The sequence below is a fragment of the Nycticebus coucang genome, chromosome X (assembly GCF_027406575.1).
Source record: "Nycticebus coucang isolate mNycCou1 chromosome X, mNycCou1.pri, whole genome shotgun sequence".
Classification (NCBI taxonomy): Eukaryota; Metazoa; Chordata; class Mammalia; order Primates; family Lorisidae; genus Nycticebus; species Nycticebus coucang.
This window is the reverse complement of record NC_069804.1, coordinates 127,326,898-127,398,986: the sequence shown is the minus strand read 5'-3', so window position 1 is coordinate 127,398,986 and position 72,089 is coordinate 127,326,898.

Sequence of the window (72,089 nt, the reverse complement as noted above, 5' to 3'; positions counted from 1 at the left end):
CCTAGCAATAATGAGAGCACTCCTCAGGTATTGACAGATACTGAGTGGGGAATATGGATTCCTACCTCAACCTGGCAGTAACAAAGCAAGGCTAGGAGTTTGAGACCATCCTCACATTCTCTGCCAGAGCAATGTCAAGGAAAACCAGCTAAAGTAGAAAATGTAAATAATATTCAGTTTCCTAACAGAAAAATTTCTGTGTTTCAACAGAAAATTACACATCATACCAAAAACCAGTGGAATAAAACAATTGATATAACACTCAAGATGAAAGACATGTTAGAATTATTTCACAAAAAATTTTTAAAAGCCACAATATATATGCTTCAATGAGTAAATACAAACATGCTTGAAATAGATGAAATTATAGAATGCCTCAGAAAAGAAAGAGAAAGCATTGACAAAAAAAAAAAAAAAAATCCCAAAGATATATAGAGGAAACAAGTGGACATTTTAGAATTGAAATTTATAATAATTTAACTTGAAAAGTCAGTGCATGGGCTTAACAGTAGAATAGAGAGAGGGGGCAGAAGTTAGAATCAGCAAACGGGGCTGGACATGTGGCTCACACCTATAATCCTAGCATTTTGAAGGCTGTGGTGGGAGGATTGTTTGAAGCCATCAGTTTGAGACCAGCATAAGCAAGAGCAAAACCTCATCTCTATGAAAAACAGAAAATTTAGCTGGGCATGGTGGCATACTCTTATAGTCCCAGCTACTTGGGAGCTAAGGCAGGAGGATCACTTGAGCCCAGGAATTGGAGATTGTATGAGCTGCAATGATGCCCTTGTACTGTACTGTACAGGTCTAGAAGGAAAGGAGTAAATGGGTGAAGAAGAAAAAGTATTTAAATAAATAATGGTTGAAAACACCTCAAATTAGGAAAGATGTATGAACCTATAGATTCAAGAAGCTAAGCAAACCCCAAGCAGTATAAAGCCACAGAAATTAACAAGTTAATACCAAGGCTCGTCACAATTAAATTCTGAAAACTAAAGAATAAAAGCCTAAAGCAAACATCTTTTATAAAATAGAGAAAACAATAATTGTGAGTTTAATATTCCACTTTTTATAGTACACAGAACTAGAAAGATCAGAAAAAAAATAGAGAACTTCGACAACACTCTAAACCAACTAGATCTACCAAAAATCCACATAAAACTCCACCAATAACAGCAGAATATACATTTTTCTTAAGTGCACTTGGAACACTTTCCAGAGTAGACTATGCACAAGGCCATAAAACAAGCCTCAATACATTAAAAAAAAAAAAAATGGCATTATACCAAATGTGTTCTTCGACCACAATGGAATAAAATTATAAATTAATAACAAAAGAAAATTTAGGAAATGCATGGATATGTGTAATTAAACAACATAGTCCTAAATTTTCAATGGGTCAAAGAAGAAATATAGAAAATTAAAAAAATACTTATAAATAAATTAAAAAGGCAACCCAACAAGCTAAAACCTATGGGAGGCAAATAAAGAAGTACAGTAATAGAAATATATAGCTATATATGCCTTGATTTTAAAAAAAGACCAAAAAAAAAATAAACCTAAGCACCCATCTTAATAAACTAGAAAAAGGAGAGAAAACTAAAATAAAGCTAAAGCAATAAAAAATGTGTATAATAAAGTTTGGAGCACACATAGAGGCCACAAAAATAGAAGAAATCAGCATAATCAAAAGTTGGTTCTTTTAAACAATCAACAAAATTAACAAACTTTTAGCCAGATTATTTTTTTAAAAATGAGAAAATACTGAAGTTACTAAAATTGAAATGAAAGAGAACTTTATCATAAGGACATTTGCACTAACAACCTAATTACCCACCAACCCAGGAATGGATTAACAAGCTGTGGTATATGTATACCACGGAATACTATTCAGCCATTAAAAAAGATGGAGACTTTACATGTTTTGTATTAACCTAGATGGAGGTGGAACACATTCGTCTTAGTAAAGCATCACAAGAATGGAGAAGCAAGAATCTAATGTACTCTATTCTAATATGAAGGCAGTAGATGAGCTAATACAAGGAGGGGAGGTAGAGGAATGAACAAGTGGAGAGAGGGGAGGAGGGAGAGGCATGGGGGTCCTGATGCATGGCACACCTCTTGGGGGTGGGACACAATTACAAGAGGGACTTTACCTGATAACCAAAATCAGTATAACCTGATTCTTTGTACCCTCAATGAATCCCAAACAATAACAAAATTTACAAAAAAATGAAATGAAAGAAAACTATGGACATTGCAGAAAAAAATATTGTAAGGAAATACTATGAATAACCAAATGCCAATAAATCAAATAAAGGATGAAATTGATCGATTCCTAAAAAGACGTAAACTACTGAAACAGACTCAGGAAGAGATAGAAAATCTGGATAGACATAAAACAGGCAAATAAATTAAACTAGCAATTTAAAATCTTCTCACAAAGAGAAGCCCCGGTTCAGATAGCTTTGCTGGTGTATTTTGCTAAACATTTAAAGAATTAACATCAATCTTGTGTGGTGCCTGTGGCTCACCCTCATAAAACCAGGGTGGCAGGTTTGAACCCAGCCCCAGCCAAACTGCAACAAAAAATAGCTAGACGTTGTGGCGGGTGCCTGTATTCCCAGCTACTTGGGAGGCTGAGGCAAGAGAATCACCTAACCCCAGGAGTTAGAGGTTGCTGTGAGCTGTGATTTTACAGCACTCTACTGAGGGCGACAAAGTGAAACTGTCTCAAAAAAAAAAAAAAGAATTAATACCAATCTTTTACAAAACAATAGAAAATACAGAATAGTATAGAACACTTCCTGACTCATTCTGAGGCCAGTATTAAAACACAGACCAAACACAGCATAACTATGTCCAGACAAACTAAATCCTCGGGTTCAGAGCTCCATCTTTTGAGCTTATGGTTCAGTTCTGAGTCACTGTTTTTTTCTTTTTTGTTTGTTTGTTTTGTATTGCTTTTTGTTTTCCATAAAAAGTAGCATGTATTTGCAGCTCAGTAGTTTTATTAGCCTGTTTTTTGCTGGTAGAATTTTTGGTTCTAACAGTTTTCTTTCATCCTTTTCAGTCTAAGCAGGCAGTCTTTTTGGTGGTATAAAATTTTCCAGAACTTTGAAATGTTCCTGTGTATTTCATAGGATTTACTTCATCCAGCAAACAGTTTGTCTAAGGATCTTTTCTAGATAACTCGTTCTCTACCTTTGGATTTTTTTGAGAAGGCTGAGGAAACATGATCTTAAGTTTTTGTAATGCTCTCTCATATGATTGACAGGATCTGAGAGTCAAAGCATTATTCTCTTCAAAGAGCTTTTTGTATAAGTGAATATTCTGGCCTTTTGGTTGTTCGGAGATATTTGCAAAAGTTTGTCTAGCTACAGCCTCAGTATTTTGTTTCTTGGAGCATGCTTCTCTGGCAGTGATTCTCTTGATTTAAGCTTTTTTCCCCCTTCTTTTAACAATCTGGAGCTACTAAGAATTTCCAAATCATCAAGCCCTGATTCCTCTTCATTTAATAGTTTTCCCTCACTTCATCTATTTCATGTTGCATTTTTACATTAAGTAACAAGAGGAAACCAAGATTTACCTTTAACGATTTACTCAGAAATGTTCTCCACTAAATATTCAATTTCTTTGTTTAAAAGTTGTTTTCCATATAGCTGCAGGATGCAATTCTATTCAACTTTTTGGCACTATAAAACAAGACTCCTCTTCCCCCCAGTTCCTAGTAACACATTTCTTTTGACCCATCAGCAACAGAGCCTTAAATATTAATATTTTTACCGATGGTCTGTGTTTTCATGTGTTTCCTATGGCAATTTAGGTTTTCTCCTTCTTGTTCTGTATTTCCTTTTGAATCTTCATTAGCAAAGTCATTAACATCTATAGTAGTACTACTAACAGTCTGGTTAAAGCAATCTGGGCTTTTTCTGCTATGCACTTCAAAATATTTCTAGCCTCTGTCCACTGTAAAATTCCAAGGCAACTTTTGTATATTTAGGTATTCATTACTGAAACAGTGCTCTTTTGGTAACATAATTTGTAGTACTTTTCTTTCACTGACATAGCAAATTACCACAAATTTAGCAGCATAAAACAGAACAAATTTATTACCTTACAGTTCCCTACATTAGAAGTCTGACAGAGGTCTCACCAGGCTGAAATCAAATGCTAGCAAGGATGCTTTCCTTTTTAGAGACTATAAAGGAGAATTTTTTCCTTGCTTTTTTAGCTTATAGAGGCCTTCAGCACTCCTGACTTGTGGCTGCTTCCTTCAACTATAAAGCTAGCAACACTGTATCTCTCTAACATTCTTTCATTGTTACATGTCCACGTGACTGCAGACAGGAAAGCTTGTCTGGTATTGAAAAGCCATGCAATTAGATTCAGCTCACCCAGATAATCCAGGATAATCTCTCTATAGCGAGATTAATTTAACAACATGTGCAAATTCCCTTTTGTCATGAATGAAAAGAGGATCACAAACTCTTGGGATTACAACATTGAGATTTTTGTGTGTGATGTGAGGAAGTTTTTTTTTTTTTTTTTTTTGAGACAGAGTCTCAAGCTGTCACCCTGGGTAGAGTACCGTGGCGTCACAGTTCACAGCAACCTCAAACTCTTGGGCGTAAGTAATTTTCTTGCCTCAGCCTCCCAAGTAGCTGGGACTACAGGTGCCTGCCACAATGCCGGGCTATTTTTTTGTTGTTGCAGTTGTTTTAACTGGCCAGGGCTGGATTCGAACCTGGTAGCCTTGGGTATGTGGCCGGTGCCCTATCCTCTGAGCTACGGGAGCTGCCCGAGGAGGAAATTATCTCTCTATGCATTATGCATACCACAAACATTACAAACATTAAAATGTCTTGATATAAATGTAACAATAGAAGTGTGACTTTTACACCGAAACTATAAAATATTACTGAAGAAAATAAAGAATATCTAAATAAGTGGAATAATATCTCATGTCTATGGATGACAAGAATTAACATTGTTAAAATGGCAATACTCTTCAATTGATCTATATATTATAAGGAATCTCTATCCCAATCTCAAATTTGTTTTTGCAGAATGCGACAAGCTGATCCTGAAATTCATATAAAACTTCAGAGGAACTCAAATAACCAAAATATTATTGAAAAATAAAAGAGTTGCAGGACTCTCGCTTTCCAATTTCAAACTCATTACAAAGCCACATTAATCAAAATACCGTAGTACTAGTATAAGGATAAACAAGCAGATAAATGGAATAGAATCGAAAGTTCAGTAATAAGCATATAAATTTATGGTCAATTGATTTCCAACAAGGGTGCCAAAGCAATTCACCAGGAAAAGAAGAGTCAAATACTAAGGGAACAACTGTATTTCCAGCTGCAAAAGAATAAAATTAAACTCACTCCTCAAACTATACACAAAAATTAACTAAAGTGAATTTCAGACATAAATGTAAGACCAAAATCTATAAAATTCCTTTTTTATAGTTTAGATTAATATGACTACTAATAATATAAACTACTAAGTTAAATAGTTTACACATGTAAGGTTAAAGTTCAAGTTATATCTATGTCCTTCACTCAAGGAGTGTGGCATATATCTGTGCATTGTACCTGTTGGGTGGGAACCTACCTAACCACTGGCAACATTAATAAATTTAATTTAGTTTTTCTTTCATGTGGGTCTGTAGGATAATATTTGGAAATAAACATATCCTACATCAAGCACACAAAGTGAACTCAGTGTGAGTTTAAAACGACTTACTATTCTTCCAGAGGCTTAAGGGACCTGGGCCCCCCTGGGACACAAGCAGAGTTAGCTTGCCTGGAGTTAAAATTCCACAAGCCAATTCTCTGAAGTTGTGTGCCCTGTGAAGCCCAAGATCAAAGAGCATGCCGCCCTTCCTCAGAGATATGGGCCAGAGGGTTGACGTATGTTAAAAACATATTGTCAGAGGTCTATAGGTGCTCTGCCCTGAGGAAAAGACTCTTCCATTAACTCTGTTGCCCTGTGGCTACTTTCTTCTTTGTGATCTTTAGATACCTGCCCAGAGATTAGTCAGTGTCTAGAAGAAGATATTTACTGCAGAAGTGATTGTGTTGATGTGGTAACAGGCTATTTCCTTACAAGTTAATTTCAGATAGGTAAAATGAGGTAATGGTGAAACTAACAGATGATAGATTAAGTGTGTACGTGACTAGAAAGGTATAAAATCAAAACCTTGAATAAAGAACTTTGCTACAGGCCATCCCATACTATGTAGTCTGTTTCTTGACTTAATAATTGCGGGAGTGAGTTTATACCTACGGCAAAGCTGCTGTTCTTTTGCGTCTTCGGTTACGCAACATGGGTCTATGATTGTTATCCTAGTTTCAAAATGGGATATTTCCCTACTTTTCTTAGGAGAATATTCTCCAAATCGATCCATGTTGCTACAAAGGATACAAAATTTTTATCATTTTTAGGGCTGAGAAGTATTCTATGGTATACAGATACCATAGTTTATTAATCCATTCATGTGTTGATGGGTGCTTGGGTTGTTTCCACATCTTTGTGATTGTGAACTGAGCTGCTATGAACATTTAAATACAGATGTCTGTTTTTTTTTGTTTTGTCATTTGGGTAAATGCCTAGTAGTGGGATTGCAGGCTCATAATAGTAGGTCTACTTTTAGTAGGCTTTATTCATTCCTTTACTTCTCCGTTCTTTCTCTCTGATTTGTTTAATTCAAAGGTGTTATTTTCTGGCTCTGAGGTTCTTTTATTCTGTGTGATCTAGCCTGTTCTTAAAGTTTTCCATTCTGTTCTGTATTTCTTTAAATGAATTTTTCATTTCCTGCTTTATTATTATTAATTCAATTTCTAAATTTTTCATTTATTTCCTGAATATTTTTGTGGTTTCCTTATGTTGAGTTTCTATTTTATCTTGTGTTTCATTGAGCTTCCTTATAATCCATATTTGAAATTCTCCATCAGCCATTTCAATATTCACATTTTGGTTGGTTTCCATTGTTATGGAGTTATTGTTTTCTTTTGGCAGTGTCCTTTTACTCTGAGTTTTCATTTCTGACGTTGTTTTTTTCATTCCTTCTCATCTGGAGAAGCTGTTCATTGTTATTTTTTTATTTTTTTTTATTTAGATAATGGCACACCCTGTTTAATCTCTGAAATAGTAGGTGGTGCTTGTTGGTGAGACTCAACTACACCTTGTGTGATTATGTCATTAAATGCTGTAAAGAGTGCTCAAATTAACATCTCTGTCAGTAGGTGGTGCTTTCTGGAAGGAATAAGCTAACTATGTTGTTTGGGGGGTCCTGTGATTGGTTCTGGTCCCTTAGGAGAAGCACAAGGTTGCTCCAGGTGGTGAGTGGGGGCTGGAGCTTCAGGTGAGTCCTTACTCTCTGTTATAGCAAGTGTGGCTGGTGGGGCTGGACTGGATGAGCTTGGGTCAAGTTCTCCCATGACTCTGATGTGGACTGGGAGGCTTCCCACCTAAGATCCCAGCCTGAACTGGTTGTGTGGCTGTTCTGCAGGTGAGAGGTGCCCTGCAAGCAAACTAGGATTCATAGTGCACTATCCCCTGAGATCCACCCATGCTAGCTCCCTCACCTCCCAAGACTAATTGAAAAATCTTCCCTCTGTGCCCCCAAGCAATGCAGTCAAGACATGAGGGTACAGAATCTGGTCTACAAGTCTGTCCCTGAGTCCCTAAAGATTAATCCATGACCATGGCAGGAAGAAGTGCACTGGTCCTGAGTTAAACATGGGGTTCCCAAGCAGGATCAATGTCATTCCACTTCAGGGCATGGAGTTGCTGGGTAAGCAACACCCGGGAGGTCCAGTAGGCAGGTACTTGACTGTCCAAGCACCCCTCAGTATGCTACAGAACCCCTAGAGGAAAGGACTGAGTCTCATTCTCTATGAAAGCCTCCATGTGGTGGTTCAATTACCTCTGTCAGCAACCACGGGTATGGGAGGGGAAGGGGAAAAAAAGAGTCTGGATGGAGGAATACTAGCACTCTAGTTATGACCATCCCTATGTCTTGGAGTCTGCCCACCTCGAATGCCCAGGGACTGGAGTCATAGGGATTACCTGGGACCCACGGGACATCTATGGCTCCTGTTGTTTGGGCTGGAGTTGGGAAATGCCTGTATGTGAATGGGCAAGATGAAATCCAAGAGACTGAAGCCCTCTGGTGGGGAAAAAGGTGCACAGTAGGTAGTGAAGCAATATGGCTCCTGTCATCCTGACTTGGGTCTGTGGAGATGGGTGGCAACACAGTGGGTCTCAGGGCCAGTGCTCCATGTACAAAGTTCTTAACTCAGTGGCAACAGCAGCCTCTGGGCTCATATGAGCAGAAAGTCTCCTCAGCAGCTTGGGAACCTACTGACTGTCAGAGATCGGAGGGAGGGAGAAAGAAACTGCTCCACCTACCCATTTCGCTGGGCTCCATATTTCTTGGGGATTGATTTCTGCCAACAGTTTTCTCCTTCGTGTTCTAATCCACAACTTCTTTCCATGGAGTTTCCTGAAGGTTGTGGCACCCTTACTCATACCTATACCCGATCTATTTTTGTCTACTTTTTTCTCTTTCATCTAAAACTTCTCCTTTTTACTGAGATGCTCTGGCAATCAGTATCTCTGGTCAACCATCTTGGCTCTTCTCCATATGATTTTTTATTTTTATTTTATTATTTTTGAGACAGAACCTCAAGCTGTTGCCCTGGGTAGAGTGCTGTGGCATCACAGCTCACAGCAATCTCCAATTCCTGGGCTTAAGCGATTCTCCTTCCTCTGCCTCCCAAGTAGCTGGGACCATAGGCACCTGCCACAATGCTTGGCTATTTTTTTGTTGCAGCCATCATTGTTGTTTGGTGGACCTGGGCTGGATTTGAACCCACCAGCTCAGGTGTATGTGGCTGGCACCTTAGCCACTTGAGCCACAGGCACTGAGCCTCTTCTCCATATTATTATTTTAACTGATGCTGAAAAAACATTCATTAAAATTCAATATGCTTTAATGATAAAAATCCTCAAAAAACTGGATATAGAAGAAACTTAACCTCAACATGGTAAATGCCATATAATACAGACCAATGGTTATTATCATACTGAATGGGGACAACTGAAAGTCTAATATCTGGAACAAGACAAGAATACCATGCCCATCACTGTCATTCAACGTAGTGCTAGACATTCTAGCTAGACCAATTAGACAAGAGAAAGAAATAAAGGCATCCGCATTGGAAAAGAAGAAGTCAAATTATCCTTATATGCAAATATTACAATCTTATATCTGGAAAAACCTAAAGACTCCACCACCAAACTATTAAAACTAATAAACAAGCAGTGCCTGTGGCTCAAAGGAGTAGGGTGTTGTCCCCATAAGCCGGAGGTGGCAGTTTCAAACCCATCCCTGGCCAGAAACTACAAAACAAACAAACAAAAACTGATAAACAAATTTAGCAAAGCTGCAATATAAAAAATTAACATACAAAAATAAGTAGTATTTCTATATATCAGTAGGGAACAATCCAAACGTGAAACCAAGTCCATTTACAATAGCTACCAAAAAAAAATAGACTCAAGGAAAGAAATGAAAAATCTATATAATGAAAGCTATAAAACATTGATGAACAAATTTAAAGAGGACACAAACAATGGAAAGGTGATCAATGATTATGGATTGGAAGAATCAATATCGCTAGAATGTCCATAATACACAAAGCAACCTACAGATTCAATGCAATCCCCATCAAAATACCAATGAAATTCTTTACAGAAGTAGAAAAAATAATCCTAAAATTTATATGGAATCACAAAAGATCCAGAATAGCCAAAGCCATGATGAGTAAAAAGAACAAAACTGAGGAATCAAATTACTTTACTTCAAATTATACTAAAGAGCTGTAATAAACAAAACAACATGGTACTGGCATAAAAAAGACACACAGACCAATGGGACAGAATAGAGAATCCATAAATAAATCCACACATCTATAAGGAATTTATTTTCAACATAGGTTCCAAGAACATACAGTGGAAAAAAGACAGTCTTTTCAATAAATTGTGCTAGGAAAACTGAATACTCAAATGCAGAAGAATGAAACTAGACTCTTATCTCTTGCCATATTCTAAAAATTAAGTTAAAATGGATTGAAGATGTAACACTAAACCCTGGATCTGGATCGACTGAAGAAAATGTTGGGTAAGTGATTCAGGACATTAGTCTGAGCAAGGACGTCTTGAGTAATACTTGTAAAGTACAGGCAACCAAAGCAAAATTGGCAAATGGGGTCACATCAAGCTAAAAAGCTTCTGGAAAATAGAGGAAACCATCAAAAAACACAGAATGGGAGTTGCATTTGCAACTATTTGCAAACTACCCATCTAAAAAGGAATTAATAACTAGACTATATGAAGAAGTACAATTCAATAGGAAAAAAAATCAAATAATCCAATTTAAATAGGAGAAAGGATTTGTATAAATATTTCTCAAAAGAAGACACAAACAGTTAACAGGTATATGAAAAAAATGCTTAACATCATTAGTCATCAGAGACGTATTATCTCAGCCTATTTAAAATGACTTTTATCAGAAAGGCAATAATAAATGCTGGTGAAGATATGGAAAAAGGGGAACTTGTACACTGTTGGTGGGAATGTCAATTAGTGCAACCACTATAGTGAACAGTATAGAGGTTCCTCAAAAATCTACAAATAGAACTACTATACAATACCTAAATAAATAAAATAAAAATAATTAATAGCAATTTTGCAATATATACAGACATGCGTCTTTTTATATTTTCAATGATTAGAAGTTTTCCATGTAGAAATACTATATATTTCCGAAGAATTATTTATATGTAGTTCATATTTTGTGTTGTCATGTTAACTTTAATTCTGTAATTGTTAATGGTATATAATGGATATTTGTATATTGAACTTTAATTCAAAAAAATTATAATCCTGACACTTAAAAAAAAAAAAAAGAACTACAATATGACCCAGAAATCCCGCTGCTAGGTGTATATCAAAACAAAGGGAATTCAGTATATTGAAAAGATATATTCCCTCTCCTGTTTATTGCAGCATTATTTGAAATAGCCAAGATTTGGAATCCACCCAAGTGTCCATCAATAAATGAATGAATAAATGAATAATTTCTGATACATTTACACAATGGAATATTATGTAACCATTTAGAGGAATGAAATCTGGCCATTTGCAACAACATGGATGGAACTGGAGAACATTGTGTTTATTGATATAAGCCAAGTGCAGAAAGATAAGTCTCATGTTTTCACTCATATATGGGAATTAAATATTAAAAACAATTGATCTCATTTAGACAGATGATGGTTTCCAGAGGCTGGAAAGTGTAGTGTGGAGGGGCATAGAAAGTGGAGAAGGTTAATGGGTAAAAAAATACAGTTAGATAGAATTAATAATACTTGATAGCAGAACAAAATGTTTATAAACAACAATAAGTTAGAGTACACTTTAAAATAACTAAAAGGGGAGAATTGAAATGTTTCTAACACTAAAAGATAAATGTCCATGGTGATAGATACCCTAATGACAGCTATTTTGTACCCAAAATGATTAAAAAATAAAAAAGTACATCACTACCATCTGTCCTAGAACCTTTCTATTTCTCAACTGAAAATCTATACTCAGTAAATATTACCTCTCCATTCTCTCCCCCACTGGTATCTGGGAATAACCATTCTGCTTTCTGTTTCTATGAATATGACTATACTAAGTATCGCATATAAGTTGGATCATCCAGTATTTGTCCTTTTGTGACAAATAAGATCTTTCCTTTCTTACTGTTATCTTTTGTGTTACTTGATATTTTTAGTGACACATTTTGATTCCGTTCTCATTTACTTTTGTATATATTCTATAGATATTATCTTTTCTGTTAGTATGGCAGTAAATATAACTTCCTAAAGTTATAATAATTTACAGGGTGTCCTAAAAGTTGCCCATAAATTTGACATGCATAAGGAAAATGTGAAATTGTAGATAAATGTACCTTTAACTACAGAATGTTCATTACAAAATTTATGAAAAGGTGGACAATAGGTAGAGAATATTTTGTAAATAGTTTTTAAAATTTTGTGATTATAAGAATACTGGTTTTTATAGTTGGCCATATACTTATCTTTACCAGAGAACTATATAATTTTCATATAACTTCTAAGTACTATCTAGTGTTCTTTCATTTCAACTTGAAGGACTTTTTTTTTTTTTTAAACATTTCTTATAGGGCAGGTCTAGTGGCAAATAAACTCTGTTTTATTTACGTGAGATTGTCTTAATTTCTCCTTTAATTTGAAGGACAGTTTTGCTGGATATAAAATTCTATGCTGATAGATTTTTTTCCCCCCAGAACTTTATTTATATAGTCCTACTGCCTTCTGACCTCCAAGGTTTCTGCTGGGAAACCTCCTGGTAATTTTATTGAGAAGCCCTTGAACACAATGGGTCACTTTCCCTTTCTACTTTTAATATTGCCTTTGACTTTTAAGATTTGGATTACAATGTGTCTTGGTGTTAGTATCTTTGGGTTTATCCTACTTGGAATTTGTTGTACTTCTTTTATTTTTATGTTCACGTCTTTGTTCAAATTTGAGAATATCGGCCCATTGTTTTTCAAAATAAGTTCTCTGCTCTCATAAGGAATATATTGGTCTGCTTGATAGTGTTCCATTAAGTATGTTAGTGTCTATTCGTTGTTCTTGATTCCTTTTTCTTTTGCTCCTCATACTTGATAATTTCAATTGACCCATCTTCAAGTTCTTTGAATCTTTTGCCTGTTTGAGTCTGCTATTGAACTCACCTAGTAAATTTTTAAATTTAATTATTATATTTTTTAGTTACAGAATTTCTATTTCTCTTTTATAATTTTTATGTCTTGGTGTATATTCTCATTTTCTTCATATATAATTTTTATGGTTTCCTTTATTCCTTCATGTATGTTTTCCTTTAGATATTTTTTCTTTTTAATTTGAGATTAATATAAGAGTATAAATGATTAGGTTACAGTGTTTGTGTTTGTTAGGTAAAGTCCAAGTTGTGTTGAGGCTTCCCATAAAAGCATAAACTGCCCAGACAAATAATTTAACTGTTAGTTTGAAAGCAAGCTAGTTAAACTTCTTTTATTCTACTTTGCTCATCTTATTTCTCTCATTTTCCCCCTTTCTGGGGGTGTTTTCCCTTGCCAAAAATGGGGTCTTCATTCCCCATTCTCCCTGCAGTTTTTTAGTCCATATGTTGTTTATTTGATATTTCTATGAGATGAAGATCTTCAACTTCCTAGTCTGCCATACTGTTTACCTAAAATGGCAAGTTTTATGTTATATAACTTTTACCAGACTTTGAAAATGTTAATAATGTAATATGCCAAAAACCATAAAATTGTGCACTTTTAATGGGTAAATATTATGGTATGTGAATTATATTGCAATAAAGCTCTTAGAAAGAACTACAAGGAAATAATAATAACCATATAGTGAAAAAAAGCAGATCATTTGCCTCTAGCCAGAGGTATGGATATGTTTTGACTTAAAAGAGGCACAAAGGAATATTTTGGGGTGATTGACATATTCTAAATTTTGATGGCTGTGGTAGTTACATGAGTGTACACAGTTGTTAAAATTCATTAAATCATACACTTAGATTTATGTTCCTTTTATTGCATGTAAACTATACCTTAGTGCAATTAATTTAAGAATACTTTTGCTTATGTCATTCCTGTGCTCAGAGTAATCTAGTGGCTTTCAATTCTCCTGAGCATAAAACCCAAGAAGTTATCCTGGTCTACGTGTGCCTGTTGTTCACCTCACTTCATCCAAATGAACCTCCTTGTTGTTTTTGAAATTGACCATGTGTGCTCTTGTTTTACAGACTTTGTGCTTGCTATTCCCCTCACATAAACATGGCTTACTTTTGTTATTTTGTCTAGTCTCTGCTCCAGTGTCATCTTCCCATGCATGTCTTGGACCAGCTTCTTTATAACAAATGGCACCTCACTAACTCCTCCTCCTCATTCTTTACCTTAAAGTAATTTTCTTCTTATCATTTATTATCACTTGTCATATTATATATTTATGTCTCTCCTCACTAAAATGTAACAGTTATTAAACAAGGAGTCTGTTTTACCTACTGCCACATTCAGAGTTACTAAAACATTGCCTAGAACACAATAGGTACTTATTACCTACTTGTTAAATAAATGAATGGATGAATGAATGAAATAAAGAATACACTAAATGCTTTTAGGCATAAAATGATTTATTTGAAATCAGAGCTTTTGGCAGCTTGGCAAATGAGAAGGCTAGGGAACAACTGAAAATGAGACAGAGATGGGCTTCCCCCTTAAATCATGTTGTTTTAAAGAAGACAGATGTGTCAATTAGCAATCTAGAAAATATTTTTAAAACAACAAAAAAGGAAAAAAATTTATACCTGCAAAATGAATTTGGCTTTCTCCTCAATGAATAATCATCAAGGATCTACTGTGTATAAAGCACTGAACTGGGCACTGTAGGATAAAACATGAGTAATATGTCTTATTAATAAAAAATGTTTAAAATCTAATAGGAAGACTAAAACATCTCTTCAAACTGTTAAAGTACTTCAAATAGAAACTGTAAGTGCCAAAAGAGGCATAGAATTACATATATGGAACTACAGAGGGAATGGATTGCAGACCCATTGGTCAAGGGGAATCTTGAAATGATTGCATTGATCTTAGAACTTGAAGAATAAATAGGGTAAATTCTGAAAAGCAAGAGGGAAATTCCATGGAATTGACATGCCATGTACATTCCAAATTGTATATAAAATCAGCACATTGTCCCCCATAAATGCATTAATGTACACAGTTATGATTTAATAAAAAATTATGAGGAAAAAAGTTGAGAAACGTTTTTAAATTTTTTTTGAACAGTCTATGTAATGGTATGTGGTCTAGTAATTAGAAGACAAATACTTGGTGTGATTATGTCCCACAGCCTAAAAATATGAAATGAGACTATTATTTTCTTTCATTAAAAAGGTCCAGTAAATTCTTCTTATGAGTTACTTATACTTATTTCAGTCTACTTGTAGTTACAGTAATGATGCATAATAGTGAAGCTTTCAGTTACAAATGAAGGCCATGAATTGAGAAAAATGAAATGACTCATTTCAAGTGGTTTCTGATGGTCTATATGATGACAAGTAATTGGCTTGACAGAAGTTTTACTTGTCAGTTGATGGTTTGTCATTGTGTTGGTAGATGGGTGAAAAGAGCAAATGGATGTTTGGAATGCATCTTTTAGGCTTTTATACTAATTCCACAATCTCGTCATCATAACTACCTGTCTTAGACATAAAATGGAGCAGATGTTCCTTTATGTGAGTACCTACATCAACTCTTCACACATATGATACACTATTTATTAAATTAAGGGCAGTAGCAGGAATAACTGAATTTGTATCACTAAGAACTATCTTCTACCTTGATCCATTCTTGCCATTTAAAAAGCTATTATTACTCCAACAGATAAAGACCAACTTTATTACTTAATGCAACATGTTATTTTCAAGTGCCTAGACACTGGATCTGTAATGAATATATGTGTGTCCAGCTAAACAGTCAAATTCAAAATGATTTTAGTTGTCAGCCCATATTAATAGAGTTGCAATATGGTAAGGTTTACATGTATGAATAAAGCAATTTGAGGAAGGAGTGAAAAGGATTTATGCTTAGTTCAAAGGAACAAATAAAATTTATCACTTAGTTATGTCTTCTTTCTCTCATTCAATAATTTCTCATATTTGATTCAACATAACAGCTTTAAAATTACAGCTATATTAAAATAGTACTAATTTGTTGTAGTAAATAGTTGATGCTAAAGGTGTTTTATAGTTTGGGACTAAATGAGACAATTTAAAAAGTTTTATATATGACTCACTCAACACTTCACTCAGTCTTATAGCTCACCATCTCTACTCTACTTCAGCAATTTGATTGAAAGGTCACACCCAAGAATTTGCTTTTTTCTAATAATATTTATAACAATTTAAAAATTATAATAATTTAGAGAGGAGGAGCAAGATGGCGGCCGAGTAACAGCTTCCTTGCATCTGGGCACCGTGAGTCTGGGGAGATAGGACTCCAGGCATCTCTGACTGGTGGGATCTGCCTATCATCACCCCTGTGAGGATACAGGGAGTCAGCAAGAGACTTCTGGACCCCAAGAGGAGGACTAAAACAGTGGAAAACCGGCAAGTGGTTGTGTGTGTTCAATCCGTCTAAACCTGCCCACAACTGTAAGTTCAGTAGCAGCGAGACTGCAAACCAGAAAGACCTTACCTGTGAACTGTTTTGGTGTCTTTGGACTTGGCACTCAGTTGAACTGCCTTGGGGAGAGCCTGAGCAGGAGTGCGGAGAACTTTGGCCTTTGTCTAGGGCCCCAGTGTGAGCCGCTGAGCCAGATGGAGCTAATAGTGTTTGGCTGTGGCTCACAGGGAGCCATTGTGAGTGATCTGCCCCGGCAAGCTCCGCCCTCAGGGTTGCAGAGCTAGAATTGGGTGGGAGCTGGTAACCCAGCGACCAAGTAGCCTAAGGGCGGGGTCTGAGCCGCCTTGCAGCCCTAACCCTCAGGGGCAGAGTGAGAACAGTTTTGGCACACTGGGTAAGTGGATAGCCACTTCAGCAGTGATTGCAGAGACAAGCAATTTCCTGGGAAAGCTTCTGCTCAGCAAGTGAACAAGTTCAAAGTGCCTTTTAAGTGGGCTGAAGAGAGATTTAGGGTGTCTACCTGCTGGGGTTTGAGAAATCAGCAGCCTCCAGTCATATCAGAACTGTGATTAACATCTCATACCCCAGAAGACCACGTGTTGCCCAGACAATATTCAATAACATACACATACTGCCTTGTTTTTGGTTGTGTGTTTTTTTCTTTTTGGTTTGGTTGTTTTTTATTGTTTATTTTGATGTTGTTGATGTTGTTTTGTTTTTTAAGTTCAACCTTTTCCATACAGATCCTTTCTCTTTCTCAATTTTTCTAGTTTAATTATAATTTCCCATTGCTGCCTTTTTCAATAATTAGAACTTCATTTTTGCTAGTGTTTCTACCACTATTATTTTGTTTTCCACCCAATTTTATCCTGTAAAGTTTTCTGTTTGCTTGTTTTGGTTTGATTTATAGCATTTTTGTCTTTCCTCTCTACTTGGTGGAGGTGGGGTACTGTGTCTGATCAGGTTAGCAAAGAGCTGCTGACCTCAAGGGAACCACCCAAGTGGGCACCCCGAGAAGGTGGGTTTTTTTTAAGGTTGTGTCAAAGTACCCTACTGTACACCTATATTGCTCTGTCTCCCTCTTTCTGTGCCTCTCTTCTTTTTGTCAATATTCCTTTTACCCACCCCCTCGCCTTTCTCTATTTTTCTTTGTTTTTCTTATCACTCGGTCCTCCTTTCTTTCATCCCTTTTTTGCTCTTCAACCTTCTCACCCTTCTGGTCCTGTAACCCTTAGTCCACAGGCACAAGAACTTAAAGAGCAAGAGGAAGTGAAAGGAAAATTAGGGCAAGGAAACAGATAAAAGAAATCACTCATGAGGAAGAATCACCAGAAAACTCCAGGCAACATGAAGAACCAGTCCAGAAAAACCCTACCAAGGGACCATGAGGTAGCTACTGCAGAGGATTCCACCTATAAAGCAATGTTAGCAATGACAGAAAGGGAATTTACAATATACATGTTCAAAACAATGAAAGAAATGATGGAAACAATGAAGGAAACTGCTAATAAAGTGGAAAATAACCAAAAGGAAAATCAGAAAAAGAATCAAATAAGAGATGAATGATATGAGGAATATAAAAAGGATATAGCAGAGCTGAAGCAACTGAAACAGTCAATTAGGGAACATAAAGATGCAATGGAAAGTATCAGCAACAGGTTAGACCATGCAGAAGAAAGAATTTCAGAGGTAGAAGACAAAGTTCTTGAGATAACTCAGATAGTAAAAGAGGCAGAAAAGAAGAGAGAGAAAGCAGAACGTTCACTGTCAGAATTATGGGACTTTATGAAGCGTTCCAACATACGAGTTATAGGAATTCCAGAAGGGGAAGAAGAATGTCCCAGAGGAATGGAAGCCATACTAGAGAATATTGTAAAAGAAAATTTTCCAAATATCACCAAAGATTCTGACACACTGCTTTCGGAGGGATATCGGACCCCAGGTCACCTCAACTCTAACGGAGCTTCTCCAAGACACATTGTGATGAACCTGTCCAAGGTCAAGACAAAAGAGAAGATTCTGCAAGCTGCCAGGAGTAAGCACCAGTTGACCTACAGGGGCAAATCTCTCAGAGCGACTGCAGACTTCTCCAATGAAACTTTCCAAGCAAGAAGACAATGGTCATCTACCCTTAATCTATTTAAACAGAATAATTTCCAGCCCAGAATTCTGTACCCTGCTAAGCTAAGCTTTAAAATTGATGGAGAAATCAAATCATTTACGGATATACAAACATTGAGGAAATTCGCCACAACAAGACCAGCTCTACAGGAAATACTTCAACCTGTTCTGCACACTGACCACCACAATGGATCAGCAGCAAAGTAAGAACTCAGAAATTAAAGGACAGGACCTAACCTCCACACTGATGCAAAAGATAAAACTAAGCAATGGACTCTCACCAAATAAGACAAATAGAATACTACCACACTTATCAATTATCTCCATAAATGTTAATGGCTTGAATTCCCCACTGAAGAGACATAGATTGGTTGACTGGATTAAAAAACACAAACCATCCATTTGCTGTCTGCAAGAAACACACCTGGCTTCAAAAGACAAATTAAAGCTCCGAGTCAAGGGTTGGAAGACAATTTTTCAGGCAAATGGCATTCAGAAGAAAAGAGGAGTTGCAATCTTATTTTCAGATACATGTGGATTTAAAGCAACTAAAGTCAAAAAAGGCAAAGATGGTCACTTTATATTGGTCAAGGGAAAAATACAACAAGAAGACATTTCAATTCTAAATATTTATGCACCCAATTTAAATGCTCCCAGATTCTTGAAACAGACCTTACTCAGTCTGAGCAATATGATATCTGATAATACCATAATAACAGGGGACTTTAACACTCCTCTTACAGAGCTGGACAGATCCTGTAAACAGAAATTAAACAAAGATATAGGAGATTTAAATGAGACCCTAGAACAACTGTGCTTGATAGACGCATATAGAACACTCCATCCCAAAGATAAGGAATATACATTCTTCTCATCACCCCATGGAACATTCTCCAAAATTGATCATATCCTGGGACACAAAACAAATATCAACAGAATCAAAAGAATTGAAATTTTACCTTGTATCTTCTCAGACCATAAGGCACTAAAGGTGGAACTCAACTCTAACAAAAATGCTCGACCCACCCAAAGGCATGGAAATTAAACAATCTTCTGTTGAACAACAGATGGGTGCAGGAAGAAATAAAACAGGAAATCATTAACTTCCTTGACCATAACAACAATGAAGACACAAACTACCAAAACCTGTGAAATACTGCAAAAGCAGTTTTGAGAGGAAAATTCATCACTTTAGATGCCTACATTCGAAAAACAGAAAGAGAGCACATCAACAATCTCACAAGAGATCTTATGGAATTGGAAAGAGAAGAACATCTAAGCCTAAACTCAGTAGAAGAAAAGAAATATCCACAATCAAATCAGAGATCAATGAAATTGAAAACAAAAGAATCATTCAGAAAATTAATGAAACAAGGAGTTGGTTTTTGAAAAAATAAATAAAATAGATGAACCATTGGCCAGACTAATGAGGAATAGAAAAGTAAAATCTCTAGTAACCTCAATCAGAAATGATGAAGGGGAAATAACAACTGATCCCACAGAGATACAAGAGATCATCTATGAATACTACCAGAAACTCTACGCCCAGAAATTTGACAATGTGAAGGAAATGGATAAATATTTGGAATCACACCCTCTTCCTAGACTCAGCCAGGAAGAAATAGAGCTCCTGAACAGACCAATTTCAAGCACTGAGATCAAAGTAACAATAAAAAAATCTTCCAACCAAAAAATGCCCTGATCCAGATGGCTTCACTCCAGAATTCTATCAAACCTTCAAGGAAGAGCTTATTCCTGTACTGCAGAAATTATTCCAAAAAATTGAGGAAGAAGGAATCTTCCCCAACACATTCTATGAAGCAAACATCACCTTGATACCAAAACCAGGAAAAGACCCAAACAAAAAGGAGAATTTCAGACCAATCTCACTCATGAATATAGATGCAAAAATTCTCAACAAAATCCTAGCCAATAGATTACAGCTTATCATCAAAAAAGTCATTCATCATGATCAAGTAGGCTTCATCCCAGGGATGCAATGCTGGTTTAACATATGCAAGTCCATAAATGTTATCCACCATATTAACAGAGGCAAAGATAAAGATCATATGATCCTCTCAATAGATGCAGAAAAAGCATTTTATAAAATCCAGCATCCTTTTCTAATTAGAACACTGAAGAGTATAGGCATAGGTGGCACATTTCTAAAACTGATTGAAGCTATCTATGACAAATGCACAGCCAATATTTTACTGAATTGGGTAAAACTGAAAGCTTTTCCTCTTAGAACTGGAACCAGACAAGGCTGTCCTCTGTCACCTTTACTATTCAACTTAGTGCTGGAAGTTCTAGCCAATGCAATTAGTCAAGACAAGGAAATAAAGGGAATCCAAATGGGAGCAGAGGAGGTCAAACTCTCCCTCTTTCCTGACGACATGATCTTATACTTAGAGAACCCCAAAGACTCAACCACAAGACTCCTAGAAGTCATCAAAAAGTACAGTAATGTTTCAGGATATAAAATCAGTGTCCACAAGTCAGTAGCCTTTGTTTACACTAATGACAGTCAAGGTGAGAAGCTAATTAAGGACACAACTCCCTTCACCATAGTTTCAAAGAAAATGAAATACCTAGGAATATACCTAATGAAGGAGGTGAAGGACATCTATAAAGAAAATTATGAAATCCTCAGAAAGGAAATAGCAGAGGATATTAACAAATGGAAGAACATACCATGCTCATGGACGGGAAGAATCAACATTGTTAAAATGTCTATACTTCCCAAAGCAATCTACCTATTCAATGCCATTCCTATCAAAATACCAACATCGTACTTTCAAGATTTGGAAAAAATGATTCTGCGTTTTGTATGGAACCAGAAAAAACCCCGTATAGCTAAGGCAGTTCTTAGTAACAAAAGTAAAGCTGGGGGCATCAGCATACCAGATTTTAGTCTGTACTACAAAGCCATAGTGCTCAAGACAGCATGGTACTGGCACAAAAACAGAGACATAGACACTTGGAATCGAATTGAAAACCAAGAAATAAAACTCACATCTTACAACCACCTAATCTTTGATAAACCAAACAAGAACACACCTTGGGGGAAAGACTCCCTATTCAATAAATGGTGTTGGGAGAACTGAATGTCTACATGTAAAAGACTGAAACTGGATCCACACCTTTCCCCACTCACAAAAATTGATTCAAGATGGATAAAGGACTTAAATTTAAGGCATGAAACAATAAAAATCCTCCAAGAAAGCATAGGAAAAACACTGGAAATTATTGGCCTCGGGGAAAGACTTCATGACGAAGACTGCCATGGCAATTGCAACAACAACAAAAATAAACAAATGGGACTTCATTAAACTTAAAAGCTTCTGTATAGCTAAGGAGACAATAACCAAAGCAAGGAGACAACCTACACAATGGGAAAGGATATTTGCATATTTTGAATCAGACAAAAGCTTGATAACTAGGATCTATAGAGAACTCAAATTAATCCACATGAAAAAAGCCAACAATCCCATATATCAATGGGCAAGAGACATGAATAGAACTTTCTCTAAAGATGACAGACGAATGGCCAACAAACACATGAAAAAATGTTCATCATTTCTATATATTAGAGAAATGCAAATGAAAACAACTCTGAGATATCATCTAACCCCAGTGAGGATGGCCCACGTCACAAAATCTCCAAACCGCAGATGCTGGCGTGGATGTGGAGAGAAGGGAACACTTTTACACTGCTGGTGGGACTGCAAACTACTACAACCTTTCTGGAAGGAAGTATGGAGAAACCTCAAAGCACTCAAGCTAGACCTCCCATTTGATCCTGCAATCCCATTACTGGGCATCTACCCAGAAGGAAAAAATCCTTTTATCATAAGGACACTTGTACTAGATTGTTTATTGCAGCTCAATTTACAATCGCCAAAATGTGGAGACAGCCTAAATGCCCACCAACCCAGGAATGGATTAACAAGCTGTGGTATATGTATACCATGGAATTCTATTCAGCCATTAAAAAAAATGGAGACTTTACATCCTTCGTATTATCCTGGATGGAAGTGGAAGACATTATTCTTAGTAAAGCATCACAAGAATGGAGAAGCATGAATCCTATGTACTCAATTTTGATATGAGGACAATTAATGACAGTTAAGGTTATGGGGGGGAAGCAGAAAGAGGGAAGGACGGAGGTGGGTGGGGCCTTGGTGTGTGTCACACTTTATGGGGGCAAGACATGATTGCAAGAGGGACTTTACCTAACAATTGCAATCAGTGTAACCTGGCTTATTGTACCCTCAATGAATCCCCAACAATAAAAAAAAAATAATAACAGTGGAAAGAAAAAAAAAGAATAGGCATTTAATAAGTGATATAAAAATTGAAAAAAATTATAATAATTTAAAAATAATATTATGTATAAGACACTGTGTTAAGCACTTTACATAGCTCATATGCTATTTCCAACAACTGTTGGAGTAAATACCATTGTTATAATTTTACATATGGGTAAACTGAAGCTGCAGAGCTCAAAGTAGTTTTCCCAAAAGTAACTCAGATGTGCAGATAAGAAACTAAAGATCCAAGTCAAGTTACAAACAGCTATACACGAACAAATTGCCTAATCTGGAAGAAATGGGTCTATTCCTAGACACATACAATGTACTAAGATTGAACTATGAAGAAATAAAAAACCTGTACAGGCCAAAAGCACATAACAAGATTGTATCAGTAATAAAAAGTCTTCCATCAAAGAAAACTCCATGGCTAATGGCTTTACTGCTGAATTCTATCAAACATTTAAAGAACTAATAACATATTCTTTTCAAACTAATCCAAAAAATTGAAGAGGAAGAAATTCTTCCAAAGGTCAGCAATACCAAAATCAGACAAAAACACATCAAAAGAAGAAAACTGCAGGTCAATATCCTTGAGGAACACAGATGCAAAAATCCTCAACAAAATATTAGCAAACCAAATCCAACAGCACATTAAAAAGACCATTCACAATGATTAAGTGGGTTTCATCCCAGGGCCGAAAGTATGGTTTAACACAAATAAATCAATAAACATGATCCATCACATGAACAGAATCAAAGAGAAAAACCATATAATTATTTCAATAGACCTATAAAAAATATATTGGAAAATTCTACATTCTCTAAATTAAGTCAGTCTCAGCAAATTAGGTCTAGAAAGAGTGTACCTCAAAACAACAAAGGCTATACACGACAAAACCACACCCAATATAATACTAAATAAAGAAATGTTGAAGAGATTTCCTCTAAGATCTGTAACAAGGCAAAAATGTCCACTTACACCAATTTTATTCATCATGGTGCTAGAGGTCCCAGTTATAAAATAAAGCATTAAAAAAAGATGTAAACCAAGGTTTGACTAGTTGAAAATCTATACACTTTTACTAACTCTAAAATTTTAAATACGACCTCTTTTGTTAAGTTTTCTACCTGTTCCTCTAAATAATTCTTAGCCTCACTGAGAATGTCAAACCTTGCCTCTCCCTATTCCACCAAACTAGCTAATTTCTTTATTCTGCAGAATTGTATTACTTTTTTCAAAATAATAGTAATAGTCCTTATTAATTTTATTACTTTATTATTATTTTAATTGACACATAATAATAATAAGTAATAGTACTTATTAATCTTATTACTTTATTGTTATTTTAACTGACACATAATCACTTATATTTATGGGGTATAGTGTGATATATTAGTACACATATTCATGTATAATGCTCAAATCACAGTTATTAGCAGTATAACTATAAATAGTAATGCTGCCAGTCTCCTTCAGACAAAAAACTATAGAAAGTGGTTTAATGTGGGGGAAATACTGGGAAGATGGCCAACCGGCAGCAACCCTCAGCAGAGGCTCCTGACCAGAGGGAGAAAAACTGGATGGAATTGGACTCTATGAAGCAAAGGTGGGGAGCTGAGCCAAGAAAGAAGTTCGGCAAGCTGTAACTCCAAGGAAGAACATTCAAGAAAATTGCAGGTATAAAGCCTATCGACTAGAGGATGGGAGACCCCTCCCCTAAGCATGGAAGAACATTCAAGAAAATTACAGGTATAAAGCCTATCAACTAGAGGATGGGAGACCCCTTCCCTAAGCATGAGGCTATCTGCGAGTGAGCAGGGAACAAAAGTCTTTTCATTTTACCTCACTGAAGAGAGCCGCTAAGCACCAGGTCTCTTTCTCCAGGGAGGTCCCACTTATGAACCTAGACACCATCCTACCAGGCACAAAATTGAACAGTTATTTCCCCCCACAAATCCAAACTCCCATTCCACCCTTCCCCCTCACATGGCAGTCTAAAGTTCTGCCCCCTGAAGAGCTCAGTGTTTGTTTTTTTCCTGAGAGATCTGGGCATAGTGTGGACCACCAAACATTAGGACGGAATCTGTGACTAACAGGAGAGAAAGAGGGTGCAAGAAGAAATGGACTCTTGGTGTGGGCAGGAGCAGTCCCCTGGTTATGACTATGACTGGCCAGTGGTGTTGACCCTCAGTTTAGGCTGTGTCTGGTGGGCCAGGGTTCAGAATCCTTGGCTCTGAAGGCACACAGAGTGGGAGAGCGGTTGCCCTGTGTGGACTGAGTTCGGCAGGAAGGGCTGGTCCCCAGCCCCCACTGGGCCTGTGAGCAGAGGCATGCACTGAGACCTGAAGGCAAGGGCGTGGTCCCCTGACTCCAACAAAACCCTTGAGCAGAGGCTTCTTGGGTGTGAACCAAGACCTGAGGGCAAGGATGTGGTACCCTGTTTCCAGCAGGCTGGTGAGCAGAGGTTTACCTGGTGAGGACTGAGACCTGTGGACAGGGTGTGCTGCCTTGACTCCAACAGAGCCTGTGAAAAGAGGCTTGCCAGGCAGTGGACTGAGACTGGCAGGCAGGGATGTGGTCCCATGACTCCAACTGGTCTGGCCAGCAGAGGCTATCTGGGTATGGACTGAAACTGATGGGTGGGGGCATGGCCCCTGGCTCCAACTGGGCCTGTCAACAGAGAAGCGGACAACAGTGTGGACTAAGTCTGGCAGGTGGGGGTATGGATCCCTAGCTCCAATTGTGCTGTTGGAGACCCTTGAAACCCTCTCTGTTGAGCAGGGTTTGCACTGCCTGAGATAATTTAATTGGAACTTGTGTTTGGGGTTGTCCTCTTGGGGACATTCTGAGGTTGACCTTGGAAGTTCTGTAGGGGAAAAAAATCTGAAGAGTGGGGGCTGGGCACCGCAGCTATTCGTATTTCTTCACAGCCAATATTTAAACCTGATACCGTGTTTTTTTAGGATATGGTAGAGATTGGCTGATATCAGAACAGAGCTAGCTTGTGCTATATCACCAAGTAGGTCTCAGAGTCTCTGGCCAAAACTCTGAAAGGGGCCTTTGTAAGGTTGTAGGAGATAAGCCACAATTTCAAAGCCTAGAGGTTTGGTAAGGGGCTACCTCTACTACCTGGGAACCTCAATTCAATCTCACCCTACCAGTTCTAATAACCAAACAGTGGAAAATAAACATGGTGCAGACCCAAAAGAAGAACTCTGGCAACAAGAATAACCAGAGTGGATCACCCCCTCCCAAATGACAAGGGAGATACAACTGAAGATGCCATACATAGAAAATGATAGCAATGTCAGAAATTGAATTCAGAATATGGATTGCGAATAAGATAATAGAATGGAAGAAACGTTAGAAATTGAATGCCAAAGAGTAGTTCTAAAGTTGTCTCAAGAAATTAATGAATTCAAAGCCCGAGTCACCAAAGATATGGACATAATGAGAAAAGAGATGGCAGAGCTCAAAGAAATGAAAAAGTTAGTTGAGGAGCTCCAAAATACAGTAGAATCCCTCAGTAATAGAGTTAACCAGGCAGAAGAAAGGATCTCTGAAACCGAAGACAAAGCTTTTGGATGTTCCCAAACACTCAAAGAGGCAGACAAATGGAGAGCAAAAACTGATCATTCCCTAGAGACTTGTGGGATCACTCCAAAAGATCAAAACATTCATCTTATAGGAATTCAAGGGAGAAGAGAATGGTCCCAAAGGTATAGATTTTCTACTCCAAGAGATTTTAGAGGAGAATTTCCCAAGCATTTCAAGAGATACAGAACTTCAGATAGTAGACAGTTTCAGAACCCCAGCAAGGCTCAATCCAAATAAAGCATCTCCTAGACACATTGTGATTAACTTTGCCAAAGTTAAGACGAAGAAGAAAATTCTACAAGCAGCCAGATGTAGTAAAAGCATCATCTACAAGGGGAGAAGTATCAGAATGATGGAACATCTCTCGGCCAAAACATTTTAAGCCAGTAGAAGATGGTCATCGACCTTCAATCTCCTAAAACAAAACAACTTCTAGCTCAGGATCCCATACCCAGCTAAACTGAATTTCATTTGTGATGGAGAAATCAAGTACTTTAATGACATACACATGTTGAAGAAATTTGCCATCACTAAACCAGCTCCGCAGGACATTCTCAGACCCATCCTCCACAATAACCAGTGCAATGCTCTACCTCCAAAGTAAACATACCCAGAACTTTTTGAACAAAACCCAAATTCCACAGTGGTGAAAGGATTGAAAATATCCACTAGACATCCGAGAATCATGACACAACAAATAGAAACAGGCTTATCAAGTCTCTCAATTAATGTGAATGGTTTAATTTGTCCTCTAAATAGACACAGGCTAGCTGAGTGGATACATAAACTCAGACTGGATATTTGCTGTATACAAGAATCTCATCTTACCTTAAAGGATAAAATAAACTTAAGTTCAAGTTATGGACTTGTATAATACAGGCAAATGGAAACCAGAAAAATGCAGGGGTTGCAATTTAAGTAGTACTTAATTAAGTACAATTAGCTTTAAACCAACAAAGATAAAGAAAGATAATGAAGGTCAGTACGTATTTGTCAAGGGAAACACCCAACATGAAGAGATTTTGATAATTAACATTTATGCACCCTACCAGAATGCTCCTCAATTCATAAAGCAGACCCTAATGGATGTGAACAACTTCATATCTTCCTGTACTATAATAGTTGGAGATTTTAGCACCCCTATGACAGTTTTAGATAGATCTTCCAAGAAGAAACTTAACAAAGAAATATTAGACTTAAACCTGACCCTAGAACAAATGGACTTTACAGACCTCAACAGAACATTTCACCCTAATAAAACTAAATATACATTCTTCTCATCAGCTCACAGGTCATCCTCCAAAATAGATCATATCCTAGGACACAAGTCTAACCTCAGAACATTGAAAAGTAGAGAAGTTATTCCTTGTATCTTCTTGGACCACCATGGAATAAAAGTTGAACTCAACATCAACAGGAATCTTCCTACTCAAAACAAAGTCATGGAAACTAAATAATCTAAGGCTGAATGATAGCTGGATCAAAGACGAGATTAAGAAGGAAATCACCAAATTTTTGGAACAAAATGATAATAAAGACACAAATTATCAAAACCTGTGGGATAGTGCAAAGGCAGTCTTTAGAGGGAAATTTATAGCATTGGAGGCCTTCATGGAGAAAACAGAAAGAAAGGAAGCCAACAACTTAATGGATTATCTCAAGCAACTGGAAAAGGAAGAACATTCCAACCCCAAACCCAGCAGAAGAAAAGAAATAACCAAAATTAGGGCATAATTAAATGAAATTGAAAACAAAAGAATCATTCAGAATATCAATGAAACAAAAAGTTGGTTTTGAAAAGATTAACAAAATTGATAAACCTTTGGCCAGCCTAACCAGAAAGAGAAAAGTAAAATCTCTAACTTCGTCTATCTGAAACAATAAAAGAGAACTAACAATAGACACTTCAGAAATTCAAAAAATCCCCAATGATTACTACAAAAATCTATTTTCTCAGAAATGTGAAAATCTAAAGGAAATGGACCAATACCTGGAAGCATGCCACCTTCCTAGACTCAATCAGAAAGAATTAGAAATCTTGAATAGACCTGTACCATCACTGAAATAGCATCAACAATATGAAATCTCCCAAAAAAGAAAAGTCTGGGACCAGATGGCTTCACATACAAATTCTATCAAACCTTTCAAGATGAACTAGTACCTATATTATACAATGTTTTCCAAAGCATAGAAAAAGAAGGAATACTTCCCAACACATTGTATGATGCAAATATCACCCTGATCCCCAAACCCGGAAAGGATCCAACAATGAAAGAAAATTATAGACCAATATTATTAATGAATATCGATGCAAAAACATTCAGTAAGATCCTAGCAAACAGAATTCAAGAACACATCAAACAAATTATACACCATTATCAAGTTTGTTTTATTCCAGGGTTATAGGGTTGGTTCAACATATGCAAATCTATAATTATAAGACACCACATCAATAAAATAAAAAGCAAAGACCATATGATTCTCTCAATTGATGCAGAAAAAGTTTTTGATAATATCCAACATCCTTTCATGATCAGAACACTTAAGAAAATAGTCATAGATAGGACATTTCTTAAACTGATAGAGGCCAACCCACAGCAAACCCACAGCCAATATCATATTGAATGGTGTAAAGTTGAAAACATTTCCACTCAGATTAAGAATGAGGCAAGGATGCCCACTGTCTCCACTGCTATTCAACATAGTAATTGAAGTCTTAGCCATTGAAATCAGGTAAGAGAAGGCAATTGAGTTTATCCGAATAGGGTCAGTGGAGATCAAACTCTCACTCTTCGCTGATATGAGCCTATACCTGGAAAATCCCAGGGACTCAACTTCAAAATTCTTGGAAGTGATCAAGGAATACAGCAGTGTCTCAGGATGCAAAATCAATATCTACAAATCAGTAGTTTTTATATATGCCAACAATAGTCAAGCTGAAAATATAGGACTCTATTCCTTTTACAGTAGTGCCAAAGAAGATGAAATATCTGGGAACTTACCTAACAAAAGATGCGAACGATCTCTATAAACAGAACTATGAAACTCTGGGAAAAGAAATAGCTGAAGATGTTAACAAATGGAAAAACACACCATGCTCGTGGGAGAAGAATCAACATTGCTAAAATGTCCATACTACCCAAAGCAATCTATAGATTCAATGCAATCCCTATTAAAGCACATTGTAATACTTTAAAGAACTTGAAAAAATAGTATTTCATTTTTATATGGAATCAGAAGAAACCTTGAATAGCAAATATGTTACTCAGAAATAAGAGCAAATCAGAAGGTAACACGTTACCAGACTTTAGGTTATACTACAAATCTATAGTGAGCGAAACAGCATGGTGCTGGCACAAAAACAGGGAGGTATATTTATGGAACAGAATAGAGAACCAAGAAATGAACCCAGCTACTTATCATCATTTGATCTTCGACAAGCCTATCAAAAACATTCAGTTGGGGAAAGACTCCCTATTTAACAAATGGTCTTGGGTGAACTGGCTGGTGACCTGTAGAAGACAAACTGGACCCCCAACTTTCACCATTAACAAAAATTGATTCTCACTAGATAAAACATTTACACTTAAGACATAAAGCTATAAAAATACTAGAAGAGAGCGCAGGGAAAACACTTGAAGAAATTGGCCTGAGGGAATATTTCATGAAGAGGACCCCCCCGGGCAATTGCAGAAACACCAAAAACACATTACTGGTATTTGATCAAACTAAAAATCTTTTGCACAACCAAGGGAACAGTAAGTAAAGCAAACAGACAACCTTCAGAATGGGAGAAGATTTTTTGCAGGTTTTGCTTCTGACAAAGTTCTGATAACTAGAATCTACAGAGAACTCAAACTAATCAATAAGAAAAGAACAAATAACCCCATTTCTATGGGGGGGTGGCAAGAGACTTGAACAGAACCTTCTCTGATGAAGACAGGTGCATGGCCTACAAACACATGAAAAAGTGCTCATCATCCTTAATCATCAGAGAAATGCAAATCAAAACCACTTTAAGATATTATCTAACTCCAGTAAGATTAGCCCACATCACAAATTCCCCAAACTACAGATGTTGGTGTGTATGCAGAGAGAAGGGAACGCTTCTACACTGCTGGTGGGAATGCAAGCTAATATGACCCTTTTTGAAAGAAGTTTGGAGAACACTCAAGCAACTAAAAGTAGACTTATCATTTGATCTTGCAATTCTTCTACTAGGTATGTACCCAGATGTTCAAAAATTATTTTACAACCAAGACATTTGCACCAATTTTTTCTCATTCCTGCCACCTCAATATATACAAATTATTTTAACTCCTGCACCATAGAAAACAAATAAAAAAAGTCAATGACTTTTCCTCTCCTCTCTACAAATATATAACAGAATCTCCATAGTTGACTGTCTCCTTACATTGACCATCTCCTTAGATTGACTTAATTTTTATAAACCAGATAGGCACCACATGTACTCAATGGAGGACTGACCTCTGTATATTGACCACGTCTGTAAGTTGTATCTTGACCACTTGGAATGACACACAATATTTATTTTCTCTCTATAACTTGACCAGTTGAGTGCATTCTACATCAAGGGTAGAAGGTGTGGGCTTTGGCCCTCATTTGTGTTATTTTTTATTTAGTGTAAGTTCTTTTTTGATGTTTTATATTACCCCATGTGGATTAGGCCCATGTTGGATAAAGTCCTATTTTTTAATCATGTGGTGCGAAAGGCTTTTTCATAGATTCTTTTTTTTTTTTTTTGGCCGGGGCTGGGTTTGAACCCACCACCTCCGGCATATGGGACCGGCGCCCTACCCGTTGAGCCACAGGCGCCGCCCCGAAAGGCTTTTTCAATGTGAAGAAATGGTCTGAATAGTAAGTACACCCTACAATTACTGAAAAAAATTACAGCTAATCAAGACATGATAGCCCAAGGGGAAGAACTCAAAGAGCTGACATTGAAGGAAAAGATTGACCTTCTACATTTTCTGGAAAGCAGCAGCCAGAGAAAGACAGTGGAACATTTTGGTGTTAGCAAGACCACAATTAGCAGCATCCAAAAATGTAAACATGAAGGGAACACTTTTACACTGCTGGTGGAACTGAAAACTAATACAACCCTTTTGGAAGGAAGTATGGAGAACCCTCAAAGAACTCAAGGTCTCTCCTGTGACCCAATCACCCTATCTCTTCTTCAGGATCTTGATCCATCAATTTTCAAATCTCTGTGCTGTACTTCCACCAATCCATCTCTACCGGCAGCTTCCATTCAGCCAGAAATGAAGTTCAAGTTGACTCACCCTCCAGGACCCAGTGAATAAAGTAAACAGAGTAGTAAACCTTGGCTTGACCTAGCTTCTCCCTTAGGCAGGCTTTGCTTCCCTAATACACTTTTTGAGAGAGGATTCTAAAATCACTTCCTCTATTTTATTACCTTTCACTCATCCCCTAATTTACTGAAATGTGTTTGCTTTGTCATAATCTAAATCATAACAGTACAAGATTTATCTGAATGGGCAAGCGCAAATATTTTCTGAGAGGCTAGGGAAAGAGAATGAGTATCAGATTATTAATATTTCCACCTTTTTGTGACTAGTTTCAATTGGATCAATCTACTTATAATACAGAGCAGCTGCTTTGAGAGCATGACATTCTTTGATTAGAGGGCAGCAGTAATTTTAGGTAGCTGGAGTATTTAAGAGAGGGAGAAAATTTAAGTGAAATTCTGCACTTTGTGGTAATGAGGTGATTATTAGAATAGTCAGGGAATCTCTGTGTTATCAATAGGGTTATCAAGAAACAGAAATGAGAGAGAGGCAAAGGAAAGTAGATGAGAAAGTTTTAAAGAAAAGTTGTTCCTATATAGTAACTTGCCTCAATCCAATCCCAGTGACAGCAAAACCAACGCAATGTCACGGGCTCAGAAATACTCATTTTTCTGGATTTTGGGAAATATGATTTCCCCTCAATTTCTGAGACAATGAATAAGTCAGAGAGGTGAGGGGTAATTGGAGCTCAGAGATTTATAAAGATTGAATGATTTTTCTTAAGGCAAATTATGAAACACCAGAGATCTGCAATCAAGCAAGTTCTGGTGTAGTCCAGGTGTGAGAGCTCACATTTGTAATCCTAGCACTTTGGGAGGCCCAGGTGGGAGGCTTGCTTGAGGCCAGGAGTTCGAGACCAGCTTGGGAAACATAGTGAGACTCTGTCTCTAGAAATAATAAAAGTATCACCCAGGTATGGTGGCACACAGAAAGTTTACAAGCTAAGGTTTACTACTCTATTTAATGTGTGGATTCCTTGAGCCCGGAAGTTTGAGGTTGCAGTCAGCCAAGATGATGGCACTGCACTCCAGTGTGTGCAAAAGAGTGTGACCCTGTCTCAAAAAAAAAAAAATGTTCTAGGGACTCTACTTAGGCAATTCACTCAAAATAGGGATTTAACAAACTTGACATGCAATTATTTATTATTTATTTATTTATTTATTTATTTTGCAGTTTTTGGCCAGGGCCAGGTTTGAACCCACCACCTCCGGTATATGGGGTTGATGCCCTACTTCTTCTTTTTTTTTTTTTTTTTTGTAGAGACAGAGTCTCACTTTATGGCCCTTGGTAGAGTGCCGTGGCCTCACACAGCTCACAGCAACCTCCAACTCCTGGGCTTAAGCGATTCTCTTGCCTCAGCCTCCCGAGCAGCTGGGACTACAGGCGCCCGCCACAATGCCCGGCTATTTTTTTTGTTGTTGCAGTTTGGCCGGGGCTGGGTTTGAACCCACCACCCTCGGTATATGGGGCCGGCGCCTTACCGACTGAGCCATAGGTACCGCCCGATGCCCTACTTCTTTCAGCCATAGGCGCCGCCCTTGACATGCAATTATTAAAACTTTGCATTAGTAAACAGTAAATTTTTCCTCCATATTAGGTTCAGTGTCTGGGAGTCCTGAGAATTAAACAAAAGAAAAATTAATAGGAGAAAAGCACACAAATTTTATTAATATTTACATGCATAGAAATTCACAGAAACTAAGTGAAACTCAAAGAAGTAGCTACACCTGGGGGCTTATATACACTAACAAGGGAAAGGTTGTTTGAACTTCAAGAGATGATAAATTCTGGGAAAGTGACGATGAAGGATATGGAGAAACTATTAGAAAACAAGGGCTATTTAAGTCAAGTCTTTAGTCAAACTCATTTTGGTGTTGACTCCCTGTATTCAATGATAAGTCTCCTCTTTTTGGTGCAAGGGGGAGGGCACTTTCACAAAAGAAAATTCATGCCTGCTTTCAAGTAAATAAAGGCAGAGCAGAGAAGTCACCCTACCTCTGCTGATTTTCACTTACCTTCAACTCAGAATAATCATTATGCCAGAGTGATATATTTTGGAATGATCCTTAAATACCACATATCTTGAATCCTAAAACTTATTTTTTGACACATACCTAACAATTTATTCGAGATTTAAAAAATCCTAAAATCTGTAATTCAGCATGCAAAATAGAAAGATTAAAATCAGAAATTTATATTAGTATTTTCCTCCATATTAGGTTCACTGAAATTTAAAATACTAATATAAATTTCTGTCAAAAGACTCAGATTCCCCTAAATTTTTCTTTCTTTCTTTTTCTTTCTTTTTTTTTTTTGAGACAGAGTCCCAAGCTGACACCCTGGGTAGAGTGCTGTAGCATCACAGAACACAGAAAACTCAAACTCTTGGGCTCAAGTGATTTTATTGTCCCAGCCTCCCAAGTAGCTAGGACTACAGGCGCCTGCCACAACAACCGGCTAATTTTTGTTGCAGTTGTCATTGTTGTTTTAGCTGGCCCCGGCTGGGTTCCAACCTGCCAGCTTCAGTGTATGTGTCCAGTGCCCTACCCACTGAGCTACGAACACCGCCCACACTTTTCTTTTTGAAGAGGTGAATGAAAGTGAGAGTGAGGGAGACAGTAATAGAAACATATATAGAAATGGAGCCAATTGTGTAAAGACATGTTGAATGAACTCTTTCTGATAGATGAGTGACAGACTCCCAGGCCTCTGAGCAAAGCTTGGGAGTATAGAATTTTCTACAGCATAAATCAAAAGGAGGACTTTTCTTGGAGGAGATTTTAAAATAAATTATTTCATTCCTTTAGAAGTGTGTTTTAGAATAAGCTCTTCCTTCGAGAACCCGCAGCATTTCTGTGATATTAAAGGCCTCCATTTCCTGATTTCATTCACATCTTTTTTTCTCTATCAGCGCCTCCTGCCATTTCCATTTTATAAATTACTCTCTGAGTCCAAGTGATATAAATAATATAATTTAAGAAAGCTGTTTTTGGAAGGCAAAGTACTTTAGTAAGGGGGCCTTTCCCTGTTCCTCCTGCTATTTCTGGATGCATAGAAATGCAAAATGATTAATTGGATTGTTGGATTTCCGGTTTAGACATATTTCATTATTGCCTTATCATTTTGGCAAGGTAAAATACCAATTATTCTCAAACGTGTTATCTTCCAAGTATGCATATTGTTAAATATTGTCTAACAATTTTTCAGAAAAGATTTTTTTTTTTATGAGACAGAGCCTCAAGGTGTCACCTGGGTAGAGTGCTGTGGCATCACAGCTCACAGCAACCTCCAACTCCTGGGCTCAAGCGATTCTCCTGCCTCTGCCTCCCAAGTAGCTGGGACTACAGGCGCCCACTACAACGCAGGCTATTTTTTGGTTGTAGCCATCATTGTTGTTTGGCAGGCTGGGCTGGATTTGAACCCGCTGGCTCAGGTATATGTGGCTGGCGCCTTAGCTGCTTGAGCCACAGGCACCAAGCCCAGAAAATAAACTTTTAAAGTAGCTCATTATTGAGTGCCAATAGCATAACTAAGTTTATTGTTTGACTTTACCCTCTGATGACAACAGTGTTAATGAACTATTCTGACTATACACATTATAAATACTTTGTTAAGATAGCAAAGCCAATTTCCTTATGTTGCTCTGGCTCACAAGATCATTAAAGCCTCCTGTATTTCCAAACCAGAGAGATGAATGTGCAGTTGTTTTATTTCTTTTCTTTTTACTTTTTTTCTTATTTTCTAGAAATGGGGTCTCACTGTGCTGCCCAGGCTAACCTTAAGCAATCCTCCAGCCTCAGCCTCCCAAAGTGCTGAGATTACTGGTGTAAGCTAGTGCATCCAGCTTCGTTGAACAGAGTTTGTTCCCTTTCTTTCAGTTGTTTTGGAGCTAGCAGTAAATGAGGCTTATCTAAGCCAAATCTCTACTTTTAATACCAACTATAACAACAACAAAGATTTACAAACGAAAATAATTTTTTTATTCCTCTGAGATCTCGCAGATTTTGAGACATAGAGCTATGCATGTGAACATTTTTTATTCTTCCTTTTCAACATAATCTATTTGTTGGGCACTATTTTGGATTGGTTAAAAGTGGGATCAGTGGCAAAGGAGGCAGGTCAAAATTCCCTCTACTTCCCTTGCAGATGATAGTTGTTTGTATACAGTCTTAGTGGCTTGTTTCATTTCAGATAGGGCAGTGAATGCTTTGCAGATTTAAATTTAAATTGTATGTGTGTGAAAAGTATATTAGATGGAGAAATCGTTAACTTGCCAATGCTGACAATGAGCAAATTAGCTAACCTAAGTTTTACTTTTTTCAGCTGTAAATGGAGATAGTAATTATGCCTGTATCACAAGGTTAGTGCAAGATTTGATGGGAAACTATAACACATGTAGCATGTGGTAAATGATAAATAAATATTTGTTCTTGTTATTTACAAAGCTCTTTCCCATCTAATCATTATATGTTTTTTCCTAGTATTTTCACATTTTCAATTGTTTTTTAAAAAATTAAATCTTTAATTCAATGATCACCAAACCTTTTGATCCAGGACCACTTTACAATCATAAAAGAATTGAGGAAATGCTCCCCACAAAGCTTTTGTTTACATGGGTTATGTTATATTTGAGATTGAAGATGAGAAATGAAAAAACTAATTTATTTAAAAGTAACATTACATCATATTATATATTACCATTAAAATATAAAGTTTATGAAAAAATAGCTATCTTTTCTAAAACAAAAATAAAGTTACTTAGAAGAGTATCATTATTTTCACTTTGACAAATCTCTACAATGTCTGGGTTAATAGAAGATATATCAGATAGTATTTGGAAATTACAGTGTCCACATGTGAAAGACTAAAAGTAAAAATGACAAATAATGCATATATATGTATATATATTGCAGTTTTGGCCCAGGGCTGGGTTTGAACCCGCCACCTCCAGCATATGGGGCCAGCGCCCTACTCCTTTGAGCCACAGGTGCCACCCTGCCTTAATATATATATATATTTTTTTATGTAGAGACAGAGTCTCACTTTATGGCCCTCGGTAGAGTGCCGTGGCATCACACAGCTCACAGCAACCTCCAGCTCCTGGGCTTAAGCGATTCTCTTGCCTCAGCCTCCCGAGTAGCTGGGACTACAGGCGCCCGCCACAACGCCCGGCTATTTTTTTTTGTTGCAGTTTGGCCGGGGCTGGGTTTGAACCCGCCACCCTCGGCATATGGGGCCGGCACCCTACTCACTGAGCCAGAGGCACCGCCCCCTGCCTTAATATTTTTATGGCAATCGTCTTTATTTTTAGACCCCCTGTAAGGTTCTCAATAACCTCCAATTGTCCTTGAGCTACACACTGAAAACTGTTTATTTTCTAAATAACCTAGCTTCACACATTGATTCTCTTTCCCTTGTTGTACCCTACATTTGAAATGCCACCATTATTTTTTGGTCAATGTAAAACAAAATCTATACTGAGTAGAACCTCCATAGTTGACCACTTCCCTACATTGACCACCTCCTTAAGTTGACCTAATTTTCATAGACCAGATATGCATCACATGTACGTATCAGTACAATAGGCCAAGTTCCTTATATTGATCAGTGTGTTACAGTCTCTCAGGTGCTCAACTTACGGAGGTTCTACTGTACTTGATCTATTTTCGAGCTTTCTTATTGCTTTCATATTTGCTATCTTTTGGCATTAGTGTTACTTTTTAACTATTTTAAGTTTATAATATATCACTTTAATATCAGCCATGTAAGTTCCACTTCTCATTCTCTCTTCAAGTCATTCTGATAGAAGATTTTTAGCTCCATGGTTTTACTGAAGCAGCTCTTATCAAAGACACCAATGGCCTATATATTGCCAAAGCCAATGGTCAATTCTCTGAAATTATCTTAACATTTCAAAGGCATTTTCCATGATTGACCATTTCCTCCCATTTTGAGTGGAAGATGGAAAAACTCAGCTGTTTTTTTCTCTGCTCTCATGACACAATAGAATCAACACAACAGACTTCTTTAACCAAATGCATGAGGACATTTCCCAACCAACAAGCAAGCAATCTAACTTACAGCAGACATCAGCCAGACATCCTCCAATTTAATTCTGACTCTATCTACTTGGTAATAGTGTCAGATCTCACAGGTTGAGGGCTCAGTCCCACAATACCCTTCCCTCTTCAGACGCTAGTTCCAAGTTCAGGCCTCTGGAACTTGTGATTGGGTATAAATTGGGAATTCCAAAATTTTCTCTTTGGCTTCAATTAATTTGCTAGAGTGGCTCACAGGACTTGGGGAAAGAACTTAAATTTTTTTTTAAAGGATATTACAAAGGATACAGATGAAAAGATGTGTAAGAAGAGATATGGGGGAAGGAATGTGAAGCTTCCATTCTGTCCTTGCATATTTCACCCTGATAGGCTTAGTGGGCATAGGCTAAGACAGAAGGGTGTCAGGCCTAGGCTATAACGGAAAAATACTAGTTAACTCCTGGCAAATTTCCAGACTGCAAGCTTTAAGAAAAAGAAATGAAATAAGTCTAGTTCACCCCCAAGATAAATGAGAAAGTACTAATTGATTTCTTGCTTCTAGTTCATTCCCAGTTTCTTGCTTGGCTAACTCCCTGAGAAACATACCAGGAAGTACCAACTGTCCCCAGACTGATCTTTAAACAATACCAGGTGGAAAAGTTACTGAAACTAAGATGTATGGAGGGAAAGTACTAAAAACAAAAATGTATGATGTATGGCTAACTAACCACAAAATTCTGCTTCTGTACAATGCTTGCTCTCTACCCAACCCGAATGCACCTGGACAGCCTGCGTGCCAACCAGGATGCAGACCAAGCCTTAAAAACCCAACCCCTTAAGCACTTGGGGCTGCTCTCAGAAACCCCATGTTGGGACACTGAGGCAGTCATTGGCCAGCTCTTCAATAAAAGGATTCTGCTGTAAATTTGGCTTGTTTGGCAGTGTGGTCTTTGTCAAACTCCTGGGCACAACAACCCTCCAGAAACGGTCACACGTTCAGCTACCTGGAAGCTGAATAATTGATAAAGAACAGAAATTTATTTCTTCACAGTTGTGGAGACTAGGATGTCTAAGCTCCAGGGGCTGGCATCTGGTGAGGGCCTTCTTGTTGCATCATTTTGTGGCAGAGGGACAAAAAGAGTAAGAAAGAGTAAGTGGTAGTTGAACTTAACTTTTTCTAAGAATTCACTCCCAGTAGGAGTGCCATATTAGGTGAGAGCTTACCAATCCTCCCCTCTCCCCTCACTTGAATTTAATTGTGTTTTTCTCTCATGTGGGCATGTAGTTGTTTATCTACTGGTTTTGTATTAGTATTGAGTATATTGCATACTTGCTTTTCCATTCTTGTGAGTCTTACTAAAGAGAATGTTCTTCAGCTCCATCCAGATTAATACAAAAGGTGTAAAGTCTCAATCTTTTTATGGCTAAATAGTATTCCATGGTATACTTATAACACAGTTTATTAATCCATTCATGGGTGGATGGGCCCTTGGGTTGATTCCATATTGAGCGATTGTGACTTGAGCTATGGTAAGCATTCCAGTGCAAATATCTTTATGGCAAAATGATTTATTCTTTTTTTTTTTTTTTTACTTCTGGGCAGATATATAGTAATGGCACACCTCCTGAGTGAAGGTCTCAACTTTATGTAACAAATGCCAAAATTGTAAACTAAATTGTTTTTCACCCTCATAGTAATGTGAAATAAAAAAATCTCCCATGCTAACAAAATTAACCTATTCATGAGGGCAGATCCCCCTTGGCCTAATTACCTCTCATCAGGCCCCACCTCCAAATATTGTTGCATTGGAGATTAAGTTTGCAACCCATGCATTTTAGGGGGACACATTTAAATCATAGCAATTTATATAATCACTTTAAAAATTTGTTTGGTTGTATAGTAGTCTTCCCTTACCCATGGGGGTTATGTTCCAAGACCGCTGGTGGATGCCTGAAATTGTGGATAGTACTGAGTCTTATATATAGTGTTCTTTTCCTATACATCCATAACTATGATAAAGTTTAATTTATAAATTAGGCACAGTCAGAATTTCATAATAATAACTAATAATAAAATAGAACAATTATAATAATATACTCTAATAAAAATTATGTGACTGTGGTCTCTCTCTTTCTCTCAAAGTATCTTATTTTACTGTACTAATTTTTCTTCTCCTTATGATGCTGTGGCACAATAAAATGCCTGCATGATGAGATAAAATGAGGTGAGTGATGTACTCATAGGCCTTGTATATAGCATTAGACTACTACTAACCTTTTGACAGTACCTCAGAAGGAGGATTATCTTCTTTGGGTGACACTAAAGCATGGAGCTATCATGATGTGGATTATATTAGAATAATCTATGGATGCTGATAAGTACATAGTGTTTCCTAGGGACTCCACCACTGGGCTTGGTTGTGGACCTATCTCAAGAACTGCTTCTTACTGGTTAACATGTCATTCACCTCACTTATTTAATTGTTGTATTTAGACATATATACTCTACTATTAATATATTTGACATGTCTGCTTGCAATATGCACAGTAGGTGAGGTCCCAGCGATATGTTAACCAGTTTGATGTAAACATTCCAAATTGTATATAAAATCAGCACATCATACCCCATAAATGCAGTAATGTACACAGTAACGATCTAATAAAAAAATCCAAAAATAAAAAGAAAGAAAGAAAGAAAGAACTGCTTCTGAATGTCTTGGCACTGGTAGAAGATCAACCTTAAGCTGCCATCAACATTTTCAGAGTTTTACAAAGCTTATGGCCACTGCTAATGCCTGGGATGACAATAGCTGTGCTTTTTAGGTTGCCAACAATTGTATTCTTCTCAATTTAACTCAGCTTATTAAAAACAAACAAACAAAGAAAAATCCCCATAGATTAATTCCACTCCAAACTATCAATAACTACTTATCTTCTCTTTGGCTATTTCTTCTGTAAAATTAGGGAGAATCTCTAATATGTCTTACAGGTATTATATTCTCTATTTATATACAGATACTATATTTTGTATAGATTTACTTGACATTTACAATCAGAACTGAAGAACACTGAAAATGAAAACCCATGACTGAAGAAGTCAGGAATCATGAGCACTCAGAAATTTATTATTGTCCTTCATAGTTATTTTAATAAATGATTTCTGTCTCTAGAACATGCAAGTGCGCACATTTTTTAGTTAAGCAACTGCTTTAATAACCAAATAAAAATGCCCTGTGGTAATTAGGGAGCACCTCTCCTACTGCAAAGTGATAACATATAAGAATTGAGAGGGTTAATTATTAGTAATGTAATCGAAGACTGGAATACCCTGAACATCCTTTTCATATTGTGCCTTATTTTGCTCTTGAAGAAAACAGTGAATAAGAGCTTTCTATTACAGATAGAAGATAATGCATATTGAATTTTCAAACCATTCCCAAGGCTTTGATGAAAAGAGTTATATAACCTTAGAAATGACAGAAAAGCTTTGATAGCAAAGAAATGGAGAATCTGAATGCTCTAATTGCTTAAAATATTCAGCCGTAATGAAGCATAACTGATCTAAAGTCTCAATGACCAAGCAAAGTGGTAGCTAGAATTGTCTCCCTCAACAAAGCATAAATGAACCTTGTGTTCCAATAGCTGAGACCTTGAACTGCTCTCTTTTCCCCCAAAAGGCATCTGAGGGCTGGAAACACATTAGTGTTGTTAAATTAAAAGCCATGCACTAACGCTCAGTTTACACTGGAAAAAATACACGTTTCTACGTAATTTTTGTACTCTCAAAAAAGCTTATTGCACAGAACAGTTAAGCTCAGCCAACCTACTTTTAAAAACTCCATTCAAGCCCTGTCTCCTTTGTGGTGAATGAAGCTTTTTCTGATGAATTCTCTCTTTTTTTTTACTCTTTTTGTATTTATAGTATGTATCTCACAAATTGAATCTTATTGTTTACCTTTAGTATCATAAATTTTAGCACTTTAAAATATACTTTCACATTTTTTATATAGTTTAGGAATAGTTTAGGAATGTGTAAGTCTTATCTTCTCAGCTAGTTTTCAAGTGCCTCAACACCATGATTCTCTTTCTCAACTTTCCATGATGCCTCCACAGCATCTAGTGTGCTTCTGGCCACACAGAAGAAGGTGCTTGATCAAATGTTTGATTAATCAAGAGGTTTGATGACCAATGATTCAGGATTACATGTACTGTGTGAAAATTTGAGAAAACAAATGTGATACTTGGATGCTTTGAAGGATATGTTAGTAGGATGTCTGATTAACAGAGAAACTTTATGTAATTCATCATCTTCTCATCCTTGACCAGCAGGCACACGACATCAACATTAGTGCTACAGAAAATGATATTTTAGGAATATAGCAGTGTCAATAATATTGTAAAATAAAAATATGATCAAACTTTATCAAACTGCATTTTTTGGTTGTCAGAACAGTTCTTATTCATTTTTATTCTTTTTTTTTAATTAAATCACAGCTATATACATTAATGCATTTATGGGGTACAATGTGTTGGTTTTATATACAATTTGGAATGCTTACATCAAACTGGTTAACATAGACCTCACCTCACTTTCATAATTATTGTGTTAAGACATTTATACTCTACACTTAATAGATTTGACATGTACCCTTGCAAAATTCCCACCAATTACCCTCCCTCCACCCAGTCTTCCCTGTCCCCTCCCCCTCCTCTTTTCCCCTTCCTCTTGGGCTGTAGTTGAGTTATATCTTTCATATGGAAGTGTGGGTGATTATATATTGGTTTCATAGTAGAACTGAGTACATTGGATACTTTTTCTCCCATATCCAGAAGACCAAAAATTGTTTTCATTCTTATAAAATTTCAAATATATAGATATTCTTAGATTCTATTCAAGTTTATTTGTTCTGTTCATTTGAGTCACTTTAATTGTTTCTTTACGAATATAACAGAGCTATCTCCTTATGGTTATTATCTTATATATTCTGATAGGGTCTGTGATGGCTAATTTTATGCATCAATGTTACTAATATAAGGTCTATGGTATACTTGGTCTTGTACAGAAGAACCACACCTGCCTCACCTCTCCCTTGCTTCAGGCTGGCTTGGCACAATATCACATCCTACTGGAGCCAAATTTGATCTAAATTCAATATGCCACCTCTCATATTCTAGCTCTTCCTTGCTTTCCTGCATCTGACTCAGGATGACTGCCTATTTAGTTGTACAAATTGTTAACTTCATCCTTCACAAGGATGGGGGGGATGGAGTCTGATATGACATTTTATTGCCTGGAAGAACAGGCATGTTAATAATTTGCACAAAAGCACTATATGGGCTAGCAGTGGTCCTGTCCTGACTTAGTGTAGGGGCCAAGGAAAAATTTCCCCTTTACCATCTGAAGTTTTGATGAAAAATCAATTCACAAAAGGCATATTAATAGGAGAGAAGGCATACAAACTGTTAACGTGTGTGAGGAGAATCACACAGTGATTAACCTAACAGCCCAGTGGAGTGCAAAAGCTTATACATCATTTGAAGATTACAGAACAAATGGGGGCTCAGAGCATTGCCTGAAACAGGTTATGGTGGTAAATCAGGTTATAGTGGCAATACAGGTTATGGGAGGGAGATAAAAGGAGGTTTGGCTAACAGAGATGGTCTTGTTGTGTAGATGAAACCTCAAAGGTAGCAGCCCCCAGGGAGAATAGCTGGTGAATGTTTCTTTCAGACCTTTAAAGATGCCAAGACTCTCAGTTAATCTTTTCTCTGGATGAGAGAAGTTCTGGCTGTATCAATGCAGATTCTCTGCAGATTCAAATCTCCTCCACAAAAGACAACTTTGCAGAGCCACTCTGTTTGCAGGCTCTCTGAACAACTTTCTCAAAATATGTCAACGAAATTTGTTGGGGAGTGATGTATTTTGATTTTCTTCACTATGGCTCAGTTTTCATGTTTGGTTTACTTTTTGCCTTGATCACTGTACATGGTTTAAAACCTCCTTTCCCCTTTCTAACTGCCTTTTTGTACTCTCTATATCTGGTTCACCTACCGTGCCCATTAAACAGCCTCTCTGAGTCCGCCCATATGGCACACTACAGTAAGAGCCGGCACAGCATACGTATTCCCTACCATGTGAAGGAATATTCTGATGGTTGTACTCTTGACCATTTGTTATTGTCGTGCCATTTGGGTGGACTGTCAGGTACTTCACAGACTAGAGGTCAATCTCTTTAGTGTCAGCTGTAAATAAGGTTATGCTACCCTTAAGATTTGGGTTTCTGCCACCAATGATATTAATTAGTGTGCTACAGTCAGTCATTTCTCTGAAACTAAAGATGATGATTCTCTTGTATTGGAAATCTTAAGCATAGACTTTTTACATTTCTGATGTGTAAAAAGTAGATCTTTTCATCCAAAGTAGTAAGTCTCTGCAAATATTTAACAGATATTCAAAATCACAAACTTTAAAGTGACCTCTTCTTTAAAGTAGTTAAATCCCAAGATAAAGGGATATATCTGGGGAAAAAGAAAATAAAACAATTTTACGACTGCTATGATCATAGATTATTTGTTCTTACTTATTGTAACACTAAAACAATGTATCCTCCTTGAAACAAAATTAAAACCATACGTAAATATAGAGAATACATTAGAATTCTCCAGGCTGGCCTAGAAGTCACCCCAGGGTCTCCTGGAGACCTCTGCTGTGACGTTGTGTGGATGTACCACCCACTAAATCATTTCCACTTTCTGAGGATGACTACTATAGAATGATTGATGGGTTTTCTTCTAGACTTTTTCTGTGCACATTCAAATACACACACACACACACATTTTCTTTTAAAAAAGAGTTTTTGATTTTTGATTGAAAAAATAGTGTGTGGTTTAGATATATTAGAGATAATGAGAAAATTGCATCTCTGCCCACTGAAGGTTCACTGAAAGTGAACTGACAAAGGGCAGATTAATAAGAGAAAAAGGCATGCAAAAGATACTTAATGTGCGTGGGGGAAAACCATGGCAATATGATTATTCAATAACTCAATGAGGTCCAGATGCTTATACACCTTTCATCATAGGGGCTACAGGGGTGCAAAAGTAACTGATTTTCAGGGGAAATAGATTAGCCCAAAGAACAATGACCAGGGACAAAGTTCCTCTGAGGACTGGGGGAGGTGGTGGAAAGATGAGGGGCACAGCTTCACTATGAACAAAGATTGTCTTGTTTTGTAGATAAAGTCCTCCAAGTAATCTCTCAGAGATGCCCTTAGAAGATTAAATGAAAAATCTGTCTGGGCATGGTGATGATTCTCAGTCTCTTCTTTGGTGCTTAATCTTTCCTGGTTATTTGATGAGTTTTAAGACAATTAAATTTTTTTGAAAAAGTTTTATTAGTCAGATAAGAAAATTCCAGAGAAAGTTTCTCTGGTGCTTTGGGATAGAAAGAGGATTAGAGAGATAGGGAGGTGAAGGTCAGAGAGAGAGCTTGATGCTGCCATTGTATTCCACATGTCAAAGCAACATATTTCAAGGGATCATTTTTCTGAGATCCACCCAATTGTTCTGTCAATTGCTCTTTTTTACACAACCTACTATCAAGGAGATATTAGTACTAATGCATACTAATTCTAATAGTCCTTCCATATTTAATAGTATATAAAGGATTCAAAAATGACATCATGGTATTGTATAGTTCCAATATACATTAATTTATTTAATAAATTGTTAGTTTAAACATTAGAGTATTTATTACCTTTCACTGTTACAAATAATGTTTTCATTAACAGTTTCATACAAATACCTGGAATTAGTTTCTTATTGCTGTGTAATAAACTACAAGAAACTCAGCAGATTAAAACAAGACAAATTTATTATCTCACGATTTTGACATAGCTTTGACTAAGGAAGAATCTGCTTCCATCCTTCTTCGGGTTAATGGTGGAATAATTTTTCTTGGGCTATAAGACTGAGTTCTTCATTTTCTTACTGGCTATTTTCCAGAGACCATGCACAGCTTCTAGAGGCCACTCTAGCGTGCTTGCTGCCATAGTACCCCTCATAGGCCCTCTCACACTGAATCTCTCTCCTGTCAGAGAGAGCTCAATCTCTTTATAGTGCTTACCTAATAAGATCAGACCCATCTCGATAATCTTTCTTCAGGTTAACTCCAAGTCAAATGATTAATAATATAATAATGGAATCAATCACTATTATAGCCACAGGTCATGATCATGTTCAAGAGAAAGAATTATGGAAGGCATGTACACTAAGGGGTGGGAGTCTTGGAGCAAGATGGCAGCCGAGTAACAGCTTCCTTGCATCTGGGCACCGTGAGTCTGGGGAGATAGGACTCCAGGCGTCTCTGGCTGGTGGGAACTGCCTATCACCACTCCCATGAGGATACAGGGAGTCAGGGAGAGACTTCTGGACCCCAAGAGGAGGACTAAATCCGTGGAAAACTGGCAAGTGGTCGCGTGTGTTCAATCCGTCTAAACCCGCCCACAACTTCCACAGGCACAAGAACTTAAAGAGCAAGAGGAAGTGAAAGGAAAATTAGGGCAAGCAAACAGATAAAAGAAATCACTCATGAGGAAGAATCAGCAGAAAACTCCAGGCAACATGAAGAACCAGTCTAGAACAACCCCACCAAGGGACCATGAGGTAGCTACTGCAGATGATTCCACCAGTATAGAAATGTTAGGAATGACAGAAAGGGAATTTAGAATACACATGTTGAAAACAATGAAAGAAATGATGGAAACAATGAAGGAAATTGCTAATAAAGTGGAAAATAACCAAAAGGAAATCCAAAAACAGAATCAAATAAGAGATGAACGATATGAAGAATATAAAAAGGATATAGCAGAGCTGAAGGAACTGCAACAGTCAATTGGGGAACTTAAAGATGCAATGGAAAGTATCAGCAACAGGTTAGACCATGCAGAAGAAAGAATTTCAGAGGTAGAAGACAAAGTTCTTGAGATAACTCAGACAGTAAAAGAGGCAGAAAAGAAGAGAGAGAAAGCAGAACGTTCACTGTCAGAATTATGGGACTTTATGAAGCGTTCCAACATACGAGTTATAGGAATCCCAGAAGGGGAAGAAGAATGCCCCAGAGGAATGGAAGCCATACTAGAGAATATTATAAAAGAAAATTTCCCAAACATCACCAAAGATTCTGACACACTGCTTTCAGAGGGATATCGGACCCCGGGTCGCCTCAACTCTAACCGAGCTTCTCCAAGACACATTGTGATGAACCTGTCCAAAGTCAAGACAAAAGAAAAGATTCTGCAAGCTGCCAGGAGTAAGCGCCAGTTGACCTACAGGGGCAAATCCATCAGAGTTACCACAGACTTCTCTAATGAAACTTTCCAAGCAAGAAGACAATGGTCATCTACCTTTAATCTACTAAAACAGAACAATTTTCAGCCCAGAATTCTGTACCCTGCTAAGCTAAGCTTCAAAATCGACGGAGAAATCAAATCATTTACGGATATACAAACATTGAGGAAATTCGCCACAACAAGACCAGCTCTACAGGAAATACTTCAACCTGTTCTGCACACTGACCACCACAATGGATCAGCAGCAAAGTAAGAACTCAGAAACCAAAGGACAGAACCTAACCTCCACACTGATGCAAAAGATAAAACTAAGCAATGGACTCTCACCAAATAAGACGAATAGAATACTACCACACTTATCCATTATCTCAATAAATGTTAATGGCTTGAATTCCCCACTGAAGAGACATAGATTGGCTGACTGGATTAAAAAACACAAGCCATCCATTTGCTGTCTGCAAGAAACACACCTGGCTTCAAAAGACAAATTAAAGCTCCGAGTCAAGGGTTGGAAGACAATTTTTCAGGCAAATGGAATTCAGAAGAAAAGAGGAGTTGCAATCTTATTTTCAGATACATGTGGATTTAAAGCAACTAAAGTCAAAAAAGACAAAGATGGTCACTTTATATTGGTCAAGGGAAAACTACAACAAGAAGACATTTCAATTCTAAATATTTATGCACCCAATTTAAATGCTCCCAGATTCTTGAAGCAGACCTTACTCAGTCTGAGCAATATGATATCTGATAATACCATCATAACAGGGGACTTTAACACACCTCTTACAGAGCTGGACAGATCCTCTAAACAGAAATTAAACAAAGATGTAAGAGATTTAAATGAGACCCTAGACCAACTATGCTTGATAGACGTATATAGAACACTCCACCCCAAAGATAAAGAATATACATTCTTCTCATCACCCCATGGAACATTCTCCAAAATTGATCATATCCTGGGACACAAAACAAATATCAACAGAATCAAAAGAATTGAAATTTTACCTTGTATCTTTTCAGACCATAAGGCACTAAAGATGGAACTCAACTCTAACAAAAATGCTCAACCCCACCCAAAGGCATGGAAATTAAACAATCTTCTGTTGAATAACAGATGGGTGAAGGAAGAAATAAAACAGGAAATCATTAACTTCCTTGAGCATAACAACAATGAAGACACAAGCTACCAAAACCTGTGGGATACTGCAAAAGCAGTTTTGAGAGGAAAATTCATCGCTTTAGATGCCTACATTCGAAAAACAGAAAGAGAGCACATCAACAATCTCACAAGAGATCTTATGGAATTGGAAAAAGAAGAACAATCTAAGCCTAAACCCAGTAGAAGAAAAGAAATATCCAAAATCAAATCAGAGATCAATGAAATTGAAAACAAAAGAATCATTCAGAAAATTAATGAAACAAGGAGTTGGTTTTTTGAAAAAATAAATAAAATAGATAAACCATTGGCCAGACTAACTAGAAATAGAAAAGTAAAATCTCTAATAGCCTCAATCAGAAACGATAAAGGGGAAATAACAACTGATCCCACAGAGATACAAGAGATCATCTCTGAATACTACCAGAAACTCTATGCCCAGAAATTTGACAATGTGAAGGAAATGGATCAATATTTGGAATCACACCCTCTCCCTAGACTTAGCCAGGAAGAAATAGACCTCCTGAACAGACCAATTTCAAGCACTGAGATCAAAGAAACAATAAAAAAGCTTCCAACTAAAAAATGCCCTGGTCCAGATGGCTTCACTCCAGAATTCTATCAAACCTTCAAGGAAGAGCTTATTCCTGTACTGCAGAAATTATTCCAAAAAATTGAGGAAGAAGGAATCTTCCCCAACACATTCTATGAAGCAAACATCACCCTGATACCAAAACCAGGAAAAGACCCAAGCAAAAAGGAGAACTTCAGACCAATCTCACTCATGAATATAGATGGAAAAATTCTCAACAAAATCCTAGCCAATAGATTTCAGCTTATCATCAAAAAAGTCATTCATCATGATCAAGTAGGCTTCATCCCAGGGATGCAAGGCTGGTTTAACATACGCAAGTCCATAAACGTTATCCACCATATTAACAGAGGCAAAAATAAAGATCACATGATCCTCTCAATAGATGCAGAAAAAGCATTTGATAAAATCCAGCATCCTTTTCTAATTAGAACACTGAAGAGTATAGGCATAGGTGGCACATTTCTAAAACTGATTGAAGCTATCTATGACAAACCCACAGCCAATATTTTACTGAATGGAGTAAAACTGAAAGCTTTTCCTCTTAGAACTGGAACCAGACAAGGTTGTCCTCTGTCACCTTTACTATTCAACATAGTGCTGGAAGTTCTAGCCAATACAATTAGGCAAGACAAGGAAATAAAGGGAATCCAAATGGGAGCAGAGGAGGTCAAACTCTCCCTCTTTGCTGACGACATGATCTTATACTTAGAGAACCCCAAAGACTCAACCACAAGACTCCTAGAAGTCATCAAAAAATACAGTAATGTTTCAGGATATAAAATCAATGTCCACAAGTCAGTAGCCTTTGTGTACACCAATAACAGTCAAGATGAGAAGCTAATTAAGGACACAACTCCCTTCACCATAGTTTCAAAGAAAATGAAATACCTAGGAATATACCTAACGAAGGAGGTGAAGGACCTCTATAAAGAAAACTATGAACTCCTCAGAAAGGAAATAGCAGAGGATATTAACAAATGGAAGAACATACCATGCTCATGGATGGGAAGAATCAACATTGTTAAAATGTCTATACTTCCCAAAGCAATCTACCTATTCAATGCCATTCCTATCAAAGTACCTACATCGTACTTTCAAGATTTGGAAAAAATGATTCTGCGTTTTGTATGGAACCGGAAAAAACCCCGTATAGCTAAGGCAGTTCTTAGTAACAAAAATAAAGCTGGGGGCATCAGCATACCAGATTTTAGTCTGTACTACAAAGCCATAGTGCTCAAGACAGCATGGTACTGGCACAAAAACAGAGACATAGACACTTGGAATCGAATTGAACACCAAGAAATGAAACTAACATCTTACAACCACCTAATCTTTGATAAACCAAACAAGAACTTACCTTGGGGGAAAGACTCCCTATTCAATAAATGGTGTTGGGAGAACTGGATGTCTACATGTAAAAGACTGAAACTGGACCCACACCTTTCTCCACTCACAAAAATTGATTCAAGATGGATAAAGGACTTAAATTTAAGGCATGAAACAATAAAAATCCTCAAAGAAAGCATAGGAAAAACACTGGAAGATATTGGCCTGGGGGAAGACTTCATGAAGAAGACTGCCATGACAATGGCAACAACAACAAAAATAAACAAATGGGACTTCATTAAACTGAAAAGCTTCTGTACAGCTAAGGAGACAATAACCAAAGCAAAGAGACAACCTACACAATGGGAAAGGATATTTGCATATTTTCAATCAGACAAAAGCTTGATAACCAGGATCTATAGAGAACTCAAATTAATCCACATGAAAAAAGCCAACAATCCCTTATATCAATGGGCAAGAGACATGAATAGAACTTTCTCTAAAGACGACAGACGAATGGCTAACAAACACATGAAAAAATGTTCATCATCTCTATATCTTAGAGAAATGCAAATCAAAACAACCCTGAGATATCATCTAACCCCAGTGAGAATGGCCCACATCACAAAATCTCAAAACTGCAGATGCTGGCGTGGATGTGGAGAGAAGGGAACACTTTTACACTGCTGGTGGGACTGCAAACTAGTACAACCTTTCTGGAAGGAAGTATGGAGAAACCTCAAAGCACTCAACCTAGACCTCCCATTCGATCCTGCCATCCCATTACTGGGCATCTACCCAGAAGGAAAAAAATCCTTTTATCATAAGGACACTTGTACTAGACTGTTTATTGCAGCTCAATTTACCATTGCCAAAATGTGGAAACAGCCTAAATGCCCACCAACCCAGGAATGGATTAACAAGCTGTGGTATATGTATACCATGGAATACTATTCAGCCATTAAAAAAAATGGAGACTTTACATCCTTCGTGTTAACCTGGATGGAAGTGGAAGACATTATTCTTAGTAAAGCATCACAAAAATGGAGAAGCATGAATCCTATGTACTCAATCTTGATATGAGGACAATTAATGACAATTAAGGTTATGGGGGGGGAAGCAGAAAGAGGGATGGAGGGAGGAGGGTGGGGCCTTAGTGTGTGTCACATTTTATGGGGGCAAGACATGATTGCAGGAGGGACTTTGCCTAACAATTGCAATCAGTGTAACTGGCTTATTGTACCCTCAATGAATCCCCAACAATAAAAAAAAAAAAAAACCTTCCTAAAAAAAAAAAAAAAAAAAAAAAAAAAAAAAAAAAAAAAAAAAAAAAGGGGTGGGAGTCTTGAAGGTTATCTTAAAATTGTAACTATCATATACCCTTAGACTCTGTGTGAATTTATCTGTAAGACAGATTCACTGAAGTAGAGTTAGGCTAAAAGGTATAATTATAGTGAATTTGGATTCACATCTAATCTCCAAAAGTTTCTATGTCTTAATACTCTCATCAATGTCTAACAGATTCCTCTAAACCTAATTTTAAGCATTATAATGTAAGTACTACAAAAGGGGCATTTTTGTTTATTTTGTTCGTAGAAATATCTCAAATGTCCAGAATTCTTAGCGTATTATCATATAGCAGACACTAAATAATTATTAATTAAATAGATAAGTAAATGTTTAAGATATACCTTGATTAGAACCATAATCTTTGCAATTCACTTGAAACTTACTGTGGCATCAGGATTCCTGGTGACTAGTCTTTCAATAGCTGTCTTTACGAACATCCATATTTTATGATTATCTTTTTCTAAAGAATTGTAGTTAAGAAATTTTTATATCAACCTTCTGCTACTTTATACCAATTTTATTCTCCTAAGGCACCTGTTTATCTGCTCTAAAAGCTACTCTTCATTTACCTTTAGAAAGACTCCAAACACCTGTCTATTTTGGGAAGCACTAAAATACTATTTGTTTTGTACTTTAACTGACCAACTGGTAACTGCTTCTGTCACTGGAAAAAGGGTAGAAGTAATTCTGCATCATCTTTATAGACTGTGTATAGTTTCATTTGCATCTACAGATGTACCTTATTACCTCAGCTGATTTCATTAGTAATCAATAGCGAATAGTTTAAAAATACCATACACGATAACAGAATTCGAACAAAAATAAGCTTCTTGTGTTATAATTGTGTCCCACCCCCAAAAGGTATGTCACACACTGTGACCCCCCCAGCACCTCCCCTTCCCTCTCTCTGCTCTTCCCTTATAAGAGGAACTTTACCAGCTCGGCACTGGTAGTACAGTGGTTATAGTGCCAGCCATGTGCACCAAAGCTGGTGGGTTTGAGCCCAGCCTGGGCCAGCTAAACAACAATGACAACTGCAACAAGAAAATAGCCAGGCATTGTGGCTGGCACCTGTGGTCCCAGCTACTTGGGAGGCTGAGGCAAGAGAATCGCTTAAGCTCAAGAGTTTGAGGTTGCTGTGAGCTGTGACGCCATGACCCTCTACCAAGTGCAACATAGTAAGACTCTATCTCAAAAAAAAAAAAAAAAGAGACTTTACCTAACAAATGCAATCAATGTAACCTGGTTTTTGTATTCTCAATGAATCCCAACAATAAAAAAACTGAAATAAAATAAAAAATTAAATTAAAATTAAAAAAAAATAAGCTTCTTAAGCTTCTTGGTCTTTTGCCAAAGATCAAGTGAACAAAAAATTAAACAGAAATGTATTGATTTTCAGTTTAAGTGAGGCAATAAGGCAAATAGAAATAGGCCAGAAGTGCCTAGGGTGTGATAAATAATGTGAAGAAAATTTCAAGAAAGAGACAACCAAAATCTAGTGTGGGGATACAAGCAAGGATTCTTGGTAGAGCAGAAAATGTAATCCTGGTGACCTTTGAATGGAAGTTAAACAAATTGAGAGCATAGTGGAAAAGTGATATTATATTCAATAGAGGATGTTTAGATTCCTTGCTTAATTATAATATTAAAATCACATTTTAAATTACAAAAGTAATACATTTTCCTATTTTAATATCTGAAAATATAAATTAGAAGCAAAAGAAAATTTGAAATATCTAGACTGCTTGAAAAACACATATCAAAACCTTGATTTATTTCCTTCTAGATCTTTTTTTACTGCACCCATACATTAACTTAATCTTTTTCACAAAAAATGGAATATTAAAAATACTATTTGATAATACACTTAAAAACTTAAAATAGCATTAATGTCTTTTAATCTCATCAATATTTATCTATAAGTTTTCATGGCTGAAAGATATTTTATTTGAATAATGCATTTTACTTTATATATAAATAATTCATTTTTATTGAACATTGATTTGTTTTTTAAATATACATGTTTACTTTCAAATTATCATAAGGCAAAATTTGCTATTATTTCTTTTGGTATATAGTTTTATGAATTTTAATACATGCATATATTTTGTGTAACTACTACATCAATCAGAGTACAGAATTGTTCTATCATCTGAAAATGTCCTCTGTTCTCTATGCTTATCGTCACATCTTCACCCCATCCATATCCCTGGCAACCACTGTGTTGTTTTTCATCAATATAGCTTTATAATTTCAAGAATGTAAAATACATGGAATCATACAGTATGTAACGTCTTGACAGTCTTCTCTTACATAATGCCCTTGAGATTCATCCAGAGATTGAGTTGCTCTGTGTAGCATTCTTTTTTTGATGAGTAATAGCCCATAGTAAGGATGTACCACGGTTTGGTTAAGCTCTCATCAACTGAAAGACATCTGGACTATTTCTAGAATTTGAAAAATTCTGCCATAAATATTCATTATAAGGTTTTCTATGGACATATATTTTATTTCTCTTGGTTATCTACCCAAGAGTGAATGATACAGCTGGCCCATATGGTAACTGTATGTTTAACCTTCATAAGAACTTGCCAAGAGAGTCACTTTAGCCCAAGAATCTGAGGTTGCTGTGAGCTATGATGCCATAGCACTCAACCCAAGGGCAACTGAGTGAGACTCTGTCTCAAAAAGAAAAAAAAAAAGAAAAGAAAGGAAAAGGAAAGAAAAAAAAAAGAAAAAATGAAGAACTTGCCAGACTGTTTGACAAAGAAGCTATAAGCTGCAGCATTTTATCTTCCCACCAGAAATTTAAGGGTTTCAATTTCTGTGCATCCTCACCAAAACTTATTATTATTTGTCTTTTTAAAAATTCTTGCCATTCTAGGTGGTGTGAAATAATATCTCATTATGGTGTTGATTTGCATTTTCCTAGTGTCTAGTGGTGGTGAGAATCTTTTCAGGAACTTATTATACATTCGTATATTTTCTTTGGAGAAATGTTATTAGAGACTTTGCCAATTTTAATTCTGCTTATTGTTGTTTTAATGCTTCTTTATATATTCTGGATACTAGTCCTTATCAGATATATGGTATGCAAACCTTATCACTATTCCTATTATCTGAGAGTATAAACATTATGTTGGGTATTAGAGATAAAAGGATGAAAAAAACTACATAGTTCTTTCTTTCTAGGATTTGATGAGACCTGAGCAATAAAATTAGATGGACTTTTTCTGTGGAAAGGGCAGAGGAGAAGAAAAACTCAACATTTATAAGCCAGAAGAAATGAAGGGCTAATTTCCCACCTAAAAGTGATGGGAAAATAAGGATAAGAGGAAAGTTTCAGTTAGTAGAATTTTAAGCACTATTTTTATTTGATTTGATGTAAGAATTGTCTTCCAAAGATAATTAAGAATGAACTAGTGTCTGTTAGGAAAGTTGTGTGAGTAATATTCTATGCAGGGATCATGTTTGGGCCAAATTTTATAATATTGGCTGGAATTTTCTAGATTAGACATCAATGAACTTAGTATGGGGATAAATGTCTCATTGGACAATTAATCACCTAGTTCTTAAAAATATACTCCCTAAACTCCATAATATGTATACTAAAACAGAAATGTTGAGAAAATACATGAGAATATGTATTTTTTAAATCCACTTCCTCAGTTATTTGAATCCATGACTAGATTTAGGATCTTCTCTATATAATGAACTAGATGACTATGGAATTAACTGTATGACCTCCCCAGTGAAGAAAGAGAGGCTATTTTATTTTCTTTGATAATTAAATATGCTTACATATTTATCAATTCTGATAAATTCAGAGGATATGCAGGAATCTGTCAACGTGCTGGTTGAGTGAATAATAAACATGGAGGAGCACAATTTAAGAACTATGATTTAAAGACATGTAATTGATGGTCATTGTATGTAGACTTACATTGATATGGTCTTTCAGCACAGTTTTATTAATAGGGGCAATCACACATGTAGGCAACCTAGGCCACTGCTTTTATCATCTGAGTTTACATGTTGGAAATGAAGAGTTCTGTTGTCTTCCATAAAGCCTTCTGCCCTGTCCCTGTTTGACAACCGAATCTGAATAGTAAGGTTACTAGTTTCAACATAGTATTGAGTACATGGGACATGTGCTTTCCCATTTTTGCAATACTTTACTTAGGAGAAAGTTCACCAAATCCCATCAGTTAAATACAAAAGATGTAAAGTCTGCATCTTTTATGGCTGAATAATATTCTGTGGTATATATATACTATAGTTTATTAATCCATTCATAGGTTGATGGGCACTTGGGTTGTTTCCACATATTTGCGATTGTGAATTAAGCTGCTATAAACATTTGAGTGGAAATGTCCCCCTGATAAAATGATTTTTTTCTTCTGGGTAGATAACTAGTAATGGGATTGTGGGATCAAATGGAAGATCTACTTTTAGCTCTTTGAGGATTCTCCATACTTCTTTCTGAAAAGGCTGCATTAGTTTGCAATCCCACCAACAGTGTATAGATTTTCCCCTCTCTTTGCACCCAAGCCAGCATCTACACCTTTGGGACTTTGTAGTATGGACTATTCTCACTGAGTTAAGTGATATCTCCGAGTCATTTTGATTAGCATTTCTCTAATGATTAGTGATGATAAGCATTTTTTTCTTGTGTATGTGTGTTTTTTTCCTTTCGTCTGACCTCTTAGGAAAAGATTCTCTTCATGTGTCCTGCCCAGTGATTAATGGGCTTGTTTGCTAATTTCTTGTTGATTTGCTGGAGTTTTTTTAGATTCTGGTTGTTAGCCCTTTGTCAGATTCATAACATGAAAATATCTTCTCCCATTCTGAAGGTTGTCTGTTTGGTTTGTTGACTGTGTCCTTAGCAGTGCAGAAGCTTTCTAACTTGATCAGGTCCTATTTATTTATTTTTGTTGCTGCTGCAACTGCCAATGGGATCTTCTTTATAAAATCTTTCTCAAGGCTGATATCCTTAATTTTCTCCCACACATTCTTCTAGGGTTTTTATAGCTTTGTGTCTTAGATTTAAATCTTTTATCTATTGTGAGTTAATTTTTATGGGTTATGAGAGGTATGTGTCCAGTTTCTTTCTTTTACATGTGGCTATCCAGTTTTTTTTTTTTTTTTTTTTTAGCTTTTTGGCAAAGGGGCCAAGCCTGGCCTTTTTTTTTTTTTTTTTTTTTACTTTTTATTAAATCATAGTTGTGTACATTAATATGATCATGGGGCACCATACACTTGGTTCATAGACCGTTTGACACATTTTCATCACACTAGTTAATGTAGCTTTCGTGGCATTTTTAGCACTTTTTTTAAACAGGGATGCTTTCCCTCATTATATTTTTTTATTTGATTTATTGAGGAACATATGGACACATGAAGCTGGTTTCATCTCTAGGTTTTCCACTCGCTTCCATAGATGTATGTTTCTATTTTTATGCCAATACCATGCTGTTTTGATCACCATCGACTTGTAGTATAATTTGAAGTCTGATAATATGATGCCTCTAGATTTTTTTTTTTTATTTTACAGAACTACATTGACTTTTGGGTTGTATTTGTCTGGTTCCATATTAAATGAAGAACTATTGTTTTCAAGTTCTTCAAAATATGATGTTGGTGCTTTAATGGAGGGATTGCGTTAAATCTATAGATTGCTTTGGGTAGCATAGACATTTTAACAATCAATTCTTCCCAGACATGAGAGTGGCATGTTATTTCATTTGTTAATATCTTCTACTATTTCTTTTCTTAGGGTTTCATAGTTCTGCCCATGGAGAGCCTTCACATCCTTTATTAAATATATTCCAAGTTATTTTATTTACTTTGATGCTAAAATCATTTCTTTGATTTTATTCTCAGCTTGCCTGTTATTGGCATATATGAAGGCTGCTGTTATGTGAACATCTGATTTTGAGTTTATATCTCAAGACATTATTGTATGTGTTGATCACTTCCAGGAGCCTTGTGGTTAGATCTTTGGATTTTCTAACTATATATTATCATTCACTAAGTTTGAATGTTTGGCCTCCTCTGTCCCCATTTGGATGCCTTTGATCTCCTCCTCTTGCCTGGTTACATTGCCTAGGATTTCCAGCACTATTTAGAATAGTATTGATGATAGTGGACATCTTTGTCTGGTTTGAGTTCTAAACTCAAATACTTTCAGGTTTTCTCCATTCAGTATGATATTGGCTGTAGGGTTGTCATAGATGGTTTCTATCAATTTAAGAAATATCCCAGCTGTGCCTATTTTCATAATGTGTTTGTTCTAATTGGAAAAGGATGGTAAATTTTGTCAAATGCTTTTTCAGCCTCTATTGAGAAGATCTGATTTTTTTTTTTTTTTGCAGTTTTGGCCAGGGCTGGGTTTGAACCCGCCACCTCTGACATATGGGGCCAGCGCCCTACTCCTTTGAGCAACAGGCACTGCTCCTTTGCTTCTGTTTTATGGAGGCAAATTACACTTATAAATTTGTATAGGTTGAATTGCATCCCTGAGATGAAGCTCACCTGGTTGTGATGTATTATTTTTTTGATGTATAGCTGACTTCATATTTGCTAGGATTTTATTATGTATTTTTGTGTTGATATTCATTAATGATAGTCATCAGTGGTTTACTTATTTTGTTAATTCTCTTCCTGGTTTTGGTATCAGGGTGATATTTACTTTGTAGAAGGAGTTGGGGAAGATTCTTTCCTTCTCAATTTTTTTGAATAGTTTCCTCAAAAACCATCTGATTCAGGACTTTTTTCAGTGGAAGCTTTTTATTATTGCAATTTTGGTGCTTGTAATTTGTCTGTTCAAGGGTTCTATTTCTTTCTGGTTTAGTATAGGGAGGTAGTGTGATTCCGGGGATTGGTCCATTTCTTCCACTTTTCAAATATCTGGGCATAGATTTTGTTATTGTTGTTGTTGTAGTCAGTGATGATCTTTTGTAACTCTGTGGTATCTGTTATTTCCCCTTTTTGGTTTCTGACTGAGGTTATTAAAGATCTTACTTTTCTGTTTCCGGTTAGTCTGGATAAATGTTTGTTAATTTTATTTATCTTTTCAAAAAAAACAACGTTTAGTTTCATTAATGTTCCAATGCTTTTGTTGTTGTTATTGTTGTTGTTGCTGTTCTCAATTTCATTTAGGTCTAATCTAATTTCAGTTATTTATTTTCTTCTACTTCGTATGGGGCTTGGTTTCTCTTCTTTTTTCAATTCCTTGGGGTGATTCATTAAGCAGTTTATTTGTACACTTTCAGTCTTCTGGATGTGGTCATTCAATGCAGCAGATTTCCCTGTTAGTACTATTTTTGCAGTTTCCCACAGGTTTTGATAGCATGTGGCTTCATTATCATTTTGTCCAAGGAATCTACTGAGCTCCTCCTTGACTCAGCTATTAATCAGCAAAAGGTGTTTTAGCTTCCATAACTTCATGTGGGTATGTGTGTTTCTGTTAGAACTAAATGTTACTTTTATTCTCTTGTGGTCTGTGAAGATACAAGGTATAATTTATATTCTTTTAAATTTTTTGAGGTGTGGTTTGTATCTTAGAATGTGATCACTCTTGGAGAATGATCCATGAGCTGATGAGAACATATATTCAGAGTGAACGGGGTAAAACATACTGAATATGTCTGATCAAGAGTTGTGTTTACATTTGTTTGTTTAGTTTTTGCTTGGAGGATCTGAGCAGTTCTGCCAAGTGGGTATTGAAGTCCCTGACAATTTTGGTGTTGTAGGATATCATATTGTTAAAATTAAGTAGGTTTAGTTTTATAAATCTGGGGGTATTAATGTTGGTGTATAAATTTATAGGATTGAAATGTCCTCTTGTTGAGTTGTATTGTTCCCTTGACCAGTATATAGTGTCCATCTCTGATTTTTATAACATTTGTAACTTTAAACACAATTGTATCTGTGAAAAGTATTCAATTATCAAATGTAAAGTTTAAGGGTTGCCTTTTATTTTTTATTTATTTATTTATTTTTTTTTTGTAGAGACAGAGTCTCACTGTACTGCCCTTGGGTAGAGTGCCATGGCGTCACATGGCTCACAGCAACCTCTACCCTTCTTGGGCTTACGCGATTCTTTTGCCTCAGCCTCCCGAGCAGCTGGGACTACAGGCGCCCGCCACAACGCCCGGCTATTTTTTGGTTGCAGTTTGGCTGGGGCTGGGTTTGAACCCACCACCCTCGGCATATGGGGCCGGCGCCCTACTCACTGAGCCACTGGCGCCGCCCAGGGTTGCTTTTTATTAAAGTGCAAATGTAACACAAGGCTACATAAAGGCTAACCTTGTATTACAAATTAAATTTATTAATTTGAAAAGTAAATACTGTAGCTTCTTGTCATTTCTTTAGCTGATACAATGTTGAGAAACTTTTTTTTTCCCTTTTTTCTTATGCCTTTAGGTGAGGCTATTTTCTCTAGTTCGTTATAGGCCTTACAAACCTTATTGTTTCACATCTAATCTATTCTGCATGTTTCTATGATCTATTAAGTTTCTGAGGGCCCTGGGCATTATAGCCCCCATTGTTTCCTTTCAGAGCAGTGGTTATCAAGGTGAGCAGTACCATTCCTAGAGGATGCTTCAGAAATGTGGGGAGGTAAATTATACATTTTTTGATTGTCCTAATACTGGGTGGTGGTCTTGGCATTTAGTGGAGACAGAGAATTAGGGCTACTAGAAAACCTGTAATATGTGCGACAAGCCCACTCAGTAAAGATTTTCTCTGTATCCCATGTGACTCTCAAATGTCTCCCCTGAAAATTCATGTAGGAAAAAACCTTACATTATCTGGGTCTAGAATTTATCTCCATTTTTCAAATGAAAGCAAAGTTTTTTTTTTTTTTTTTTTGGTATAGTTTTAATCTTCCAGAAATGCAATTACTGTGTAAATCAAGAGAAGAATTTACTTTGTTTTCTTTAGAACCTCATGTAGGGCTGTTTACTGTTTCTGAAAGTCATGTCATCAATGCTAGTGCCCACTTGTGGAATTTGAATTGCAAGTACAATATCTCCATATCCATCTGAATTTCTTTTGGCACATTAATGATAATTCTATGGTGTATTAGTTAATTTTGTATTGCTATGACAGAATATCTGAGACTGGGTAATTTAAAGGGTATATGTGAATCCTAGTAAATGTGGAATGTAAAGGTCTTAGCAAAATAACTAAGAAAATGCTACGAAAGCTATGTTAACTAGTGTGATGAAAATGTGTCAAACGATCTATGAACCAAGTGTATGGTGCCCTATGATCATACTAATGTACACAGCTATGATTTAATAAAAATAAATAAATAAATAAAAAGTGAAGTTAATTTAGCTCATGGTTTTTCAGGGTGGGAAGTTCAAAAACATGACATTGGCTTTTAGTAGGGGCTTTCTTACTGTGTCAAAATATGACAGAGTAGGGCAAAAAGGAAGTGGACACATGTGAAGAGAGGAAAACCTGGGGGGAATCCTGGCTTTATAACAACCTATTCTCATAGGAACTAATCCATTTCTGTGAAAACTAATCCAGTTTTGGGAGAGTGAGAATTCACTCACTGCCGTAAGAACAGGACCAAGCATTCATAAGAGATCTGCCCCCATCAAGGGGTCCTCAAATTGCAGCCCACAGGCCACATGAGGCGGTGTGATTGTAATTGTTCCCTTTTTTTTTTTACTTCAAAATAAGATATGTGCAGTGTGCATAGGAATTTGCTCAGTTTTTTTTTTTTTTTAAACTATAGTCTGGCCCTCCAATGGTCTGAGGAACAGTAAACTGGCCCCCTGTTTAAAAAGTCTGAGGACCCCTGAAATCATTTGGCCTACCTTCTAATACTTGCATGCCAGGGATCAAATTTTAACATGAGCTTTAGTGGGGACAAACTATATCCAAACCATAGCATTTAGATAGGGTTTTATAGCCCTTATTTTTGAATATTAAATATACATAAACAGAAGCAAAATAGTCAATTCATGGTTGTCATATTTGCCTTAAATCCCTCAAATTCAAACTTCTTCATTTTAAGCAGGTAGAAGCATCTGATTATTTTATTATGTCTTTTACAATTTACTATATCATACCAAAACACTTGTATATTGAAAAGAATATTATCTTATTATGAAGCTCTTTCATGGTATTTTCTTTTATGTTTTACTTAAGCCATTATATTGATTTTCTGAAATTTTGTGTGTAGATGGATTATGTTTATGATTTTGATTTCAGCATCATAAAGAAGGCATTATAAAATAGTTGATAAGACAAGGAGGCATTGGTCTAATAGAGGTGAGGACCAATGTTCTATAGCTGTACAGCAGTGGTGCATGATCAGCTATTGAAATACAGTCATGCACCACATAACGACGTTTGAGTCAACAGTGGACTACATAGATAATGGTGGTCCCATAATATTATAGTATCATATTTTTATTGACTTTCTCATTTTTACATATGTTGAGATACACAAACACCATTTTTTTTTCTAATTGCTTGCACTCTTCAGTATGTAACATGCTGTACAAGTATGTAGCTTAGGAGTAACAGGCTATAACATCTAGCATAGGTGTATACCTAAGGTGTAGGCTATACCATGTAGGTTTGTGTAAGTAAATGGTATGACATTTGTATGATGACAAGATCACCTAACAATACATTTCTCAGAGTGTATCCTTGTCTTAAGTGACATATTACTGTAGTTAGATTTCTAGGCCACAACTAAGTCCTACTGAATAGAAACTGTGAGGACTGAACCCCTAAATCTGCATTTTCTAATAAGCTTAGGTTGTAGGAGTGAGTGCTTTATATGTTTGGGAAATTAAACCTTTATCAGACATATGGTTTGCAAATATTTTCTCCCATTTCACATGTTGCCTTTTCTCTCTGTTGATTGCTTCCTTTGCTATGCAGAAGCTTCTTAGTTTGATGCAATCCTACTTAGCTATTTTTGCTTTTGTTCCCTGTGAATTGAAATCGTTTTAAAAAATTCATTGCCCAGATCACAAGAAGCTTTTTCTCATATTTTTTGTCTAGTATTTTACAGTTAAAAATAAAACAAAACATAAAAAAAAAAGGACACAAGGGAACATTTAGAGGGGTGATCATGATGTTTATTACCTGGATTGTGGTGATAGTAACGTGTGTATACCTATGTCCAAACTCACCAAATTGTAAACATTAATCATATGCAATTTTTGTATACCAATTATACCTTAATAAAGCTGGAGAAAAGGAAGCTCCTGGGATCATTCTAATGCAGTTCTTCTGGGATCAATTCATAAATTGCATTTAGACAGCACTGATCTTATGTTATCATTTTGTGCCTTTATAATCTTTTGATCTTACTCCTACACTCATCCCTTCATAGGAAAGGAAATAAATTACTTCTTCTATTTTTTTAATACCTCTCCACTGGCTCATTTATCTCTGTCTACAAGTGTGCTTGAAGAGTCAGTAACTTAAAGAAGTCCTTATCTGACCTTATTTTCTTCCCCAAACTGTGCTTTATCATTCTCATTTCCTTCTCTGAACTCCACTAATATTTTTCTGTTTGTAATATGATATGTCTTCTGCCCTCACCCCTTTAATGAAACTGCTCCTTCAAATCATTATAACTGACATTGTGATGGCATCTTCTCAGTTCTTATCCTGTTTAGGTTTTTTTGCAGCATTATAGACTTTTTGAATATTTCTTCCTACTTGAAATTTTTCTTTTTCTTGGTTTTGAGAAGACTGAACTCTTCTGATTTTCTTCTTACCTCTCTGATAAACGCTGCTAAAGTTTCCCTCTGACTCATCTTTTGCTATCTATTCATTACAGATCCCTCCAATATTCAGTTCCAGTACCAATTTTCTATCCCTCAAATTGCATCACTAATCTTTTCTTTTAAGGATTCAGGTTTGTATTTTTATTTGCCTCCTACGTATTTATTTACATATAATACATTCTTAAGGTATCTCAGTTTTATGCATCTAAAACTGTATTCATCTTTCTTCATAAACCAGCTATAATTATTTTTTTTACAGGTTAGTTAATATCACTACCAATGTACTTAGGCTTGAAGCTTCAGTCAACTTAAACAACTCTTTAATACAGTTATCAAATCCCACTGATTCTTCTGCAACATCTCCTGTAAATCATTTAAATTCCTAGCGTCACTATCATTATTTAAAGCACCCATTTCTTCCACTTATTCTGGCCTCCTAACTGCTCTTCCTTCTTCTAAGCTCTCTTGTGGGACCCATAGCTTAGCAGTTAATTACTTGAACTCCAGAGTCAGACTGTCAGTGTTTGACTTTACCACTTACTGCATGACCTTGTACAAATTACTTAGTCTCTCTATGTGTTTTAATTTCCCCTTTTGTAAAATAAGAGCATCAAAAGTATCTACCACATAAAATAATTTTGATGATGAAAAGATACGCTATGTACACAGAGCATCAAAAAGTACTTGATACCAAGTAAGCACTCCATTATTGTCAATCATTAACTTACTAGCATTTTTTCCCCAGGTTTGCGTTTTTTTTTTTTTTTTTCCATTCAAATTTCCCTAGTGTTCTTAAGAGTCTTTACGATTATAAGTAGCCGCAATTGTTTAGGCTCATTTGATTTCTTGTTTTGCATAAATTTAGCATAGGAAATGGATTTTTTTCACTTTGCTCCCTTTGGAGTATTTTGACAAACCATATAATAATAATTATTATCCTCTGTCTAGGTCAGAATATATTAACTATTTCTGTCTTACACTATTCTTTCCATTTACTGGACCACTTATAGTTCATCTGTGAAATCAGACTGATGTGGTCTCACATTTCTGGGTAAATAGTAGAATATTTTATGAAGTTAATAACCATTTCTTCGATGTATACACTCAGTTATGCTTTAGATGATATGATTTTTGTCATCAGCTAGTGAATTTGCTTCTTAGAAAGCCACAGAAAAGGGTGGTGCTTGTGGCTCAAAGGAGTAGGGCGCCGGCCCCATATACCGGATGTGATAGGTTCAAACCCAGCCCCAGCCAAAAACTGCAAAGAAAAAGAAAAGAAAAAAAAAGAAAGCAACAGAAAAAATTTAACTGTAAACTGTACTTCAGAAATGTAACACTGGCTTTGAGAATGACATTACTTGAAATAATCCTATTTCCTGTAGACTGTGTAAATGCTATATTTTTCGAGGTGAATATTTACATATATGCTTTTTATGGCATGTTTCTTTTTTACTTCTTCTTTTTTTTTTGAGACAGAGTATCTCAGGCGTCCTCAAACTGCGGCCCATGGGCCACATGAGGCGGTGTGATTGTATTTGTTCCCGTTTTGTTTGTTTACTTCAAAATAAGATATGTGCAGTATGCATAGGAATTTGCTCATAGTTTTTTTTTTTTTTAATACTCTTTTTTTTTTTATTGTTGGGGATAAATTGAGGGTACAATAAGCCAGGTTACACTGATTGCAATTGTTAGGTAAAATCCCTCTTGCATTCATGTCTTGCCCCCATAAAGTGTGACACACACCAAGGCCCCACCCACCCCCCTCCTTCCCTCTTTCTCTTCCCCCCCATAACCATAATTGTCATTAATTGTCCTCATATCAAAATTGAGTACATAGGATTCATGCTTCTCCATTCTTGTGATGCTTTACTAAGAATAATGTCTTCCACGTCCATCCAGGTTAATACGAAGGATGTAAAGTCTCCATTTTTTTTAATAGCTGAATAGTATTCCATGGTATACATATACCATAGCTTGTTAATCCATTGCTGGGTTGGTGGGCATTTAGGCTGTTTCCACATTTTGGCGATTGTAAATTGAGCTGCAATAAACAGTCTAGTACAAATGTCCTTATGATAAAAGGATTTCTTTCCTTCTGGGTAGATGCCCAGTAATGGGATTGCAGGATCAAATGGGAGGTCTAGCTTGAGTGCTTTGAGGTTTCTCCATATTTCCTTCCAGAAAGGTTGTACTAGTTTGCAGTCCCACCAGCAGTGTAAAAGTGTTCCCTTCTCTCCACATCCACGCCAGCATCTGCAGTTTTGAGATTTTGTGATGTGGGCCATTCTCACTGGGGTTAGATGATATCTCAGGGTTGTTTTGATTTGAATTTCTCTAATATATAGAGATGATGAACATTTTTTCATGTGTTTGTTAGCCATTCGTCTGTCGTCTTTAGAGAAAGTTCTATTCATGTCTCTTGCCCATTGATATAAGGGATTGTTGGCTTTTTTCATGTGGATTAATTTGAGTTCTCTATAGATCCTAGTTATCAAGCTTTTGTCTGATTGAAAATATGCAAATATCCTTTCCCATTGTGTAGGTTGTCTCTTTGCTTTGGTTATTGTCTCCTTAGCTGTAGAGAAGCTTTTCAGTTTAATGAAGTCCCATTTGTTTATTTTTGTTGTTGTTGCAATTGCCATGGCAGTCTTCTTCATGAAGTCTTTCCCCAGGCCAATATCTTCCAGTGTTTTTCCTATGCTTTCTTGGAGGATTTTGATTGTTTCATGCCTTAAGTTTAAGTCCTTTATCCATCTTGAATCAATTTTTGTGAGTGGGGAAAGGTGTGGGTCCAGTTTCAGTCTTTTACATGTAGACATCCAGTTCTCCCAACACCATTTATTGAATAGGGAGTCTTTCCCCCAAGGTATGTTCTTGTTTGGTTTATCAAAGATTAGGTGGTTGTAAAATGTTAGTTTCATTTCTTGGTTTTCAATTTGATTCCAAGTGTCTATGTCTCTGTTTTTGTGCCAGTACCATGCTGTCTTGAGCACTATGGCTTTGTAGTACAGACTAAAATCTGGTATGCTGATGCCCCCAGCTTTATTTTTGTTACAGAGAACTGCCTTAGCTATACAGGGTTTTTTCCGGTTCCATACAAAACGCAGAATCATTTTTTCCAAATCTTCAAAGTACGATGTTGGTATTTTGATGGGAATGGCATTGAATAGGTAGATTGCTTTGGGAAGTATAGACATTTTAACAATGTTGATTCTTCCCATCCATGAGCATGGTATGTTCTTCCATTTGTTAATATCCTCTGCTATTTCCTTTCTGAGGATTTCATAGTTTTCTTTATAGAGGTCCTTCACCTCCTTCGTTAGGTATATTCCTAGGTATTTCATTTTCTTTGAGACTATGGTGAAGGGAGTTGTGTCCTTAATTAGCTTCTCATCTTGACTGTTATTGGTGTACACAAAGGCTACTGACTTGTGGACATTGATTTTATATCCTGAAACATTACTGTATTTTTTGATGACTTCTAGGAGACTTGTGGTTGAGTTGGGGTTCTCTAAGTATAAGTTCATGTCATCAGCAAAGAGGGAGAGTTTGACGTCCTCTCTCCCATTTGGATTCCCTTTATTTCCTTGTCTTGCCTAATTGTATTGGCTAGAATTTCCAGCACTACGTTGAATAGTAAAGGTGACAGAGGACAACCTTGTCTGGTTCCAGTTCTAAGAGGAAAAGCTTTCAGTTTTACTCCATTCAGTAAAATACTGGCTGTGGGTTTGTCATAGATAGCTTCAATCAGTTTTTAGAAATCTGCCACGTATGCCTATACTCTTCAGTGTTCTAATTAGAAAAGGATGCTGGATTTTATCAAATGCTTTTTCTGCATCTATTGAGAGGATCATGTGATCTTTATTTTTGCCTCTGTTAATATGGTGGATAACGTTTATAGACTTGTGTATGTTAAACCAGCCTTGCATCCCTGGGATGAAGCCTACTTGATCATGATAAATGACTTTTTTGATGATAAGCTGTAATCTATTGGCTAGGATTTTGTTGAGAATTTTTGCGTCCATTTTCATGAGTGAGATTGGTCTGAAATTCTCCTTTTTGTTTGGGTCTTTTCCTGGTTTTGGTATCAGGGTGATGTTTGCTTCATAGAATGTGTTGGGGAAGATTCCTTCTTCCTCAGTTTTTTGGAATAATTTCTGCAGTACAGGAATAAGCTCTTCCTTGAAGGTTTGATAGAATTCTGGAGTGAAGCCATCTGGACCAGGGCATTTTTTGTTTGGAAGCTTTTTTATTGTTTCTTTGATCTCAGTGCTTGAAATTGGTCTGTTCAGGAGGTCTATTTCTTCCTGGCTGAATCTAGGGAGAGGGTGTGATTCCAAATATTGATGCATTTCTTTCACATTGTCAAACTTCTGGGCATAGAGTTTCTGGTAGTATTCAGAGATGATCTCTTGTATCTCTGTGGGATCAGTTGTTATTTCCCCTTTATCATTTCTGATTGAGGTTACTAGAGATTTTACTTTTCTATTCCTTGTTAGTCTGGCCAATGGTTTATCTATTTTATTTATTTTTTCAAAAAACCAACTCTTTGTTTCATTAATTTTCTGAATGATTCTTTTGTTTTCAATTTCATTGATCTCTGATTTGATTTTGGATATTTCTTTTCTTCTACTGAGTTTAGGCTTAGATTGTTCTTTTTTTTCCAATTCCATAAGATCTGTTGTGAGATTGTTGATGTGCTCTGTTTCTGTTTTTTGAATGTAGGCCTCTAAAGTGATGAATTTTCCTCTCAAAACTGCTTTTGCATTATCCCACAGGTTTTGGTAGCTTGTGTCTTCGTTGTTGTTATGCTCAAGGAAGTTAATGATTTCCTGTTTTATTTCTTCCTGCACCCATCTGTTGTTCAACACAAGTTTGTTTAATTTCCATGCCTTTGGGTGGAGTCGAGCATTTTTGTTAGAGTTGAGTTCCACCTTTAGTGCCTTATGGTCTCAGAAGATACAAGGTAAAATTTCAATTCTTTTGATTCTGTTGATAATTGTTTTGTGTCCCAGGATATGATCAATTTTGGAGAATGTTCCGTGGGGTGATGAGAAGAATGTATATTCTTTATCTTTGGGATGGAGTGTTCTATATGCGTCTATCAAGCACAGTTGTTCTAGGGTCTCATTTAAGTCTCTTATATCCTTGTTTAATTTCTGTTTAGAGGATCTGTCCAGCTCTGTAAGAGGAGTGTTAAGGTCCCATGTTATTATGGTATTATCAGATATCATATTGCTCAGACTGAGTAAGGTCTGCTTCAAGAATCTGGGAGCATTTAAATTGGGTGCATAGATATTTAGAATTGAAATGTCTTCTTATTGTATTTTTCCCTTGACCAATATAAAGTGACCATCTTTGTCTTTTTTGACTTTAGTTGCTTTAAATCCACATGTATCTGAAAATAAGATTGCAACTCCTCTTTTCTTCTGAATTCCATTTGCCTGAAAAATTGTCTTCCAACCCTTGACTCAGAGCTTTAATTTGTCTTTTGAAGCCAGGTGTGTTTCTTGCAGACAGCAAATGGATGGCTTGTGTTTTTTAATCCAGTCAACCAATCTATGTCTCTTCAGTGGGGAATTCAAGCCATTAACATTTATTGAGATAATTGATAAGTGTGGTAGTATTCTACTCATCTTATTTTGTGAGAGTCCATTGCTTAGTTTTATCTTTTGCATCAGTGTGGAGGTTTGATTCTGTCCTTTAATTTCTGAGTTCTTACTTTGCTGCTGATCCATTGTGGTGGTCAGTGTGCAGAACAGGTTGAAGTATTTCCTGTAGAGCTGGTCTTGTTGTGGCGAATTTCCTCAATGTTTTATATCCGTAAATGATTTGATTTCTCCATCAATTTTAAAGCTTAGCTTAGCAGGGTACAGAATTCTGGGCTGGAAATTGTTCTGTTTAAGTAGATTAAAGGTACATGACCATTGTCTTCTTGCTTGGAAAGTTTCATTAGAGAAGTCTGCAGTCACTCTGATGGATTTGCCCCTGTAGGTCAACTGGTGTTTACTCCTGGCAGCTTGCAGAATCTTTTCTTTTGTCTTGACTTTGGACAGGTTCATCACAATGTGTCTTGGAGAAGCTCGGTTAGAGTTGAGGTGACCTGGGGTCTGATAGACCTCTGAAAGCAGTGTGTCAGAATCTTTGGTGATATTTGGGAAATTTTCTTTTATAATATTCTCTAGTATGGCTTCCATTCCTCTGGGGCATTCTTCTTCCCCTTCTGGAATTCCTATAACTCGTATGTTGGAACGCTTCATAAAGTCCCATAATTCTGACAGTGAACATTCTGCTTTCTCTCTCTTCTTTTCTGCCTCTTTTACTATCTGAGTTATCTCAAGAACTTTGTCTTCTACCTCTGAAATTCTTTCTTCTTCATTGTCTAACCTGTTACTGATACTTTCCATTGCATCTTTAAGTTCCCTGATTGACTGTTTCATTTCCTTCAGCTCTGCTATATCCTTTTTATATTCTTCATATCATTCATCTCTGATTTGATTCTGTTTTTAATTTCCTTTTGGTTATTTTCCACTTTATTAGCAGTTTCCTTCATTGTTTCCATCATTTCTTTCATTGTTTTCAACATGTGTATTATAAATTCCCTTTCTGTCATTCCTAACATTGCTTTATAGGTGGAATCCTCTGCAGTAGCTACCTCATGGTCCCTTGGTGGGGTTATTCTGGACTGGTTCTTCATGTTGCCTGGAGTTTTCTGGTGATTCTTCCTCACGAGTGATTTCTTTTATCTGTTTCCTTGCCCTAATTTTCCTTACACTTCCTCTTGCTCTTTAAGTTCTCGTGCCTGTGGAAGTTGCGGGCGGGTTTAGACCGATTGAACACACTCGACCACTTGCCGGTTTTCCACTGTTTTAGTCCTCTTCTTGGGTTCCAGAAGTCTCTCGCTGACTCCCTGTATCCTCTCAGGGGTGATGATAGGCAAATCCCACCAGCCAGAGATGCCTGGAGTCCTATACCCCCAGACTCACGGTGCCCAGATGCAAGGAAGCTGTTACTCGGCTGCCATCTTGCTCCTGTTCCTCTGCTCATAGTTTTTTTTTAAACTATAGTCCGGCCCTCCAATGGTCTGAGGGACAGTGAACTGGCCCCTTGTTTAAAAAGTTTGAGGACCCCTGTAACAGTAGCCCTTGGTAGAATTCTGTAGCATCATAGCTCACAGCAACCTCCAACTCTTGGGTTTAAGCAATTCTCTTGCCTTAGCCTCCCAAGTAGCTGGGACTACAGGCACCTGCCACAGTGCCCAGGTATTTTTTTTTTTTTTTTTTTTAGAGATGACGTATTGATCTGGCTCTGGCTCAGGCTGGTCTTGAACTTCTGAGTTCAGGCAATTCACCCACCTCGGGCTCCCAGAATGCTAGGATTATCTTCTACTTTTTTGGGACCATTATTTATGTACATTTTACAATATCTGTTGAATTTTTCAAGGTAGCCCATCTTTTCTCTCTGATTAGGTTTGATTTTCACACTCAGGGTGGATGAATCCCCACTTCTACTTTAATGGATTACCTGTGTAAGTTTTGAGAGGTTGGAAGTTAGACATACATTACACAGAGCTCATTGTCAATATAGCTTACCCTGTATTCAGTGCTCGAACTCAAAAACTAGCCATGTGTGTGAGAGAGAATCAATTGCCTTGCTGTCTTCACAGTGTTTAGAATGTTTTCACAAATAGGTCAGTAGAAAGGTAAAATAAAATGCAGAGCTGGAAATAGCGAGAAATGGAGGGTAAAGGGCTAGGGAGAAATCAGCAGGTAAAAAGGGCAAAGGTACAGTGGGGAAGAAACTACTCAGCATCTTCACCTGTCTCTTGGAAGACCTCCTGTGGTTTTACTTGTTCCCATATAAGAGGATGTGATCAGACTTGAGTATGGGCCCACTTTAACCACTGTGAGTAGCTCTGAAAATCATGTAACTTCTGAATCTAGCACAAAGGGTCTTTAAAACATCTATGCTCTTTAACTTTTCCAATACCTCAGTTACCCCATACTCACTCATACTTTCCAGTCTTCTTTCCTTGATTTTACCCACCATCCTCCCCCCCCCAGATTATGTATTCTTTACATCTGTCCCCCCCTTTCTTCATGTTACTCTCTCCCCTGACCTGCTGCTCTAGCAGCTATAAGCCCTGCTTATTAACAGCTGCTAGAGCAGCAGGCAGTGAAGCAACGGGGTGAAAGCCTTTGTGTATAGTGCATAGAGGTCAAAATATGAATTTTCATGAAGAAAACTACTGCTAGATTAGTAAATGAGCATGAAGTGTTGTCACTTATTTATTAGAACTATGAAAATAGGAACACATTCAAGTTCCCTACACACCATTTATTTGCCTTCCACAGCTTGTTTGACTCCTTTCTAATTCACTACTCACAGCAATCCCTCATTAGATCGGTTTGCTTCTGGTCTCTTGTACTTCGCCTCTGGAGTCTATTTAAACCTTCCCCTGTAACAAACCTTCGTGTCTGTTACAGCACGAAAAATATGCTTTTACATTGATCAAGCTTGTGAAAAACCAGAATGATTTTATTGTCTTTGATTGATGAGGCTATCCTTTCAGTGAAATCAAATTTGCAAGTTGACAGAGAATAAGGCAGCATTTATTTAAGAAGGGGTAGTGGAACTGGTGCGTCCTATAGAGTGCTTCCCTTGTATTATGCTTATAGCAACTCCTGCAAAAACTGAAGACATAGCCTCTGCCCTGAAAAAGTTGATCTTCTATTTAGTACGATTGAACATACACAATGGAAAACATTTAATAAGTAAAATATCAACAAATGCTTGATTTTGTTGCAGGTAGAACCCTTAGTAAAGTTAGGATCCACTGGAGGG